General features: G+C 39.4%; 2 protein-coding genes across 3 annotated transcripts; one reads left to right on the top strand and one right to left on the bottom strand.

The window, feature by feature from the left end:
* Positions 1-386: 386 nt before the first annotated feature.
* On the top strand, positions 387-2987 carry LOC143034695 (uncharacterized). Its single transcript, XM_076201065.1, has one exon. The coding sequence runs from the start codon at positions 387-389 to the stop codon at positions 2985-2987; it is 2601 nt and encodes an 866-aa protein (XP_076057180.1).
* Positions 2988-11813: 8826 nt separating this feature from the next.
* Positions 11814-30546, bottom strand: LOC143034333 (apoptosis regulatory protein Siva-like). 2 transcript variants are annotated; one of them, XM_076200265.1, is made up of 4 exons: positions 30377-30546; positions 20788-20975; positions 14909-15078; positions 11814-12155 (listed from the first exon to the last, which is right to left on the bottom strand). In XM_076200265.1, exons 1-4 carry the CDS (start codon positions 30489-30491, stop codon positions 12107-12109), a joined length of 522 nt encoding a protein of 173 aa, XP_076056380.1. In that variant the 5' UTR covers positions 30492-30546; the 3' UTR covers positions 11814-12106. The 2 variants fall into 2 exon arrangements, with proteins under 2 accessions (XP_076056380.1, XP_076056381.1); XM_076200266.1 differs by having other exon boundaries at positions 20788-20915; positions 30377-30539.
* Between the last annotated feature and the right edge of the window lie 24093 nt (positions 30547-54639).

The following is a 54639-nucleotide window of genomic DNA, read 5'->3' as shown; positions in this document are numbered from 1 at the left end:
GCCAACAAAACCCAAAGCCTGTAAGTGAAGTGAAAGAAAAAGACAGTAGCTCTTCTACGGTTGAAGTGGAAAAATTCTACAGATGTCATAACTGGCCCAGTGACCTCAAGCTTATCAACTGATGTCGTGACACCAGAGCCACTTCCGTTAGATGCTGATAACACATTGGAGGAGATAAAGCTAACCCTGAAGGAAACTAAAGCAGAAATGAGAGCAGCAACAAAAAGTAACCCACTGAGACGTAGAAAACGAACAAAAGAGGATATTCAAGCAGACAAAGTTAAGAGAGCAGAGGAGAAAAAACGTAAGGAAGCTATAATGCAGCAGGTGAAGTTCATGAAGAGGGATAACTTCTTAGCTTCTATAGCCAACTCGGATTGGGCCTAATGAAGCCAAGTTTGTTAGCAGAGCAACAAAATGACAAACCGGATAGGCCGTTTTGGAAGTCTTCGGAGAATTTTCTCGATTTGTACTTTTACCATGATAAAGAACAGCAGATAAAGTTACGATGTGATAGATTTGAACGCTACACCGGTAATAGACACAAAGGAAAAGAGGTGTGTGATGAAACCGTTAAACGAAGACGGCGGGAAACTGCTGAGTTGTTAAGGAACGAAAACATTATCGAGCAACTTTACGATTACTTGACAAACAACAACGTCTCCCTGAAGGGTATGTTAGAAGAGATAAAAACAGCAAAGAAGTTGATTCAGACTTACATTGAAAAGAGGAAGACGATACCAGACATGACAATAAGTTTGCAAACTGCAGAAAAGGTTACAACAAAAGAGCACAAAGGCGTCTACCATCTACCAACAGCTTCCTGTCAGGTTGGGGCTATAGTCAATCTGGGGCCAGAAAAGGATACTTTAAGAGTTACAATCGCATCTCCTCTCCCCGAATCAAAGTTTGCTCTTAGAATGATGCATTCGACCAATTTCTTTTACGATATCTTCCAATATCCATTGTTGTTACCTAATGGAGACAGAGGCTACAGTTTTAAAATGGAAAAGAAAGAAAGCAGTAAGAGGCTTTCAGCGTTGATGTACTATTCGGCGCTTTATATGGAAAGAGAAGGGGTTTTCAATTACATTTTAAGAGGACGACGGCTTTTTCAACAGTTTGTCATCGATAACTATGTGAAAATCGAGACAAGTAGGTTGCTATTTTTAGAACACAACCACACCAACATACGTAAAGAGAGGATAGATCTTTTACGAGTAAGCGATAAAAACAACACAGGGCAAAGGATTGTGCTTCCTCCAACATTTGTAGGAGGTCCAAGGTATATGAAGCAGCGCCAGCAGGATGCTTTAGCATATGTGACAGCTTATGGTTCTCCCGACTATTTCATTACGTTTACTATGAACCCAAAATGGCCAGATCTCACGGAAGTGTTAGATAAATTCAACGGGCCGGGAACACAGCCGTACGACCGCCCAGATATTGTGAGTAGGGTCTTCAAGTTGAAATTGGATAGTCTGATCGATGATTTGACTCGAAAAAATACCTTTGGGCCTGTTAAGGCGTATCTTTACAGCGTTGAATGGCAGAAACGTGGTTTACCTCATGCCCATATATTACTTTGGATGGCGGTTCGTGTAACTGCAGACACAGTTTCACAGGTAATAAGAGCGGAGATACCTGATAAAGAGAAGGAGCCTAGGCTGTACGAGACAGTAACACGTTGTATGATACATGGTCCTTGCAAAGGCTATGATGAGTCTCAGGTGTGTTGCCACGGAAAGAGCTCAAAACCCGGCCAGTGTGCTAAAGGATTCCCTAAAACATGCAGAAATGACCTATTGTTTGGAAACAACGGTTACCCGGAGTATATTAGACGTTCGATTGGAGAAGGGGGACACTCTTTTCAGTTAAAATTGAAAGACGGGATCAAAACTATAGACAATTCATGGGTTGTTCCTTATAACCCCTTCCTCTGCGTGAAATACGACGCGCATATCAACGTAGAATGCTCCAACTCGATTAAAGCAATCGCTTATGTGACCAAGTATGTCAATAAAGGTTCTGATCGAATACTGTTTACAAAAACTTCGGGAGAAAATGATGTTGTGAACGAAGTCAAGAACTTCCAAGAAGCACGTTACATCAACGCCAATGAGGCAACGTGGAAAATATTCAAATTTGATATCCATAAGTCTTCTCCTCCGGTATTTCCGTTGGATATACACTTAGAGGGTGAAAATTCGGTGTTCTATAGTGAAAAAGTGTCAGAGAAAGAGCTCACTTCTAAGGTACAAAAAGACACTCAGTTAACCGCCTTTTTTAAATTATGCAAGAAAGATGAGTTTGCAGCGACATTGTATTACAGCCAATTGCCCTTTCATTACGTTTATGATGCACAAAAGGCTATTTGGGAGGAACGCCTAGGGCGTACGTATAGTTTGGGACGCATTCGCGCTGTAACCACCAAGACAGTAGAACTGTTCTACCTGAGGCTCCTGCTTACACATAAGAAGGGCCCAAAATCGTTTGAAGACCTTCGCACTATTGACGGAGTCATGTACGGGACAAATAGAGAAGCCGTTAAAGCGTTAGGGTTACTGAGTGATGAAGAAACTTGGAAAGAGACGATTTTAGACATCATCAACCACACCAATGACAGAAATCAACTTCGAGAAACTTACGCGAGTATGTTAGTCTTTTCAGATCTTGAGGACCAGTCCGGTATATGGGAAGAAGTTAAAGACTACTTTTCCAGCGATTACTTACACAAGGCTAAATTGACAGAGTACAACGATGAAATCTATCTGGATGCTTTAGACAACATTCAACAACACGTGTGGAATTGCGGTGGAGGATCGATTACGCAATACGGATTGCCGGCTTCTAGAGGTGGCATACGGTCATCTAATGTCATCAGAAGGGAAAAAGCTTACAACAAGCAACAACTTAAGGAGACTGTCGACGAAAAGATGAAGCTTCTAAATGACAAGCAACGAAATGTTTATGACATAGACTTATAAAGCGAGTGGAAAAGGGGCATCTTTATAACAACAACGGTATATTTGTTAAAGCTGCTGGAGGCACCGGGAAATCGTTTGTTTTGAATCTTTTGTTGGATACTGTTCGTTCTCAAGGAAAGATTGCCTTAGCTGTTGCTTCCTCTGGGATTGCAGCTACGGTTCTTTCAGGAGGAAGAACGGCCCACAACATGTTCAAGATACCATTGATGGAACATGATGAAATAAGAGCGTGTAGTGTTAAGAAAAACACAGAAATGGCAAGATTACTACAAGAAACTTGCCTTATAGTGTGGGACGAAGTTGTGATGGCCAATAAAAACATGTTAACGTCGTTAGATATTACTCTGCGAGACATTATGGAGAACGACAAGTTTATGGGAGGGAAAGCGTTTGTCTGCGCAGGCGATTTTCGACAAATCCTGCCAGTTATAAGAGGCGGAGGCAAGGCGGAGGAACTCGCTTATTGCATCAAGTCGAGCTACATGTGGGAGGGGCTAACAAAGCTTGAATTGACAGAAAATGTACGCCTTAAGAAGGGTGATGTTAAAAATAAAAAGTTTGCGAAACAGCTTCTAGCTATTGGCACCCATAAAGACGGTGACATCTTTTTTGAGAAGGATTTTGGTGTACGGGCACACTCACGAGACGAGTTGGTGTCAAAAGTTTATGATGAGTTTGAGGAAAACCACTTGAACATGTCTTACTTTGAAAAAACAACAGCTGGCTCACCTCCCACTTTTCTCCATTTTCCTTAACCATCTCCAATCCTTGACCCACTACCCTTGCATTCACCTCTCGCACCACCCCATCCATGTATAAGTTGAACAGCCAGGGTGACATAACGCATCCCTGACGAAGTCCCACCTTTACCTCAAACCACTCACTCTCTCCATTTCTAATCCTGACACAAGCTCTACTACTCTCATAAAAACTCTTGACAGCTCCGAGAAGCTTTCCTCCTATCCCGTATATCCGCATAACCTCCCACAGTGCCTTTCTATCTACCCTGTCATAAGCCTTTTCCAGATCCATAAAGGCCCAGAAAACATCCTTCCCCATTCCTATAGCTTTCTCACATATCTGTCTTACCACAAAGATCTGATCTACACAACCTCTACCTGTCCTAAACCCACACTGTTCCTCACCAATTACTCCCTGTTCCTCTCCTAATCCTCTCAATCAAGATCCTCCCATAAGCCTTCCCAACTACACTTAACAAGCTAATCCCTCTGAAACTACTACATTCACACTTGTCCCCCTTTCCCTTGTAAAGTGGAACTATACAAGCACTCCTCCAGTCCTCCGGCACTCTACCCTCTCTCCAGCAAACATTAAATAACCTCACCAGCCAGTCAACCATCACTATACCTCCTTTTTTAAGACATTCTGCATGGCATCCATCCATACCAGGTGCCTTACCTGCTTTCATCATCCTTCCTTATTTCTCCTCACTCATCACTCTCATTTTCTTAGCATTTCCCACTGCAGCTATCTTTCAAAAAAAAAAAAAAAAAAAAGGAAACTTAAACCAAAAAAAGAAAAGAAGAAACTGAAAGTGGCATACACAAATATTGATGGCATCTCTGGAATCAATGAACTAAATGACTATCTAGAAACAGAAAAACCTGATATCATGGGCATAGTAGAGACAAAATTGAAAGGACTTCTATCAACACGCATAGTGGGACATGGTCTATACAACCACTGGTTGAAAAATAGAACAGAAAAGCAGGGAGGTGTCATGATATTGCCCAAAAAGGGTCTAAATGTGACAAAGATTATTGAAGGCAAAGGCAATGTAGAATTAATTATGATCAAAATTGCTAACAAAAAGATGAAAAGCAGAAAATTTGTAGCAGTGTATGTGCCACCAAAACCACATGTGTGATCAGACAGCGAATATTCCAAATTATTGGAAGACATAATGATTGTGCTCAACGAGTTACTGAAAGAGGGTGGAAATATAGTATTCATGGGGGATTTTAATGCAAAAGACATAATCTGGGAAGAAATGATAGTTAAAGGGGGAGATGAACTTTGGAGCAACATTCTATTGGATAGGACCATCAATTACATCCTAACACAATGGGTTAAGGAAAATACTAGATATAGAAACAATGAGGAACCATCAAAACTAGCTTTAATACAGGGTGGGGCATGGAAACTTCCCGATTTGAAATGTGTCTGTTTATGGCAACACTAGTTGTGGTAAAGTGGGGAGGGGCTAGCTGGGAGGTTTGTATTCACACCCGAGTCAGTTGGAAATATGCAGTGGTCGAGGGAGGATCGCGCTTTTGCTGTCGAGGCGTATTTCTCTAACTGCTGTTCTGTCATCACAGTGCAGCGTGCCTTCAGACATCACTTTGGAATTCCTCCTCGAGGCCGTGTTCCTGATCACAAATCAATTTCATTGTGGGTGGAAGCCTTCAGAGAAACAGGGAATGTTTCCAGAAGAAGAAGAGGACCAACAAAGACCGTTAGAACACCTGAGAATGTGGAACGGGTCCGCCAGTCTATGCTGCGGTCACCCAGGCGTTCCGCTCGGAAACATTCAGCTGCTCTTGGCATGTCAACACGTTCTCTTCGTCGAATTCTCCATGATGAACTCCATCTTCACCCATACAAAATGGTTTTGGTCCCAACAACTGACAGAACATGATTATGTAACCCGGCAAACATGTGAGCAGCTGCTCGACACCTTACCCAACGGTGCACTTGTGTTCTTCTCAGATGAGGCACATTTTCACCTTAGTGGCTGTGTGAACAAGCAGAATATGAGATACTGGTGTGAAACAAATCCCAGAGAACTTCATGAGAGGCCCCTTCATTTGAATCGTGTCACGGTATGGTGTGCAGTGTCAAGAGTAGGGATTGGCCCTTACTTTTTCCAAGAAAACGGTGTTGCCGTAACAGTGACTTCAGAATGCTATGTGACAATGCTCAGGGAGTTTTTTATGCCTGCTCTCATTAATATGGACCTGGATAATGACAATGTGTGGTTCCAGCAAGATGGGGCCACAGCACACACTGCACGCATTTCAATGGGATTCCTGAGAGAAGCTTTTCCCGACCGACTGATTTCCCTGAGAGGAGACTTAAACTGGCCTGCGCGCTCACCTGATTTAGCCCCCTGTGATTATTTCCTGTGGGGATATCTCAAATCCCTGGTTTATAACGACCGTCCACAGACCCTGGAAGACCTACAGAACGCCATCCGAACTGAAATAGCCGAGATACCGCTCAACATGCTGGAGTAGACCAAAGCTTCCAAAATTGTCTGAATCAGTGTATTGACAATGGAGGTGGACATTTAAAAGATATTGTCTTTAAAACAGCATAAAAGTAAATCTCCCATGTTGTGTGAAAGGCATAAAAGAAGAATAAAGAATTGTGAAGTGTGAACAGGTTTTTATTTCATTCTCAAATCAGGAAGTTTCCGTGCCCCACCCTGTATTAACTTCTGAACCAGATATTGTGAACAAAATGGGAATATAAAAGGCATAAAAGAAGAATAAAGAATTGTGAAGTGTGAACAGGTTTTTATTTCATTCTCAAATCAGGAAGTTTCCGCGCCCCACCCTGTATTAACTTCTGAACCAGATATTGTGAACAAAATGGGAATATAAAACACCAATTGGAGAGTGACCATATAGTAATAGAGTTTGAATTAAAAGAACAGAACAATGTAGATAGGAGTGACAAACACAGAGAAAGAAGATTAATGTACAACAAAACAGATTTTGTTAAACTATGAAAAAATTTCCAAAACACAGACTGGGATAAATTCTCTAAAGAGGAAACAAAGACGGAAGACAAATGGAACATATTCAAAGAAAAGTACAAGGTAGGAATTAACAAATATGTACCAAAAAAGAAACAAAAAGAGGTTTACATAGAGTGTTGGTTTAACAAAAGGTGTAGTAAGGCAGACAGGAGAGACAAAGCCTGGGAAAAAAAAAAATCCAAATGGCAAACATATACTGTATAAAACTTAGTAACGAATATGTGAATATACCCAGGAAAGAAAAAAGAAATTATGAAAAAGATATTATAGACAAATGTAAGGACCAACCTAAACTCTTTTACATATATGTAAATGAAAAACTAAAGGATAAACATGAAATAGTGAAATTGTGTTCAGAAGATAAAGAATATATAGATGACACAGAGATGGCAGAAGTTATGATCAGACATTTTAGATCTGTTGTTACAATTGAGAGCTCACAATCTTGGGAAGATGAACAACAAGAAAGATCACTATGGTGAAAGAAATAAAGGTAACACAAAAAGAAATATGAGACCAGATAAAAAAAAAACCTAGATGTCAGGAAATCGCATGGACCAGATGGAATCGCAAATTGGATACTGAAAGTGTATAGATGTACTTATGTCTGACTTTTCTCCTAAACACTGTGCTATCATCAACTCTCTAGATGCATCTCCACCATCATCTCTCCACTACAATTTTTTCCTGGAACTCCACACTTCCCAATCACTATGTCTATTGGTTTGTCTCCTACCCTAGCGCCGATCTCCCAATACCACTACATTGACATTTCTCCCTAAACCCTCTATGCACTCATTTAAATCTATCCTAAAAAGCCTTCCTTTCCTCTACACTCTTCTCACTACCAGGCCCATATGTACTTGCAAAGACCCACATCTCCCTTCCCAGTTTTACCTTCATCCACATTAACCTTGAAGAAACCTCCTTCCACTCCACCACATGCTTACCTATCTCTTCACTTACTAGTATAACCATTCCTTCTTTCTCTCATCCTGTCTTCACTGACACCCTTCCAACTACAATCTGAAACTCAAAACTCACCCCCCTACCTTTCAACATAGTTTCACTTGATGCCAAATCCATAAAGTCTCAAAAAACATCCTTACCTTTTCCTAAAGCTTCCTCACATGTCTTACCACAAAAATCTGATCCACACAACCCATACCTGTCCTAAACCCACACTATTCCTCACCAATTACTCCCTCTGTTCCTCTCCTAATCTTCTCAATCAAGACCCTCCCATAAGCCTTCCCAACTACACTTAACAAATTGATCCCTCTGAAACTACTACACTCACACTTGTCCCCTTTTCCCTTGCAAAGTGAAACTATAAAGGCACTCCTCCAGCACTCTACCCTTTCTTAGACATTAAATAACATCAACCAGTCCACCATCAAAGTACCTCTTTTTTAGACATTCTGCATGGCACCCATCCAACACAGCAGGGCTATGGAGTCGAAGTTGGAGTTGTGGAGTCGGAAGCAATCATGGTGTCACTGGAGTCGGAGTCGGTAAAAATATACCGACTCTGACTCCAGTTAAATTTACACTTTATAAGACCTTCATTTGGTCTGTAGAGTTATGCAGTGCACACTCCTTATAAGTACATTATATATATATATATATTTTTTTTTATCAAACGTAATAAATCTCATCGTCATATCTTCATAGTCATTCCACTAAACCCCCAAAACGTCCTAGTGCAACGCTGGCTTTCAAATTTATACATAGACTGATAAACATCCAAAGTATTACTTGAATAAATTAAACACCTCAATATTACACCTGTTGACACACTGTCATGGGAGCTGTAATATTCCTGTCAAGTTCCATATGCATCGTTTCCATCACTCCATCAGTTTGGTGGTTTCCCCCACTGCTGTGTTGCCAAACAGTAGGATAATTATGATTTCAACTGTAGACTAACGCAATAATACTATCTCTTCCTTCCTTTCCCCTCTATACTTTTTAACAATGAATTATTAAAATAAGGATATTTAAAGTTGAAAAAAAAAAAAATTCACGTTTCAAACATGTTCAGCTGTATCTTGTTTTGTACTTGTATTGATGAGATCGGTTCCAGAACCAGAGTAATGTCCGTCGCAATAATTGCATAGCAGTACCAGTATATAGTTAAACCAAGAGGTACTTGTGTCAGTAATTTCAGTACATTAAGACAAAAGAAGGTATGAAAACATATGAGGGATAATGATACCCAAAAAGTATGTATGATACATATACCCTTCAGTATCATACATGTTAAGCTGTAACACTCAAACTTGTACCGTACTTGTATCAATAAGGTTTATTTTCTCTATATTTACGGTTTCCTTTCAAGAAATTTGCCTAAACTTCTACTACTCTCATAAAAACTCTTGACTGCTCTTAACAGCTTTCCTCCTATCCCATATATCTGCAGTACCTCCCACAGTGCCTTCCTGTCTACCCTGTCGTAAGCCTTTTCTGGATCCATAAAAGCCCAAAAAACATCCTTACCTTTTCCTATAGCTTTCTCACATGTCTTACCACAAAAATCTGATCTACACATCCCCTACCTGTCCTAAAACCACACTGTTCCTCACCAATTACTCCCTCTGTTCCTCTCCTAATCCTCTCAATCAAGACCCTCCCATACACCTTCCCAACTACACTCAACAAGCTGATCCCTCTGTAACTACTACACTCACACTTGTCCCCCTTTCCTTTGTAAAGTGGAACTATACAGGCACTCCTCCAGTCCCCTGCCACTCTACTCTCTCTTAAACAAACATTAAATAACCTCACCAGCCAGTCCATCATAACTGTACCTCCTTTCTTTAGACATTCTGCATGGCATCCATCCAACCCAGGTGCCTTACCTGCTCTCATCATAAGGAGAGATGTACATGGGGAGAGGCTGGCAGCAAATTGGAAGTATTAAGGGAGACTGGAGAAAGTGGATAGATTTAGAAACTTGGGTGTGAATATGGTGGGAAAGGGAGGAGTGGAGATGGAGGTAGAATGTAGACTGAGAGAAGCAAGTAAATGCCTTATGGGATTAAAAACTGTAAAGAGAAATAGACATTTGGGGATGGATGCTATGAGGAGATTGTATGAAGGGGTGATTGTGTTGACAGCACTGTATGGGGCAGAAACATAAGAAAGGAAGAGTTTAAATGTATTTGAGAGGAAATGCCTGAGAAGTATGGCAAGGGTTACTAGGCTGAATAGAATGAGAAACTAGGAGGTGAGGAGAAGATTGGGGATGGTAAGGAAGTTGGGAGATAGGATTAATGAAAGATTATTGAGATGGTTTGGACACCTGGAAATAATGAAAATAGATTTGTGTAAGGAATGGAAGGCAGAGGTGTGGGGAGTGAATATGAGGGGGCAACCAAGGATGAGATGAATGGATGGATTAAAGGGGCACTGGGGAATAACAGAAGATAGGAGTGGAGGATGGTTGTGTATGGATGATGCTGTGATGCATGGAAGTGGGTGGGGGGGTGAGGGAGTGTGAATGATATTTTGACGTAGCCTGAAGGGATTTTTCCCCGTCATCTCTTTTTCTGCATGAAGGGACGCGGAGGGGGAGGGGTAGCTGATTAAATGAATTGGCCTTGCTGTGGATGTGCTATGTCTTGCTACATTGCTTCCGACCCTGGGCAGTGGGCGAGATGCAGGGATGACCCGTGATCCAGGAATCAAGAAGAGGGAGGGGTGGTGAATGGGAGTGGAGTGTGTGGGGATGAAATGGGTGGGAGTGGATTTATGCCTTTGATTATGCCTACCTCCCTTGTGAGGGGGAAAAAGCCATTGGCGTATATGTATTTCTATTTCATATCCTTTATACCAAGGGCCCCTTCCCCTTTATTTGGGAGATAGCCAGCCAAGGCATGTACCCACTCCCACCCATTTATTAATACATACATACATACATATACCAAGGCTTTCCCCCTTTGAAGGGAGGTAGCAAAAAAGAAAGGCATAAAATCATTCCCACCCATTCCATCCCTAAATACACTCCACTCCCCTCCACCCTCCTTCTTATCTTAGCATTTGTCAATAAAAACAATTTGTTAATAGAAACAGGAAACAATGACAGCAGCTGTAACCTTTTCATAATGGTGTTTCCAAAACATTTACATATACACATCATGATTAATACTGATCATCTAATAACTTCCCATATTATTCATATGTAGTTCCCACTTTATAGATTGAGAGAAGCAAGTCAGTGCCTTGGGGGAATAAAGTGTAATGAGGAATAGGCATTTGGGAATGGATGCAAAGAAATTATATGAAGGGGTGATTGTGCCGACAGCACTAAGGGGTTGAGGAAGTTAAAATGTATTTGGGATAAAATGTTTGAGAAGTACAGTAGGGGTAACAAGGTTGGATAGAGTGAAAAACAAGGAGAGTGGGGGTGGAAAAGATGGGAGATTGGGTTGATGAAAGAATGAGTGAAGAAAGATTAGTAAGGTGTGGAAGGTATAGGTAGTGAACATGAGGGGGCAACTGAGGATGAGATTGATGGGTGAGTTGAAAGGTGCATTGAGCAGGAAGGGATGTCCGTTGAGCAGGGACAGGAGAAGGGAGAGATAAAGGTGATTGGAGAATGGCTGTGTATAGATGATACTGTGATGCAAAGAAGGGAGTGGTTGTATGTGAATATTTTGACTCGGCCCAAAGGAATTTCGCCCCGGCTGCTATTTTTCTGCATACATGACATGGCAGAAAGGGGGTGAGGGTTCACCAATTAAGTAAAGTGGCCTTGCTATGAATGTGCTGTGTCTTGCTGCATTGCTTCTGACCCAAGGTGGTGGGTGGGATACAGGGATGACCTGTCATCCATGTGGAGCTAAGATGAGATAGAAGAAAGGGTGGTGGATGGAAGTAGAGTGGGTGGGGATTAAATGGGAAGGGATGGGTATGTGTCTTCTGACTTTGGTTACCTCCATGGTAAGGGAGAAATAGCCTTTGGTATATAGACAGAATGGTATATAGAATAGTTCCCATTTTGTCTACTGCTATTACAAGTATGGATATTAATAAAACAATTACATGTGAAACCTTTATTTTGTAAAAATATATCAATATAAAATGCAAAAGTGTATCTTTGTATTTACTGTACACATAATAATTATGTCCTTTGAGAGTATCATTACATCAATTCAATTTTAAAAATTGTATGATTTGATCAAAAATATAATTTACCAAACATAATCATTGACAAACTGTGGCCATGAAAATTATGTTCAATTCAACAAATCTTCATGTAAATGTAAATACATACCCTATTTCAACCGACTTATCAAAGCACTACACTTAATTACTGAATACTATACAGACATCACTGACAGCAGTTATAACACAGTGCACCTTGCTTCTGTTGGTAATACCTGAAACAAAATTTATTTATCAATAAAAAAACCAAGATGGGCTAAAGAATACACAACTCCTTCCCTCTTGAAACAAGGGGATTGGATGAATCAAAGCAATGAGCCACATCAGAAAGTAAACACATTCAAACACTCTATGGGATCCGAATTTTGTATGATAAAAATAATTATCTAAAATAAAAAAGAAGTACATATACCATACACAACCTAAAGGCCTTTTTTCATAAAATGGGGGGGTGGCCAAGTTGAAGCATGCACCCACCCAATACCCATCCATTGTTCCTCCCATCTTAGCTCTTCATGGATGAAAGGTCATCCAGTCTCCTGCTAAATTGCTGGGGTTAAGAGGCAATATGGCAAGACACAGAACCTCCACTGCTAAATAGGGAGCATCAATGAAAAGCTGGCACCCCAGGGATGGAACCCAGGACCTCCCACTTTCCATGTGGGCATGCTTACTGATTACACCAGTGCCTCCAATGACCACCCACATATCTCCCTCCAAAGATCTCCTGCCCACTCGGGGCCAGTCTGGGTAAGTGCACTACTATAGGATAATAAACATTGTGCCATGTTGAGGCAGGGAGCATCACTGAAAAGCTGCCACCATCTGGGAACTGAAGCCAGGACCTCCCACTTGGTGGGTAGTTGTCCTTACCGATTACACCACAGTTACCTGCAGTGGCCATCTGCACAAAGCAGGGTCCTGTAGCTAAGCTGATTAATTCCCACCACTTTATTACATGGAAACCTTGCTAACCTCCCCCCTCCATCCACTTCAGAAATAATCATAGCATACATACACCAAGGCTTTTTCCCCCTTACAAGGGGGGTAGCAAAAAGAAAAAGGGCATAAAATCATTCCCACCCATTCCATCCCTGAATACACTCCACACCTCTCCACCCTCCCTCTCATCTTAGCACCTCCTGGATGACGGGTCATCCCTGCACCTTGTCCACTGCCCCGGGTCAGAAGCAGTGTCGTAAGACACAGCACATCCACAGCAAGGCCGCCTCATTAATCGGCGACCCCCCCTCTCCGTCCCCAAATGCATAAAAGGAGAAGACGGGGAGAAATCCCTTCGGGATGCATCAAAATTTGCTCACACATACTATCTCACCCCCCATCCCCTCCCGCCCATTCTACCTCATGCATCACATCATCATCCATATACAACCATTCTCCATTCACCCCTGTCTTCTGTCCTCTCCCGTCCTTCCTCAACAGACATTCCCCTCTTCCCCAAAGCCCCCTTCACCCCCATCCATCCACCTCATCCTAGGATGTCCCTTCATGTTCACTCCCTCCACATCTGCCTTCCATACCTCTTTTACTAGTCTTTCTTCACTCATTCTTTCCATGTGTCCAAACCATCCTAATACTCTTTCATCAATCCTATCTCCCAACCTCCTTTCCACCCCTGTTCTCCTCCTCACCTCCTCATTTCTCACTCTATCCAGCCTATTAACCCCCATCATACTTCTCAGACACCTCATCTCAAACACATTCAAATTCCTCCTCTCTTCCTTTCTTATGTTCCATGTTTCTGCCCCATACAGTGCTGTTGGCACAATCAGTCCTTCACAAAATCTCCTCTTAGCACCCATTCCCAAATGTCTATTTCTCATTACACTCTTTAATCCCCAGAGGCATTTACTCGCTTCTCTCAATCTATATTCTACCTCCACCTCCACTCCTTTTCCTGCCACAGTCGCACCCAAGTATCTAAAACTATCCACTTCCTCCAGTCTCTCTCCCTTAATGTTCACTTCCAGTCTACTGCCACTTTCACCCCTTGTACATCTCATCACCTTACTTTTACCTACATTTATCTTTAGCTTTCTTCTATCACATACTCTCCCAAACTCTGCCACCAGCTTCCTCAATCCCTCCTCTGACCCTGCCACAAGCGCAGTGTCGTCCGCAAACAACAGCTGGCTCACTCTTTCATCAATCCTATCTCCCAACCTCCTTTCCACCCCTGTTCTCCTCCTCACCTCCTCATTTCTCACTCTATCCAGCCTATTAACCCCCATCATACTTCTCAGACACCTCATCTCAAACACATTCAAACTCCTTCTCTCTTCCTCTCTGATGTTCCATGTTTCTGCCCCATACAGTGCTGTTGGCACAATCACTCTTTCATACAGTCTCCTCTTAGCATCCATTCCCAAATGTCTATTCCTCATTACACTTTTAATTCACCAAGGCATTTACTCGCTTCTCTTAATCTACATTCTACCTCCACCTTTTCCTGCCACATTTGCACCCAAGTATCTAAAACTATCCACCCAAGGCATATCATTCAGAGCAAGATGTAGGGTTCCTGGTCTCTGGAGGGGGGGGGGGGTGTCACCGATTTAATGAAGCAGCCTTGCTGTGGATGTGCCGTGTCTTGCAACACTGCTTCTGACCCAGGTAGTGGATAAAATGCAGGGATGACCCGTCATCCAGGAGGAGCCAAGATAAGAGGGAAGGATGGGAGTGGAGTATGTAGGGATGGAATGAGTGGGAGTGGATTCTATGCCTTTGTTTTTTAGCTACCTCCCTTGTACGGGTGAAAAATCCTTTGTAATATGTATGTATAAAAATTTATATATATATATTTTTTATGTTAAATCTAGTTTAATAAATGAATCTACTGACATGATTAGAATCCATCTATTTATATACCAAGGGCTTTTTCCCTTTATACAGGAGGCAGCCAAATCAAGGTAGTCAAGACTTGGCTTTGCATTGACAGAATACTTACGTAAAAATAGAACAATTTGGGCAGAACTCCCCTCTGCAAGATATGCAACAGCGGACACAGGAGTCGCACAAACAATTATCACAATAATCACATCTAGGTCGGGACAGCATAATGGTCTGCTTACAACCGATACATCTGCTTGCATTTCCTACTCCACTTGCCCTACTATCCTGTTGAAGATAGAAAATAATTAATCTGAAGATCATAGACTTGTATAAAAGCTGCTCGAAAACTAGGTTAAACATGTATTGCTAACATCAATCACACTTACATGTAAAAAAAAATATATATATATTTACAAATGACAATTGACATATTTCTCCATTTTCTATTTTCTCTATAGCCCAATTTCCTGGCTATTAATTGCCCATGCCATGCAGGGGTGCACAGGGAGGGGAGGAAGAGGGAGGGAGGGAGGGAGAGAGAGAGAGATAAGAGAAAGGAGAGGGGGAGAGAGAGAGAGAGAGGGAGAAGACAGGGAAGAGAGACACACAAAGATAGAGACCAAAAGTGGAAAAGAGGAGAGGAAGGGAGATTTAGACAGAATGAGGGAGACAGAGGCAGTAAGTGAATATGCATGCATGTGTGTGTTTCTGTTTACCTTATTGTAGTATGCAGGAAAGGAGCAATGCATATAGGTTTTCTTATTATTATCATACCTAGCTTCAGATTCATATATCTAAATTCATATATTGTTCCAGCTTGGGCTATAGTGACATCTACGCAAGTATTTATGCATCTGTACGGAAAGCTGTATTTCTTCACATCCTTTAGATATTTGGTCTATTTCAATTTGTTCTCATGACCTACCCTTCCATCCCTAAATCATGAGATCTCTTCTGTCAATAGTCTATCCCTTTTGGTGACCTGAATACTGTAACCAAGTCACCTCCTCCGAATCATCTTTCTTTCAGTGCTGGCAAATCCAGTGCTTTTAGTCTCAGATAGCTTATTTGCCAGGCTGGGAACCAGTTTATTTGCTGCCCTTTGTATTTTCTCTCTTGGTTACATCTTACACTGTGTGGGGAACATACCACTGATGTATATTTTAGTCTTGGATGGATTGGTTTTTCTACAAGGTTTTTCATCATCTCTTCATTCATATATTGAAAAGTCACCTTAACCTTTTCAATGCAAGCCAAATATTCATGCAGAGTATTAGTCTGCCTGATATGCAATGATTTGATGATGCATCACGATGCGTGCATTATGAAATATAAAGTTACACTGTAATACTCATTCTCTTTCACCTTGAATATTGATAACCACAGAAAACACAATCAAGCCTGTTCACAGAATACAGGGGTCACTCAGCTACAACCATGAAATAAATATAATCATGATGCTGACGCCAGCATCCTTGTAAACCCACACGCACCTCATGCCACCAACATCATCGTATGCTAGGGGTTAATGTTATACAGCAGTCCATACATTTCTCTCACAATCTTGCTGATAGGTCTGTCTGGTGACATGTTGTCTTTTGTCATCACTTCCAAATCTTTCTCCTCTTTGCTTTTGCAATTGATTCACCTCCCAAAGAATAGTTCAAAGATGGACTTTGAGTTATTGACCATTTCTTTATATTGAAATTAATTTTCCTTTCTTGACTCCATGAAAACAGTGTCTGGGTCTTTTTGCAACAGCTAACAGGCCTCCTCATTTTTCTCTCTTCTAATGATCTTTGTTGTATTTTCCCTTGTATTAACATAGATGAGAAAATCTAGCACCGAACCTTGTGCAACTTTGCTGGTCGCTGCTATCCATCCTGATATCCTATATTTCACTACTATCCTCAAGTATCTTTCTTAAAAAAAAAAAAAAAAAAATCATTCATTCGAATTTATCTTAGTCCTCCATAAGTTCCAGTTGTCACATAAAACGACATGTTATCAAAAGCATTCTCTTGATTGACATACACACAGTCCACCCAGTTCTCCCTTGCAGTACATCAATTACCTTAGAATGTGAGTGTGTTTACCTAATTGTATTTACCTAACCACAGTACTGGGCCCTGGGGGGGTCATGGGGTGAGGGCGTCGAATCCAGAGAATAGTCCAGTTCATAATCAAGATCAGGCCGGGGTCGTCAATTTATATCTGTCTGTTTGGCACAGTTTTAGTCTGGAAGCTCAGGATTTACTTTTCCAGCATGGTTGGACCTGGCTGGCACAGCTCAGTCCTTCCTCGCAACACGCAAGCCCCCCCCCCCCCCCACTACGTCAAAGTACTGGGCCCTGGGGGGTTCCAGTCATGTGGCACTTTTCCTTCTTTAAGTGAGAATTTAATTATATTGTATATTTTACCTGTTAATTCTTCCTTGCATTCTTTCAGTATCCAATTTGCAATTCCGTCTAGATCATGTGATTTTCCTACGTCAAGGGTTTTGATTTGGTCGCTGATTTCCTTCTGTGTTAACAATTATTTCTTTCATTGAGGGGATCTCTCTCTCTCTCTCTATTTCCTCACAGTAAGGTGAATTTTCTATTGTGAATACTGATTTGAAATGGTTGTTCATAATTTCAGCCATTTCCAGTTCTTCTGTATATTCATGTTTACCTTCGTGCAGGTTTTCTATCTCTTGTTTGTTCTTCAGTTTGCCATTTACATACCAGTAAAATAGTTTGAGTTCTTCCTTGCATTTTTTTTTTTTTCATAGTTTCTCTTTTCATCTCTGCACATTTTTACATACTCATTTCTTAGTTTGATGTACATTTGCTATTTGCTTGTTTTCTTGTCTCTTTTCCATTTCTTCCAAGCTTTGTCTCTTTTATCCTTAGCCTCACTACACCTTTTGTTGTACCAGCTTTTTATGTATGTTCTTTCCATTTTTTGCTGTGGTACGTATTTATTTACTCCCTCATTGTAAATTTCTTTTAGTATATTCCATTTCTCTTCCATCCCTGTTTCTTTATTTAGGAATATATCCCAGTTTGCATTTCAAAAGAATTTTTCGAGTTTCTCAAAATTGGTTTTGTTGTACATTAGTCTTCCTATTCTATGTTTATCATTTCTGCTTTGATCCATTAGCTCTTTCAACTCAAATTCTATTAGTACATGGTCACTCTTTCCTATCGGAGTTTTGTAATCAATTTTATAGACAATTTCGGGCTCTGTCGTATTAAATCCAGCCTTGATGGTTCTTCACTACCTCTGTATCTGGTGTTTTCCCTTATCCACTGAATCATTGTGTATTCGATGGTCATGTCGAGCAGGACGTTGCCCCAGAGTTCCTCTCCACCCTTCACTGTCTTTTCCTCCCAACGTATTTCTTTTGAATTAAAGTCACCCATAATTACTGTATTTCCTCTGTCCTTCAGTATATTAGTTAATTCATATTTTGTATCTTCTAATATTTTGGAATGATCACTTTCTGTCCAGGACTGTGTTTTGGGGGACACATACACCACTACAAATTTTCTACTCTTCATATGTTTGCTTTCAACTTGTACATATTTTTTCCTTCAGTTATTTTTGTTACATTTAAATCTTTATTAGTCAAAATTAATACTCTGCCACCCTGTTTATCCTTTCTATTCTTTGTCCACCAGTTGTATAAACCTTGTCCCACAGTGTTGGGTGGTGGAGTACACTTTAATTTAGTTTCCACTATTCACATTATGTCTGGTTTTTCTAAGGCCAGGAAATAATTTAATTCATTCATTCCTGAAGTGTGTGTGTGTGTATTTACCTAGTTTTATTTTGCAGGAGAAAAGCTATGCTCATAGGGACCTGCAATTATATCTTTCCGCATCCAGTTCTTTTTTAAAGTCATGTATAGTTTTCAGATCTCTTCTGTAACTGTCCTTCTTAAGTTTCTTCTTGTGTCCCCTTGTATTTCTTCTGTCCCATTTAAGTAGATCATCCCTGTCAAGGATTTCCATCCCTTTCATAATTCTATATATGGAAATCAAATCGCTCTTTCTCTTCTTTGCTCCCGTTAATAAGTTTAGTTTGTCCAATCTTTGTTCGTGTGTCAACATGCTGAGTGTTGGTGCCATCTTTGTTAGTACTCTTTGAATTTTTTTTTTTTTTTACTGGGTGTCCATAGTGATGCTGCATACTCTAATTTTGGTCTTATCAGTGTAACTACGATTTTCTTTACCATTTCCAGGTCCATGTACTCAAAGGCCACTTTCATTGATCTTATAAGTTCTAGGTTTCTCCAACTATTTCGTTTACATGTTTGTCTGGTGCCATCATTTGAAATGATCACTCCTAGGTCTCTTTCTGAATTTACTTTTGTAACTTCTTTTGTTCCAATTTTGTATTTACCAGATATTCTGTTAACTCCAGACTTTGTCCACATCTCCCTGAAAAGATTTACAGTATTCTTCATTACTCACTCTCCTCAACAGTTTTGCATCATCTGCAAAGAAGTTTATGTAGCATTTAATTCCTTCATCCATGTCGTTTACATAAATAGCAAACATCATCGGAGCCAACACAGAGCCTTGGGGTATTCCACTTATCATGTCTACCAATTGAGTTCTTTTCTCTAAGTATCACTCTCATTTTACTTCCTTTCAAGAAGTCTTCCATCCATTCCAATAATTTTCCTTGTATTCCTCCTATTAGTTCAATTTTTCTTAGCATTCTTTGTGGTACTTTGTTCAAAGCCTTTTGTAGGTCCAGGAAGGCACAATCTGCCCAGCCATCTCTTTTTTGTATTATGTCTAGCAATCCTGAGTAAAAGCATATTAAGTTTGTAGTTAATGATCTTCCACTTCTAAATCCAAATTACATAGATACATATACCAAGGCTTTTTCCCCCTTACAAGGGAGGTAGCCTAAAAGAAATCCAAAAAGGTAGCCTAAATCCAAATTAGTTGGAGTTTAATATTTTCTTTTCTAAATGTTTAGTCCATTTGTTTTTAATAACTCTTTCGCATATTTTTGCAATTGTGCTTGTAAGGGATAGTGGTCTATAATTTGTTGGATTTTCTTTATTTCCTCCCTTATATATTGGAACAATATTAGCATTCTTCCACTCTTGTGGTACTTTTCCTTCTTTGAGTGAGAAGTAAATTATCTTGTGTATTTTGTCTGTGAGTTTGTCTATGCATTCTTTTAATATCCAGTTTGCTATTCCGTCTGGCCCATGTGACTTTCTGACATCAAGTTTCTTTATTTGGTCCCTTATTTCTTTCTGTGTCACCATTATTTCTTCCATTTTTGGGGATCCTTCCTGGTGACTATCATCCCACAATTGTGAGTTTTCAATTGTAAAAACAGCCTTAAAGTGTCTGGTCATTACTTCGGCCATTTCTACATCTTCTGTGTATTCTTGATTTCCTTCACGCAGTTTTATTATTTCGTGTTTGTCTTTTAGTTTGTCGTTTACATATCTGTAGAACAGTTTAGGTTGATCTTTGCATTTTGCTATTTTATCTTTTTCATAGTTTCTTTTTCCTCTCTACATATTCATGTCTCAGTTTAATGTATGTTTGCCATTTAGTCTTTTTTTGTCTCTTTTCCAAGCTTTGTCTCTTCTATAGCATCGCTACACTTTTTATTATACCAGCACTTTATGTACTCCCTTTTCTGTTTCTGCTTAGGCACATATTTGTCTGTCCCCTCTTTATATATTTCTTTGAAAATGTTCCATTTCTCTTCAGTCTTTGTTTCATCATTTGCAAAATTTTCCCAACATGCATCTTGGAAATTTTGTCTAAGTTTTACAAAATCAGTTTTGTTGTACACCAGTCTTCCTTCTCTATGTTTCTTGTTCCTTCTTACCACATTTTGTTCCTTAAGTTCGATCTCTATTAGTATGTGGTCACTCTTCCTAATTGGTGTTTTATAGTTTATTTCTTCCACTATTTTTGCGTGTGTGTGTGTGTGTGTACATATTAACAACAAGTCAAAACAGAAATATACCTGTATAGGTTGAGGTTTGCAAAGTCTGAGGAGACCATGTGGGGTGAAGACCATCTGTCGCAAGCTGTTGGCTGAGGATTGGGTGGAAGGTCTCTGGCTTGAATCCAACTCTCCTTCTTCCATTCTGTCTACAGTATTGTTATTGCTTAGGTTTTTGGAGCCATTAAACAGCATAGTAAGCGTCTTTTCTGAAAGTAAGCATCTACATTTAAAAAATATCATACATACATACATACATATACCATGGCTTTTTCCCCCTTACAAGGGAGGTAGCCAAAAAGGAAAAGGCATAAAATCATTCCCACCCATTCCATCCCTGAATACACTCCACACCCCTCCACCCTCCCTCTTATCTTAGCACCTCCTGGATGACAGGTCATCCCTGCACCTTGTCCACTGCCCTGGGTCAGAAGCAGTGTCACAAGACACAGCACATCCACAGCAAGGCCGCTTCATTAAATCGGTGACCCCCCCTCTCCGTCCCCCCATGCATAAAAGGAGATGACGGGGAGAAATCCCTTTGGGTTGTGTCCAATTTTGCTCACACACACTACCTCACCCCCCATCCCCCTGCCCATTTCACCTCATGCATCACATCATAATCCATATACAACCATTCTCCATTCACCTGTCTTCTGTCCTCTCCCATCCTTCCTCAACAGACATTCCCTTCTTCTCCAAAGCCTCCTTCACCCCATGCATCCACCTCATCCTAGGACGTCCCCTCATGTTCACTCCCTCCACATCTGCCTTCCGTACCTCTTTTACTAGTCTTTCTTCACTCATTCTTTCCATGTGTCCAAACCATCCTAATACTCTTTCATCAACCCTATCTCCCAACTCCCTTTCCACCCCTGTTCTCCTCCTCACCTCCTCATTTCTCACTCTATCTAGCCTAGTAACCCCCATCATACTTCTCAGACACCTCATCTCAAACTCCTTCTCTCTTCCTCTCTTATGTTCCATGTTTCTGCCCCATACAGTGCTGTTGGCACAATCACTCCTTCATATAGTCTCCTCTTAGCATCCATTCCCAAATGTCTATTCTTCATTACACTTTTTAATCCACCAAGGCATTTACTCGCTTCTCTCAATCTACATTCTACCTCCACCTGCACTCTCCCTTTTCCTGCCACATTTGCACCCAAGTATCTAAAACTATCCACTTCCTCCAGTTGCTCTCCCTTAATGCTCACTTCCAGTCTGCTGCCACTTTCACCCCTTGAACATCTCATCACCTTACTTTTACCCAGATATATCTTCAGCTTTTTTCTATCACACACTCTCCCAAACTGTCACCAACTTCCTCAATCCCTCCTCCGATCCTGCCACAAGTGCAGTGTCGTCTGCAAACAACAGCTGGCTCACCTCTCACTTTTCTCCACTTTCTTTAACCATCTCCAATCCCTCACCCACCACCCTTGCATTTACCTCTCGCACTACCCCATCCATGTACAAGTTGAACAGCCAGGGCGACATAACGCATCCCTGATGAAGTCCCACCTTTACCTCAAACCACTCACTCTATCCATTTCTAATCCTAAAACAAGCTCTACTACTCTCATAAAAACTCTTGACAGCTCCTAGAAGCTTTCTTCCTATCCCATATATCAGCAAAACCTCCCACAGTGCCTTTCTGTCTACCCTGTCGTAAGCCTTTTTCAGATCCATAAAAGCCCAAAAAACGTCCTTCCCCTTTCCTATGGCTTTCTCACATATTTGTCTTACCACAAAAATCTGATTTACACAACCTCTACCTGTCCTAAATCCACACTGTTCCTCACCAATTACTCCCTTTGTTCCTCTCCTAATCCTCTCAATCAAGATCCTCCCATAAGCCTTCCCAACTACATTTAACAAGCTAATCCCTCTGAAACTACTATATTCACACTTGTCCCCTTTTCCCTTGTAAAGTGGAACTATACAGGCACTCCTCCAGTCCCCTGGCACTCTACCCTCTCTCCAGCAAACATTAAATAACCTCACCAGCCAGTCCACCATCAATGTACCTTTTTTTTTAGACATTCTGCATGGCATCCATCCAGACCAGGTGACTTACCTGCTTTCATCATCTCAACAACTGCATTCACTTCATCCTTCCTTATTTCTCCTCCATTTTCCTCACTCATCATGGTAATTTTCATAGCATTTCCCACTGCAGCTATCTTTCCCTCCCTATCCTCCTTCACATTTATCAACTCCCTAAAATATTCTGCCCATCTTCCCCTTACTGCCTTCTCTTCCATTATCATCTCTCCAACTGCACCTTTTACCTTTTCTTCTCTACTTGATTCACCTCCTCTTCCTCTCTTAATTTCAAAATATCAACAATGTATAAAACAACTAACACCTGTATACATACGAGGGTTGTTCCAAAAGTAATGCCTCCTATTTTTTTTATTCTGCCCAAAGGGATCAGAGGGGATTGCATATTGCATTGTTATGATGATTGAACTTATGCACTCATGACCTGAAAGTTTCATCTCTCTGTTGCAGATATTGATGGTGTGACACTCTAAGAAAGCAATCCCTGTCATGTTTGTGTGTCAGAAGCAGAGATGCATCATTGTATTCCTCCATGCAGAAAAAAATTGAACCAATCACCATTCACCGGCACCTGGTGAATGTTTACGAAGCCGATGCAGTTGATGTCAGCACATTTAGGAGATGGGTTCGTCGATTTCAGAATGGCGACAGAGATGTGAGTGACAAAGTGTGCTCTGGATGCCCATGTACAGCCACCACCCCGGAAAACAAAGTGCACCTCGATTAACTTATTGGTGCTGATCAGCGGATAATGGTATATAAAATGCATGTAGAGTTGGATGTGGGTGTCAGTGCACTGGAAACGATGTCATCCCTAGGATACAGCAAAGTGTGTGCTAGGTGGGTTCCACGAATGCTCACGCAAGACCAAAAAGACCACCGAAGGGATGTCTGTCAGGACTTGTTGGATCGGTACGAAGCTGAAGGTGACGGATTCTTGAACCGCATCATCACTGGTGATGAGATGTGGTGTCACCACTACGAGCTGGAGTCCAAATAGTAGTCGATGGAATGGCACCACTCACTCCCTAGCAGAGAAGTTCAAGACGCAGACATCTGCAGCCAAAGGGATGTACACAGTCTTCTGGGACAGGAAGGGCATAATCCTTCTGGATTTCTTGGAACCAGGGGCCGACTGTCAACTCTGACCAATACGTTGAAATGTTGACCAAGCTGAAGGCCTGGATTGCCTGTGTAAGGCCAGAGAAAAGGGAAACATTCCGTTTCCAACACGACAACGCCAGGCCACACACAAGTTTGAAGACTACGGAATGTGTGACAAAGTTCAGCTGGACAGTGCTGTCTCACCCACCATATAGTCCTGACCTGGCACTGTCAGACTTCCACTTGTTCGGACCTCTGAAGGATGCATTACATAAGCAGCATTTCCCCGACAACAACGCCGTAATTGCAGCTGTGAAAAAATGGACCGCATTGGCAGGTGCTGACTTTTACAACCGAGGCATCAAAGCTCTTGTTCATCGCTGGCAAAAGTGCATTGAGAATAGTGGTGACTACGTAGAAAAATAAATTCTGGAACACATAAGGTTGCTCGTTTTAATGGTGCCACTCCCATCCTTGTAGCTCTTCAACTTTTTGAGTAAAAAAATAGGAGGTATTACTTTTTGAACAACTCTCGTACCAATGGCCCTTTCCTTCTTATGAGGGAGGTGATAAGAGTTCAAGCATGTGAGCGCACAAACACACAACAAAAAATATCACCTAAAATGAAAGAAATAAAGGTAACACAAAAAGAAAAAAAAGAGACAAAATAAAAAACCTAGATGTCAGAAAAATCACATGGATTGGATGGAATTGCAAATTGGATACTGAAAGAGTGTACCTGTACAGATGAACTGACAGACAAATTATACAAGATAATAGACTTCTCACTCAGAGGGAAATATACTGCAAGATTGGAAAGATGCAAACATAGTACTAATATATAAAGGAGGAAATAGTGAAGATCCTACAAACTTCAGAGTGGTATCCCTTACAAGCACAGTAGCAAAAATATGTGAAAAAGTCATCAGAAACAAATGGACCGAACACTTGGAAGAAAATAAAATAGTAAACCCTAAACAATTTTGCTTTAGATGTGGAAGATCGTGTACCACGAACCTAATTTGCTTTTACTCGAGATTAATTGAGATGATACAAGAAAGAGATGGCTGGGCAGATTGCGCCTTCTTAGACTTGTAGAAGGCATTTGACAAAGTACCACATAAAAAATTAACAAGAAAAATTGAAACAATAGGAGAAATACAAGGTAAGCTGCTGGAATGGATGAAGGATTTCTTAATTGTGAGAAAAATGAGTGGTACTTAGAGACAAAAATTTGAACTGGGAAGATGTGAAGAGTGGTGTCCTGCAAGGATCTGTATTGGCTCCTTTCATGTTTGCCATATATATAAATGATATGGATGAGGGAGTAAATTGTTACATGAACTTTGCTGACGATGCCAAATTACTCAAGAGAGTAAGAACAGAAGAAGATTGCAGATCGCTACAAAAATACCTAGACAAAATATGGGAATGGAGTCAGAGATGTGAGATGAACTTCAACATTAAGAAATGTAGCATAATGGAATTTGGAAAAAGCAAAAATAGAGTATCAGGTCAATATTAAATTGGAAACAAGGAAGTCAAAAAAGTCGATTCAGAAAGGGACCTGGGAGTAATCATCTCAAGTGACTTGACACCTGATAAACATGTCAATAAATTATTTGAAGACTTAACTTATTAACATCAATGGAAGTGGCCTTTGACTACATGGATGAGGAGATGGCTAAAAAAATAGTGGTTACACTGATAAGACCTAAACTAGAATATGCTGCAACACTGAACAAAGAAGAACATAAGAAAATTAGAAAGAATCCAAACAGCAGCATCAAAAATAGCACCTACACTGTCAAATCTGACATATGAACAAAGATTGGAGAAATTACGTCTGTCAACACTGGAACAGAGAAGAGAAACAAGAGGACACAAAAAGAAGCTAAAAAAGGACAGTTACATAAGAGACCTAAAAAAGAATAGCTTCCCACATAAGCGTGAATAATGTCTGGAACAAACTAAATGGAGAAACAGTGAGTGCCAAAACTATATATGATTTTAAGAATAAACTGGATGTGGAAAGATACGAAAACGGGTCACAATGAGCATCGCTCTCTTCCCGTAAAATACAACTAGGTAAATACACATATACACAGAACCCATTCAACCACCACTCCTATCAGTACATTGGGGATGAAGGGTTGCTCTGTCCCCAATCACACTGTTAAGCTGTCAAAGGCAATGCACTGAGGTATAGCACTTCTACAACAGTGCCCAACAGCCAGAGCTGGTTTTCCCTATCACTTAATTTTATGATGGGCCCCCCTCCCTTCCTTTTCCACTGTGAAGAAGACAAGACACTCCCTTAGGGCTACATCATCTCTTCATCCATTCACAATCTCTCTCTATTTACTGCAATTTTTTACACTTTCTCTTCCTTGGTTGACATATTCCATGTACACCCAGTCTCCTTCAATCCATCTCATTTTCAATTTTCCTTTCAAACTAACTACATCCACTTCTGCTTTCCACTTTTGGCTTGTCTTCTATTGTGCACTCTTTCCATATGTCCAAACCACCTTAGCACTGATCTACCCTATCCTTCCTACCCTTATTTCCTATCTTATCTCCACATCTCATTCTACCCATTCTTTCAATATTTATATTTCTCAAACACTTTACTTCAGAAAAATGCTGTTCCTCTCTGCCATCCTTATATTCAATGTCTGCTTTATACATTGTTACTTCATACACCCTCTTTAAATTCATTCCCAAATAACTTTTATAGCATCTCATAACATTTCATTTCACTTGGACATTGACTTGTTTCCTTTACTTATTCAACCTCTATATCAACAACACCTGAAGTCATCTAATTTGCACTTAATCTTTATGGGCTCAGGTACCAGGTGTAGGTTGGGAGTTGCAGAGTACTGTGGTTCATTAGAACCATGCACTCAACTATGCCTCCATAGCATGATACCCAACAACAAAGACCTGCTGACAACACAAAATAAATCCTTATGAATAATTAGTTATGCCAAAACAACTCCATTGGAACCCCTGCACTCAGAAATAAAAATTCTCCCTCCAGAGTAATACATGATAATACAATAGACACAATTCTATGCTAGATCCATGTGAACCCATTCATTCCTCTCATTAAACACAGCTCACTGGCAGAAACAGGAGAAAGTAGTAATTTCATAGCAGTGTTCAGGTCATTAATATGAGTATATAAAATTGAGATCTTTGTTTGAGGGAGATGAACATCACAAGGTCATAGGAAATTACAAAGACAACAAGTCTAATGGGTGTCAAATAACAATAATGTTTTGGCTTATAGGTCCTGATTTTTGTAGAAAGCTTTGGAGAGATGACAAGTATTGGTGTTTAGTCACCCAGGATTTAGTGTTAAATTATTTTTGTTTCCAGGGGTTGGTAAGACAGTAGGTGGTTGTTGTGGGGCATTGTATAAACCAGGCATTCAAGTACAGTACATCTAGGTCTCTTAATCCAATGCTCACCAACTGCCACTTGTTTGGACATTTGGGTCCAGGACATAAACCCACTTTGGGAATTGATGGTGTTTTAAACCTGATCCTAAATGTCTGCACAAGTGGCAGTTGGTGAGTATTGGATTAAGATACCTAGGTGTAGTGGTATTGTGAGGGGTCTTACATTAGCAGGTGGGATGGTCATTTCCTATCATGAGGTGGCCATGTTTAAGGCAGGAATGTCCTGTTCTTGGGTGTACTAGTGCCATTTCAAAACATCTGTTGAACTGATACAAAGATAGTCATGTATGTGGAACTGTTTTTAGGTGGTTTGTTGGGTGTTTGTTTCTGGCATCTTTGCCACATTGCTGAAAAGAGGACTGAGTACAAGTCTTACTGGCAGTGGAGTGGAGGCACCAAAAGGGGTGGATGCCACCTTTCAAGTTGCCTTGTCCGCCTATACACTGCCAGGTATGTCTATTCGAGATGGCACCCAGCAGAATACAGATTTGAAGTGGATGGAGATTTAGATGATCCATGAATGGATTTTGTGGACAAGTGGGTAGAAACTGTAGGGCACTTCATGAATCAGACATGATTACACAGGATGCTGTTTTACTGACTGGGTGGTAGCAGCCTGTAATTGGCAGTGAAATGGAAGCACTGAAAGGAGTGAATGCCACCTTTTGAATCTTATTGGCTTACTCACTGCTGGGTATGCCAACATGAAATGGTTCCCAGCAGAAGGATACAGATTTGTAGGAAGGAGAGATTTAGATGATCCATGAATGGATTTTGTGAACTAGGTAGGTAGGACTTGAGGGCAGAAACTGTTTGTAATGCAATTTTTTTGTGTGAATCCAAGATGATTATATAGGATGCAGGGGAGGGGGGGGGGAGTTATGGATAACATGTAGAGCACTGAAAATGATAAGAGAGTTCAAGGTAAAATGTAATGGGATGGGGTCCACATCTAGATTCAGTTGGGGTCACTACTGCATAACCTAGACTGTGATTCAAACGGGAGCCATAGTGTACATGTGAACAACTGTTGAATGGGTTAATAGGTTAATGCAATTCTTGTTGAATGAATATTTGGCTCCCACCCCCCTTGATTGGAGGTAATTCTACAGGTATTTTTTAAGTTTCATCCCACCCATTCTCACAGCAATTTGTACTATTCTTTTGCATCTATATTATGAAAACTCCAACAACTTTTCCTTGTAATGTTTCTTGCAGAAATTAATATTAAGGGATGGTGAAAAAATAATTCCTTCAACCTTCCTGCTACCCACCATTTTGTCTCACCCACTCACACAGCAATTTGTATATTTTTTGCATCTCTACTATGACAACTCCAACAACTTTTCTTAGTAAAGTTTTTTCCCACAAATTAATATTAAGGGATGGTGAAAAAATAATTCCTGCAACCTTCCCACTACCTGCCACCAAAGTGGTGTCATGGCTGTCCAGTGTGCAAGATGTATGCCCTGCATGCATTTGTAGGTTAGGTTAGAATAAGGAGAAAAACATGTTAAAAAAAAAAAAATAAATAAATAAATAAATAAATAAATAAAAAATAAATAAATAAATAAATTGATGATACTCTCAACAAAAATGGTACTTTGGTGACAGTTAGTGGGAAGATTACAGGAATTATTTTTTTTTACCATCCTTTGATATCAATTCTGCAAAAAATGTTTCCGAGAAAAGTTGTTGGAGTTGTAATATAGAAGCAAAAAATATACAAATTGCTATGCAAGCAGGTAGGACAAAACTTCACAAATTCCATGCTATCACTGGTAAACCTGGGTAAGACTAAACCACACATCCACATAAAAAAAGTATTTCTATTAGTCACAGACTTAGAACACCGGAATAGTGTGTCACTGAATCACACACATTTCTGAATTTGATAAGAACATCAATAGGAACTGGAGAGGAAAATCAACATTCCTGGAGTATAATGGTATCATCTGGCAAGGGACCAATGAGGGGTACCCGCATCTGGTGGTCTTATAAGATGGAAAGTAAGGTTGCTTCCCATTTCCAAAACACGTCAACCCCCTCACTTCCATCAGGCAGTGCAGCCACGAGCGGCTGGCTCTCAAGCTCTGGACTAGACCCAAGACCTTTATCAACTTTAGCTAGATTTCTTATACTTTTTCACACATAAAGAGCCGACAGCTGGCAATTTATATCCTCTCCCTATAACTTTCAGCCAGTTATGTGGAGTCCCACACCGATCTAAAAATGACAGTAAAAATTTCTGTCAATTTATGGATCCACACAGCTGTACAACTTGATATATGGCCCTTCTGTTCCTAGTGATAAATGTTGTGATATGAGCGATGGTGTACTTCATTTCCTGCGGAAGTGCGTAGTTTTATAGATATTAAATATTAAAGATATGGAATTTGTCCAAATTTGCTTCCCTACCCCCTCTGGCTCTGTGGTAAACATGATAAAACAAATGACCAAACTATTCTGTCATGAAACCTTCAAATGCCCATTGTTTGAATACACAGGGGATTGTTGGTTATTCATCTTACAGGAGTGCAGGTGAAAATTATGTTGCCAGATGGGAACCATTATCATACACCAGGAATGGGGAAATCCTCTAAAATGAAATTATTGATTTGGAATAAACTTCTTCAATCACAATATACTTTCAAATGTAACAATGCTTAATGACACAGTCACAACTGAATTACTGCAATTAAGACAGCAGAGAGAGTTGGACTTTAGAAACTATTTCAAAACAAAAGCCTCCTTTAATAATCTGCAAGATTCTAGGTGGGTTTTACATTTAAATAATTAGTTGGTTCCTGAGGGATGATGCTGTGAATAGAATGTATTTGCAAACCTACATTCATGAACAGTAATACATACAGCCATGACCCAAGAAAAAAAAATGGTAAACTAAAAAATTAAATTGCTATGCCTATTGTAATTTCAAATGAAAATATATTTATTTTGTATAGCCTTACCATATACAGCTTTCATATTTTCTTCTCTTTTAACCCCCATATTCACTTCTTTTTCTCCCACATGGGTTTTAAATTGGATTGAATGATCCTCAAATGGACACGGACGTTTAGTCATTTCGGAAAGTTTGGTAGTACTATCGTTTTTGAAGTGTAAACATGATCATGATGAGTAAAACGCGGGAATTCCAGTATTTATTAGGGAAGTAAAAGTCTTCTATTTTATAACATATAATTTATTATATAAAACAAAAAATATGACCCTGTAACATTTTATAAGAAAATGATAACGAATGTAAGCTTAACATATACAAATTTAGTTTTCAATAAACATTCATTTGTTTTCCACTGCGTACTAGCGATGTTATGTGAATTTGATAATAAAATTCTCTCTCTCTCTCTCTCTCTCTCTCTCTCTCTCTCTCTCTCTCTCTCTCTCTCTCTCTCTCTCTCTCTCTCTCTCTATATATATATATATATATATATACATATATATATATATACATATATATATGTATATATACATATGTATTTATATGTATATAAATATATATATATATATATATATATATATATATATATTATATATATATATATATATATATATATATATATATCTGTATGGAATTAAACTCGTCTGTTGGGACTCGAACCCTCGCCTAGGCGGCTTGCGCCTTATAAGACGAAGACCTTACCAATATATATATAAGACGGAGACCTTACCAATATATATATATGAAATATATATGTATATTTATATATATATATATATATATATATATATATATGTATGTATATATATATATATATATATATATACATATGTATGTATATATATATATATATATATATATATATATATATATATATATATATATATATATATATATATATATATATATACCCGTCTGGGGTATTGGCTGCTTGTTATTGTGGTAAAGTAGCATGCAGTCGATACTTTAGGGTCTATATGGGGCGCCCCTACGGACCAGAGCCACACATCATTTTGTCTATGATAGAGGAAATTCTGTTCATAGAGAAATGATGACACTTTTATACTACGACTGTCCCTCCGTTATGCTGTCCCCCAACCCCTTGTTGCTGTCCTGTACCATTTCTCTGAGTATTCTCTTTCTGTGATGGGGGAATTCCCTGTGGTGGGGAAAAAGAATACTGCCACCAAGTATCCCACTTGGATCGTAAGAGGCGAGAAGAAAGGGACGGGGAGAGGGACTAGGCATCCTTCTCCCTGTAGCCCCACGGGGCATACAACCTAAAAAGAAAAGTGAAGGCATAAGGGGTGCTGGAGGGCCTCGGGCCAGCACCCTAAGGTTTGGGTCTTTTAATGTGCGTGGATGTGGTACAGATGGGAGTAAAAGGGAAGAGATAGGTAGTATGTTTGTGAGAAGAAAGATGGATGTGTTGGCTTTGAGTGAAACTAAGTTGAAAGGGAAGGGTGAGTGTAAGTTTGGGAGTGTAAGTGGGAGGTTATCAGGAGTGAAGAGAGGGCGAGGGAGGGAAGGGGTGGCTATTCTAGTAAGTGAGGAGATAGGTAAACAGGTAGTGGAGTAGAAGGAGGTTTCCTCAAGGATAATGTGGATGAAGGTGAAACTGGGAAAGGAGATGTGGGTCTTTGTAAGTGCATATGGGCCTGGCAGTGAGAAGAGCGTGGAAGAAAGGGAGGCCTTTTGGATAGATTTAAATGAGTGCATAGAGGGTTTAGGAAGAAATGTCAATGTAATAGTATTGGGAGACCTTAATGCTAGGGTGGGAAATGGTCCAATCGATGGAGTGGTTGGGAAGTGTGGAGTTCCAGGAAAGAATCGTAGTGGAGAGTTGATGGTGGAAATGTGTCTAGAAAGAGAGTTGATGATAGCAAATACAGTGTTTCGGAAGAAAGTCAAGCATAAGTACACATGGGAGAGGGTGGTGGAGGGAAGGGTGGTAGATAGAGCGCTAATGGATTATGTAGTGGTAAATAGGATTATGATAGGAAGAGTTAAGGATGTACATGTGCTAAGGGGAGAGAGTGGGGGAATATCAGATCATTTTTTGGTGGAAGGTAAGCTGAGAGTGGAGGATAGATGGAGAAAGAGGAAAGGGACAAAAGGTAGGGAGGTTCTTAGAGTGAACTCCTTGAATGAAAAGGAAAAGGAGAAGGAGAACGAAAAGAAGCTGAAGGAGGAGTGGGAGGGAGTAAAGGATGGAGCAGAGATGGGTGTGGAGGAGGAATGGGGATGGTTCAAGGAGGGAGTCTTAAAGTGTGCAAGGATGGTGTGTGGAACAAGAAGGACAGAGGGAAATAGAAGAAAGGGTAGTGAATGGTGGGATGAGGAAACAAAGAAGGTTGTAGAAGAGAAGAAGCGAGCATTCACAGATTGGTTACAAAAGAGGACAGGGGAGTCATATGAAATGTACAAAGAAAAAAAAAGAGAAGTAAAGCAAAAGATAAAGGAGGCAAAGAGGAGAGCAGATGTGAAATGGGGTAGGAGTATGACAGAAAATTTTGAAAGTAATAAAAAGATGTTTTGGAAAGAAATTAAGAGAGGAAGAGGAGGCGAATCAAGTAGGGAAGAAAAGGTAAAAGGTGCAGATGGAGAGATGATAATGGAAGAGAAGGCAGTAAGGGGAAGATGGGCAGAATATTTTAGGGAATTGCTAAATGTGAAGGAGGATAGGGAAGGAAAGATAGCTGCAGTGGGAAATGCGAAGAAAATGAGAGTGATGAGTGAGGAGAATGGAGGAGAAATAGGGAAGGGTGAGGTGAAGGCAGTTGTAAAGATGATGAAAGCAGGTAAGGCACCTAGTCTGGATGGATACCATGGAGAATGTTTGAAAAAGGGAGGTTCAGTGATGGTGGACTGGTTGGTGAGGTTATTTAATGTTTGCTGGAGAGAGGGTAGAGTACCGGAGGACTGGAGAAGTGCCTGTATAGTTCCTCTTTACAAGGGAAAAGGGGACAAGTGTGAATGTAGTAGTTTCAGAGGGATTAGCCTGTTAAGTGTAGTAGGGAAGGCTTATGGGAGGATCTTAATTGAGAGGATTAGGAGAGGAACAGAAGGAGTAATTGGTGAGGAACAGTGTGGTTTTAGGACAGGTAGAGGTTGTGTAGATCAGATCTTTGTGGTAAGACAGATATGTGAGAAAGCTATAGGAAAGGGGAAGGATGTTTTTTGGGCTTTTATGGATCTGGAAAAGGCTTATGATAGGGTAGACAGAAAGGCACTGTGGGAGGTTATGCAGATTTATGGGATAGGAGGAAAGCTTTTGGGAGCTGTCAAGAGTTTTTATGAGAGTAGTAGAGCTTGTGTCAGGATTAGAAATGGAGAGAGTGAATGGTTTGAGGAAAATGTGGAACTTCGTCAGGGATGTGTTATGTCACCCTGGCTGTCCAATTTATATATGGATGGGGTGGTGCGAAATGTTAATGCTAGGGTAGTGGGTGAGGGATTGGACGTGGCTAAAGAAAATGGAGAAAGTGGGAGGTGAGCCAGCTATTGTTTGCGGACGACACTGCGCTTGTAGTAGGATCAGAGGAGGGATTGAGAAAGCTGGTGGCAGAGTTTGGTAGAGTATGTGATAGAAGAAAGCTAAAGATAAATATGGGTAAAAGTAAGGTGATGAGATGTACATGGGGTGAAAGTGGTAGCAGACTAGAAGTGAATGTTAAGGGAGAGAGACTGGAGAAAGTGGATAGTTTTGGATACTTGGGTGCGAATGTGGCAGGAAAGGGAGGAGTTAGGCTGAAGTAGAATGTAGATTGAAAGAAGCGAGTAAATGCCTTGGTGGATTAAAAAGTGTAATGAGGAATAGACATTTGGGAATGGATGCGAAGAGGAGACTGTATGGAGTGATTGTGCCAACAGCACTGTATGGGGCAGAAACGTGGAACATAAAAGAAGAAGAGAGAAGGAGTTTGAATGTGTTTGAGATGAGGTGTCTGAGAAGTATGGTGGGGGTTACTAGGCTGGATAGAGTGAGAAATGAGGAGGTGAGGAGGAGAACAGGGGTGAAAAAGGATTTGGGAGATAGGGTTGATGAAAGAATATTAGGATGGTTTGGACACATGGAAAGAATGAGTGAAGATAGACTAGTAAAAGAGGTATGGAAGGCAGATGTGGAGGGAGTGAACATGAGGGGACGTCCTAGGATGAGGTGGATGGATGGGGTGAAGGGGGCTTTGGGGAAGAGGGGAATGTCTGTTGAGGAAGGAAGGGAGAGGACGGAAGACAGAGGTGAGTGGAGAATGGTTGTATATGGATGATGTTGTGATTGCATGAGGAGGAATGGGCGGGGGTGTGGTAGTATGTGTGAGTAAATTTTGACGCAGCCCGAAGGGATTTCTCCCCGTCCTCTCCTTATATGCAAGGGGGGACGGAGAGGGGGGGTCGCCGATTAAATGAAGCGGCCTTGCTGTGGATGTGCTGTGTCTTGCGGCACTGCTTCTGACCCAGGGCGGTGGGCAGGGTGCAGGGATGACCCGTCATCCAGGAGGTGCTCAGATGAGAGGGAGGGTGGGAGGGGTGTGGAGTGTATTTAGGGATGAAATGGGTGGGAGTGTTTTTATGCCTTTCCCTTTTTGGCTACCTCCCATGCAAGGGGGAAAAAGCCTTGGTATATGTATGTATGTATGTATGTATATATACATATATATATATGTATATATATATACACACATATATATATATATATACACATATACATATATATATACATATATATGTGTGTGTGTCTATATATGTATATATATATATGTATATGTATATATATACATATATATATATATACAGTATTTATACATATATATATATATATATATGTATGTATGTATATATATATTTCTAAACAGAAATGTGGTAGCACATTTGAGAATGACAAACAGGAAACCCACAGTCGGAGAAAATAAACTTCGAATAAAGAAGAATCCTATATTTCGGTTATCAACTGTAGCCCTCTTCAGGAAAGTACTTTCATGAAGAGGGCTACAGTTGTTAGCCAAAATATAGGATCCTTCTTTATTCAAAGTTTATTTTCTCCGACCGTGGGTTCCTGTGTGTCGTATATATATATATATATATATATATATATATATATATAATATATATATATATATATATATGCGTAAATAACCACTAGGAAAAAGTAAACTAACGAAGCAGAGCGCTTTCGTGTAATTACATCTTCAGTGCAGATACAAAGAAGGAATTATAAGATGAAGAAACAAGGTACAGAATATATGACATAGTGAAGAGGGCATTCGGAGAGGTAGTGGAAGAAGTACACGTGACGGACGTATGGGCCGTCCTGGTAGCCAACAAGTATGGGACGTTTGGGCCGTCCTGGTAACCAACAAGTATGGGACAACTGCTCATAATTTATATTACAATTCAAACAATTTTGAAATTTCATGAGAAATAAAACTATCTAATTTGTACAAACCTTGATGAAGATTAACATTTATCCCCTTACTAGATTTGATCAAACTGCATTCAATTAAATTTCTTTCTGTTATGTTGTTGTTGTATGTGATGACTTTAGCGTTATCCCAGTCAACTGGGTGGTTAAAATGGTTCATGTGGTTGAATATACCGCTAGATTGGTTTCCCTCTCTAACGTATTTCTTATGTTGATTGATTCGTGTTGTGAGTGTTTTAGCAGTCTGACCAACATAAAACTGATTACATGATTTGCAAGGTATTTTGTACACACACCCTTTATTACTATTGACAGAATTATTTATGAGCAGTTGTCTTACAGTGTTCTTGTTATTGAAAACTACATTAATGTTAAATTTACGTAACATATTTGAAATATTTTGCAGGTTCTCTTGGTACGGTAAATTAGCAAGTTATTCATATTGAAAGTTTGAGTTGACCTAAGGTTGTAAAATGTCCTTTTAGCACGATTGTAAGCTTTATCAAGAACATGTGTGGGGTATTGTAGCTTAGTACCAATGTCGTAAATACATCTTATTTCATCATCGATGTACTCTGGGCTGCAAATGCGTAGGGCCCTGAGATACATCGACGAGAAAACAGCCATACGTCCGCAACGTGTACTTCTTCCACTACCTCTCCGAATGCCCTCTTCACTATGTCATATATTCTGTACCTTGTTTCTTCATCTTATAATTCCTTCTTTGTATCTGCACTGAAGATGTAATTACACGAAAGCGCTCTGCTTCGTTAGTTTACTTTTTCCTAGTGGTTATTTACGCATTTGTGAACACACGCTCCTAGTGTTTTTATTGCATATATATATATGTATATATGTATATGAGAGAGAATGTGGGTGGGGAAGGGCAAACGAAGATGTGTTAGGAATAGAGTTTATTGCCCTAACGTTGCGACCAACTTGGTCTTCTTCAGAGGACTACAGCATTACAAACTGTAGTCCTCTGAAGAAGACCAAGTTGGTCGCAACGTTAGGGCAATAAACTCTATTCCTAACACATCTTCGTTTGCCCTTCCCCACCCACATTCTCTCTCATTTGTCTGAAATAATCTTAAATATATGTATATGTATATATATGTATATATATATATATATATATATATATATATATATATATATATATATATATATATATATATATATATATATATATCACAACAAAGATATGTCGTAGCACATTTGTAAAATAATACTGATGACACACTTTCGGAGAAGAATAAGCGAAGATATAGAGATCTGTATATTTCGATAAGTGAACGAAATAAACAGATCTCTATATCTTCGCTTATTCTTCTCCGAAAGTGGGTCATCAGTATTATATATATATATATATATATATATATATATATATATATATATATAATATATATATATATATATATATATATATTATATAAGAACATAAGAACATAAGAATAAAGGAGACTACAAGAGACCAAGGACTACACTAGGCAGCTCCGTATCCATCACCACCTGTCATCCCCATCCATAAAGTTGTCTAATCGTTTTTTAAAACAACTGATAGTTTCAGCGCTTACTACAGGGTTACTAAGTTTATTCCATTAGTCGACCACCCTATTAGTAAACAAATTCTTGTCTATTTCCTTCTTAAATCTAAATTTGTCCAGTTTATACCCATTACTGCAAGTCCTGCCCTTTTGTTTTATTATGATGACCTTTGATCCACTTGAACACTTCTATTAGATCACCCCGCACTCTGTGTCTTTCCAGAGTGTAAGTTTGGGTGCCTAAGCCTCTCTTCGTAGTTCGTAAGGCAAATTTCTGAGTCCATGTATCATTTTGGTCATTCTTCTCTGCACTGATTCTAGTGAATTTATGTCCATTATGTAGGGCGGAGACAAAAACTGTACCGCATAGTCAAAGATGGGTCTAACTATCGCTAGATAGAGTTTAATAACCCCTGCACTTCTATTCGTCACCGTCCTAGCAATGAAACCTAATGCTCTGTTAGCTTTATTTTTGGCGCTAGTGCACTGCTTCCTGGTTTTAAGGTCCGGACTCACCAGAACTCCCAAGTCCCTCTCGCACTCAGATTTGTCTAAAAACGTGTTATCTAAGCTGTATCTATTTTCGGGGTTGTGTAGCCCTACGTCTAATACGTTACAATTAGAGATATTGAAGTTCATTTGCCATTTCACCGACCATGTGAACAATTTGTTAAGATCATCCTGCAGAATCTCTGCGTCGTCTCCTGACCTAATTAGGCGTCCTATTTTAGTGTCGTCCACAAACTTACTAGCATCACTATTTATCCCATCGTCTAAGTCGTTTATGTACATAATGAACAACAAGGGACCCAAAACCGAGCCCTGGGGACCCCGCTTGTAACATTGTTCCACCTAGATTTTATTCCATTTATGGTGACCCGCTGTTTTCTGTTACTAATCCAAGCTCTAATCCATTCTAACACTTTTCCTCCTATGCCATGGGCTTTGATTTTATTTAGTAGTCTCTGGTGTGGCACCTTGTCGAACGCTTTGCTAAAGTCAAGGTAAATAACATCGTAATTATCATTGTTATCTGACGCCTTATATACTTTATTGTAAAAGGATAGAAGATTAGTCACACATGACTTACCCTTGGAGAAACCATGCTGTGAATTATGAATTAAATTATGTCCTTCGATGTGTTCTCTGAGTCTATTTACTATTATTAATTCAAGCATTTTTCCTATAACCGATGTCAAACTGATTGACCTGTAGTTGCATATAGACGATCTATCTCCCTTCTTAAAAACAGGAACAACGTTTGGCTGCCCCCAAGCAGTTGGAACAAAACCAGTGTCTACCGATTTATTGAATATTTCAATTAACTGGTCGCAAATTTCAAATCTACACTCCTTGATCATTCTTGGAAAAATTTCGTCTGGACCCGGAGATTTTGTAGCTGTCTTTCGATCTGCTTGACTACTTCTTCTTTACTAATGCTGATATTAGATCGACTACTTTCTTCATCCCCTCTGAAAATCGGATCGCAGTCAGGTACTTTATCTAACCTCTGATTAGTAAGCACCGATAGAAAATAATTGTTAAACTCCTCACTCATTTTTTCCTCCGATTCTATCATGACATTTTCATCGTTTTTAATTGGTCCTATTCTTTCTTTATTTTTTGTTCTATAGAGGTGAAAGAAACCCAAAGGATTTTGCTTGACTGGCAACCTTGATTTCATAATTACGTTTCGCTGTACGTGTATTCCTTTTAACCAGCTTTGCCATTTCGTTATATCTTGATCTAAGGTGTGATTCCCCGTTTTTTATTTTTACGTAAAGTCCTCTTTTCATTCCGATCTCATGTTTCAATCTGTCCGTCATCCATTTGGGAGTATTACTATTTTTCCGTATTGACTTTAGGGGGATAAATGTGTTTTGTGCATTAATAATTAGATCAGTTAGATTGCTATACATTTCTTCCAAATCGCTGACCTGACTGTTGAGCCCTCGCCCCCAAATGACCTGACCCAAGGTATGCATATTACCCTCCGTGACCCGACCCCTAGTCCTGACCTGACCCCCAGTCACGCACCGAGACCCGACAATGTTCAAAACGTCCGCATGACATTTCGTATTCAATTTCAAATAGGTTTTTATATTGTCAAAGTTTGCTTTCCTGAAGTCTGGTACTTGAACGTTATTCGTACTTTTTAATTTTTCCCAAATAACATTAAATCTTATTTCTTGATGATCGCTAGAGCCTAGACTATCTCCCACTATCACGCTGCTAGTTTGGTTTCATTATTAGTTAAAATTAAGTCCAGGGTATTTTGTTCCCTCGTTGGATCGGTAATCACTTGTTTTAGGAAATTATCCTGGACCACATCTAGGAATTTCTTCTCTTCATGATCTCCTATTAACAGAGTGAAAAAGGAAGGGGGTGGAGTTATGTTCCTGACTAAGAAGGATATAAACGTGAAGTGTGTCACATATGGAAAGAATACAGTAGAGATGATAATGATGGAAGTAGAAGACAGAGATAAGAAGAGCAGAAAGTTTGTGATAAATTATGTGCCCCCGAAAACAGCCTCATGGGAAGAGAGTGAACATAAAAGTATGTTAGAGGACACAAAGATAACATTAAACAAGATAATGGAAGAGGGAGGAAAAATAGTTATGATGGGCGACTTTAATTGCAAAGAAATCTGCTGGGAAGAAATGACAGTAAAGGGTGGAGACGGCTCATGGGGAAACGCTCTACTTGAGATGGTTACTGACCATACAATGACACAATGGATACAGGAGAACACTAGGTATAGAAATGAAGAAGAGCCATCGAGACTAGACCTAATAATTACATCCGAACCTAGAATAGTGGACAAAATTGAATATAAAACACCAATAAGTAAAAGTGACCACATATTGATTTAACTGGAACTTAATGAAGAAAAATATATGAAAAGAAATGAACAATATAGAAAAGGAAGAATGATGTATGAAAAAACAAACTTTGATAAAATAAGAGAATTCTTTCAAAAAGAAAACTGGGAAGAAATATACAAAGAAGAAACAACAGTAGAAGAGAAATGGAATATTTTGACAAAAATTTACAAAAAAGGAGTGGAAAAGTATGTCCCAAGACAAAAACAAGAAAAAGTATATGTAAACTGCTGGTACAACAAAAGTTGTAGGGAGTTAAAAGACAAAAGAGACAAAGCCTGGACCAGATGGAAAAAAACAGAAAACTTGAAAAATGGAAAATATATACCGGTTAAAGAAATGAATATGTACAAACGGGCAGAGAGGAAAAGAGAAAATATGAAAAAGATGTCATCGAAAAGTGTAAAGATCAACCAAAACTATTCTACAGATTTGTAAACAATAAACTGAAAAACAAACAAGACTTGGAGAAATTAAGACAAGAGGGAGTTGAATACACTGAGGAAATGGAAATGGCGGAAATTATGAACAAACATTTTAAATCAGTGTTTACAAGGGAGAACATACAACCTGAAGAGAACGATTGGAAAGAGAAAGTCCCCCCTATGGAAGAAATAGAAGTAACAAAGAATGAAATATTAACACACTTGAGTAATCTTGATGTCAGAAAATCGCATGGACCAGATTAAATAGCAAACTGGATACTGAAAGAATGCAGGAATGAACTGGCAGACAAAATACATAGCATACTAAACAGTTCCTTGAAAGAAGGAAAAGTTCCAGAAGATTGGAAAAAAGCAAATATAGTACCTATATATAAAGGAGGAAATAAAGAAGAACCTACCAACTATAGACCAGTCTCTCTAACAAGTACAATAGCAAAAATTTGTGAAAGAATGATCAAAAGTAGATGGGTAAAATATTTAGAAAAAAACAAAGTGTTAAATCCAAGGCAATTTGGATTCAGACAAGGACGATCATGCGTCACCAATTTAATATGTTTCTATTCAAGGCTAATAGATATAATACAAGAAAGAGATGGATGGGCGGACTGTGCATTTTTAGACCTAAAGAAAGCTTCTGACAAAGTACCACATCAGAAGTTGCTTAAGAAATTCGAAACTGAAGGAGGAATACAGGGCAAACTACTAAATTGGATGGAAGACTTTTTGCAAGAAAGAAAAATGAGAGTAGTGATAAGAAACCAGCACTCAAAATGGGATGAAGTAATAAGCGGTGTTCCGCAGGGAACAGTTCTGGCCCCAATAATGTTTGCTATATATATTAATGATATGGATGAAGGAATTGAAAGCTATATGAGCTTCTTTGCAGATGATGCAAAACTACTGAAAAGAGTGAAAACTGAAGAAGATTGTGAATCACTACAGAGAGATCTAAATAAAGTACAGGAATGGAGTAGGAAGTGGGAGATGGAGTTCAATACAAAGAAGTGTAGTATAATGGAATTTGGAAAAAGCAAAAACAGAATAACAAGAGCATATAAATTGGGAGAAGAAGGAATAAAAAAAGTAGAAAATGAGAAGGACCTGGGAGTCATTGTTATGAATAATATGTCACCTGAGAAACATATAAATAAGATTTTTGGAGAAACTTATAATTCAATAGAACAATCAAAGTTGCATTTACATACCTGGATGAAGAAATGGTGAAGAAAATCCTAATCACCCTGATAAGACCAAGATTGGAATATGCAGCAACGATATGGTCACCAAGTACAAAAAATGTATAAAAAAAAAACTTGAAAGAATACAAAGAGCAATTACAAAATTGGCACCAACACTCTCAAAACTATCATATGAAGAGAGACTAGAAAAACTTGAACTACAGACACTAGAGCAAAGAAGAGAGAGAGGAGATTTGATAGCTATTTACAGAATCATGAAAGGCATAGAAATTACTGATAGAGAGAATCTGATAAAATGGGATGACAGAAATACTAGAGGACACGGAAAGAAAATAAAAAAAGACAGCTATAGAAGAGATTTGAAAAAGAACAGCTTTCCTCACAGAGTAATAGACAGTTGGAACAAGTTAGATGAGAAAGTGGTGTGTGCAAAAACAATACATGAATTTAAAAATAGTTTAGATAAAATGAGATATGAAGACGGGACCTCACGATCATAGCTCCCCTTCCCGTAAAATACAACTAGGTAAATGCACACACACACACACACACACACACACACACACACACACACACACACACACACACACACACACACACACACACACACACACACACACACACACACACACACACACACACACACACACACACACATCTCCTCACCGTAACCATCACACATCGCTCGTCGTCGCTCGTCGTCGCGCGACCAAGAAGGAGAGGATTTACGACGAAAAAGGAAAACCTGGTTTGTACTGTAGGGGTGGGGAGTGAACGTGAGTGCCCGAAATGGTATCTATGCAGTGCTAGTTAATTGTGTTAACTCGAAATTAGCAAAAATGAATGAAAACGACTCGAAAGCCAGTTGCGAATCAGAGCCATCTGGAGGCAATCCACTGAACCGCGATGTAAACAATAAACAAAGCACCACGTGTTACGACAATGATTTCTTAGGGTTTGGTAAGTACGAAAGAAAGAACTTAAGTAGATTATTAGAGATAGAGAGAGAGATGAGCAAAAATAGGACTCGGTGGGAAAATGAAATCATGGACTTAAGAAAAGAGGTCATTGGTTTAATTGATTGTTTATCTAAGACTAACCACGAAATTTCTGACCTGAAAAAAGCTAACTTGGATCTTACAAACGAAATTAAAGAAATGAAAAGAGACATAAATGAACTGAAGAATGAAAATGAAAAGAAGAAAACTAATGATAATAATAGCGAAAATCTAAAGCAAGAAGTGAACAACAAATTCCAAGAATTGACACAAAAGATCGAAGAAAACTTAGGTGGGGACAGTATCCAGGAAATTAAGAAGTGGAAAGAAAATATTGAAAATAAAGAAATTGCTTTCAAAGAAATAGTCAAGCAGCAAATGCAAGATAATGCAAAAGACACAATCATTCAAGTGATTAACGAAAAAGCAAATTGGGTCAGGGACACAGTAGATAGGAAGAAATGTATTGTGGTTTATGGGCTTAAAGAAAAACAAGGATTGGCGAGGTACATGAGAGAAAAAGAAGAAAAAGAGACAGCAGTAGAAATCCTTAATGAAATTCAGGGGGGAGATAGTGATTCAGGCACAGACTTAGAAGAGACTTACAGAATTGGTCGCTATACTAAGGATAGGAATCGACCTCTAAAGATAAAACTAAGGTCACAAGTGGTAGTAGAAGACATATTTGAAAAAGTAGGTAACTTGGCAAAGAGTGAAAAATACAATAAGATATGGATAAAAAGAGAAATGAGTACTGAGGAATTAGAAAAAGAAAGGGCGCTAAGAGAAGAAGCAAAGGAAAAAAACTTGAAAAGATCGGAGACAGAATGCAAAGAATTCCAGTGGAGAGTAATAGACTTGAGATTAAGACAATGGCGCTTCAAAACGAACAAAACAAGGGAAGAAGAAACCAGGGAGAAGGAAGAAAATTAAAAGTGGCCTATACCAACATTGACGGACTAATTTCGGGACTGAACGAACTCAATGATTATCTGTTAGAAGCAAAACCAGACATAATGGGAATTGTAGAGACTAAACTAAGAGGTGAAATACCATCCACTGTTATCGGACAAGGTTTATACAACTACTGGATAAAAAACAGGGACAAGAAACAGGGAGGGGGAATCATGTTCTTGGCCAAGAAAGACCTAAAGGTGACAAAAATTGCAGAGGGCAAAGGTAATGCTGAATTGATCATGATAAAAGTCGAAGGCAAGAATATGAAAAGTAGAAAGTTTGTGGTGACTTATGTGCCTCCAAAAACAAGCGCTTGGAAAGAAATTGAACATAAAAAAATGCTAGATGACACAAGAAAATCACTCAATGAGATACTAATGGGTAAGGGTAATCTGGTAGTTATGGGGGACTTCAATTGCAAAGAAATTTGTTGGGACAGCATGACAGTGCAAGGAGGAGATGACTCGTGGGGCAATGTACTGCTAGATATGACCATGGAGTACACAATGACCCAATGGGTCCATGAAAACACAAGGTACAGAAATAATGAAGAGCCATCGAAACTAGATCTAATATTTACAACAGAGCCTGAAATAGTGCATAAAGTCCAGTATGAGACACCAATTGGAAAGAGTGACCATGTACTCATCGAAACTATACTAAAGGAAGAAATAGACATAGAGAGGAACGAAAAGCATAGGAAAGGAAGACTGAGGTACAACAAAACAGACTTTACAAAACTAAAGACATTCTTCCGGAATGCAAACTGGGAAATATTTTACAGGGAAGAAACAGCAGTGGAAGAGAAATGGAATATATTGATGGAAAACTACAATGAAGGGGTAAACAGGCATGTACCAAGACAAAAGCGAGAGAGAGAGTACATTAAATGTTGGTTCAACAAAAGATGCAGTGAGGCAAAAGACAGAAGGGACAAAGCTTGGAAAAAGTGGAGAAAAGACAAAAAACAAAGCAAATGGCAAATTTATGTTAACTATAGAAATGAGTATGTTAATGTGAGAAGAAAGGAGAAAAGGAACCATGAGAAGGATATTATAGACAAATGCAAAGAGCAACCCAAACTATTCTATCGGTATGTGAATGGTAAACTTAAAAACAAACAGGAATTGGTGAAACTATGCCAAGGAAACATAGAATACACAGAAGATTTAGAGATGGCCGAAGTCATGAACAATCACTTTAAATCTGTTTTCACCAGAGAGAAAATACCGAATTGTGACATAGACAAAAACAAGAAATCTCCCCTCATGAATGAGTTTACAGCATCACTAAAGGAAATATCAGAACATTTATCAAGGCTGGATGTCAGAAAATCACATGGCCCGGACGGTATTGCAAATTGGATTCTAAAGGAGTGCAAAGAAGAACTAACAGACAAAATACACATCTTAATAAACAGCTCACTCAAAGAAGGAAAGATACCCGAGGACTGGAAAAACGCTAACATTGTACCAATACACAAAGGAGGAAACAAAGAAGAACCCACCAACTATAGGCCAGTATCACTAACAAGCACCATTGCCAAAATTTGTGAGAAAATAATCAAGAATAGATGGGTAAAACATCTGGAAGACAATGACATATTAAACCCAAGACAATTCGGATTCAGACAAGGAAGATCATGCTCCACAAACTTAATATGCTTTTACTCAAGACTAATAGACATAGTGCAAGAAAGAAATGGATGGGCTGATTGTGCATTCCTAGACTTGCAAAAAGCCTTTGACAAAGTACCACACAGAAAACTACTAAAAAAACTGGAACACATAGGAGGAATACAGGGAAACCTACTAAAATGGATAGAGGACTTTCTGACTGGTAGAAAGATGAGAGTAGTGCTCAGAGAAAAATATTCAGACTGGAAAGAGGTGATCAGTGGAGTACCGCAAGGATCTGTGCTGGCACCAATAATGTTTGCTATCTATATGAATGACATGGATGAGGACGTGAACTGCTACATGAGCTTCTTTGCCGATGACGCCAAACTGCTAAGGAAAATAGAAACTGATGAGGACTGTGAAGCACTGCAAGAAGACCTAAATAGGGTATGGAACTGGAGTCAGAAATGGGAAGTGGACTTTAATACTAAGAAGTGTAGCATAATGGAGTTTGGAAAAAGCAAAACCAGAATATCAGGAAAATATACAATTGGAACCAAAGAAGTAAAGAAAGTAGGATCCGAAAAAGATTTGGGAGTAATTATCACGAACGACTTGTCCTATGATATACAGATTAACAAAATTGTCGGGGAGACTTACAACTTGCTAAGATCAATAAAAGTGGCGTTTACATACTTGGACGAAGACATGATGAAAAAAATACTGGTTACATTGATAAGGCCTAGATTAGAGTATGCAGCGACATTGTGGTCCCCCAGTACCAAAAAGAATATAAAGAAAATAGAAAGAATCCAAAGAGCAGCTACAAAAATGGCACCTGCACTTGCAAACCTATCATACGAAGAGAGATTGGCTAAACTGGAGTTACCGACACTGGAGCAAAGAAGAGAGAGAGGTGACCTATTGACCATCTACAGAATCATGAAAGGCACAGAGGTACTCGATAGTGAGAACTTACTTAACTGGGACAAAAGAAACACAAGAGGACATGGAAAGAAAATAAAAAAACATAGCTATAGAAGAGAACTGAAGAAAAACAGTTTTCCTCATAGAGTTTTGGACACTTGGAACAAACTGGACAATGGAATAGTATGCGCAAAAACCATTCACGAGTTTAAAAGCAAACTAGACACTGAGAGATACAATGGAGGGACAACACGAGCATAGCTCCCCTTCCCGCAAAATACAACTAGGTACAACTAGGTAAATACACACCCTTTCACCGAATGGACGGCGAGAATTGGTGTTCCAAAGAAAAAGGAAAAACTACGTGGATCTCAACATCCAGGAAATGCCTTTTTGTATTTATAGGGAAGGGGAGTGCTCGTGGAATAGTGGGGAAGTGATAGGGAAGGAGAAGGGAAGGGATATTGAAGGAAATGGAAGGAAATGAGGAAGAGAATGACATGGTCCAGGAAGCTAGGAGAAATGTAAACAAGAGACGAACTGAAGACGATGACTTTGGAGAGGACGGAATCAACAAAAATGTAAAGATTAGAAGTATAGATAAGAGCAATACAGTAGGTGATGAGAATATTTTCCAGGGATTTAAAGAGGGTGGGGGGAACACAACACCCCACCCTCGATTGACAAGACTAGAAGAGAAGCTCGATAAGATGATCGAGCACTGGGAGCTTAGGTTCGGTCACGTTAACAACATTGTGCAGAGGGTTGAAAAATTGGAAGAACTAGAGAAGGCGAACAAAAACTTAACTAAGGAAATTGAAGAATTAAAAAAAAAAACAGTTAAAAGAAGTAAAAGAGGAGAATAAAGTCTTAAAGGAGAATAGTAAGGACAACAAAGAGGGTTGGAAAAAAATCCAAGAAAACAGCAAAGTTGCATTTACTGACATAATCAAACAACAAATGAAAGAACAAACTGAAGACTCAGTTATTAAAGTGATGAGACAGAAGGAGAATATAGTAAGAGACTTAGCAGACAAAAAATGTATAATTATATTAGGAATGGAAGAGAAACATAACCCAGATAGAACCACAAGAATCAAAGAGGAAAATGAAAAAGTAAGAAATTTACTAGAATTAGTTCAGGAAGATGAGCCAGAAATAATGAAACAAATCGAAGAGAAATTCAGGCTCGGGAAATATAGTACAGACAAGACAAGACCAATTAAGATTTGATTCAGGTCAAAAACGACGGCAGAGAATATCTTATCCAAAACAGGGAAACTAGCAACAAGTGAACAATATAAAAAGGTATGGATAAAAAGGGAAATGAATAAAGAGGAAAGAGAGGAGGAAATAAGGAAAAGACATGAAGCTAAGAAAAAAACGAGACCAGAACGGAGACAGAAAAACAAGAATTCTACTGGAGAGTAGTGAATATGAAATTGAAGAAATGGAAAATAACAGAAACACAAAAGAAACAGATAATACAATGGAAATAACAGAAAGTTAAGAGTATCCTACACAAATATAGATGGATTAATAACAGGACTGAATGAACTGAACAAATATCTGAAAGAAAAAGATCCGGACATAATGGGAATTGTTGAGACAAAATTAAAAGGTCCACTACCACCCAACAGCATAGGACACAATGCATACAATTATTGGATTAGAAACAGAGAGATAAAACAAGGGGGTGGAGTTATGTTCCTGACTAAGAAGGATATAAACGTGAAGAGTGTCACATATGGGAAGAATAGAGTAGAGATGATAATGATAGAAGTAGAAGATAGAGCTAAGAAGAGCAGAAAGTTTGTAATAAACTACGTGAAATGGCGGAAATTATGAACAAACATTTTAAATCAGTGTTTACAAGGGAGAACATACAACCCGAAGAGATCGAATGGAAAGAGAAAGTCCCCCCTATGAAAGAAATAGAAGTAACAAAGAATGAAATATTGAAACACTTGAGTAATCTTGATGTCAGAAAATCGCATGGACCAGATGAAATAGCAAACTGGATTTTGAAAGAATGCAGGAATGAACTGGCAGACATAATACATAGCATAATAAACAGTTCATTGAAAGAAGGTAAAGTTCCAGAAGATTGGAAAAAAGCAAATATAGTACCTATATATAAAGGAGGAAATAAAGAAGACCCTACCAACTATAGACCAGTCTCTCTAACAAGTACAATAGCAAAAATTTGTGAAAGAATGATCAAAAGTAGATGGGTAAAATATTTAGAAAAAAAACAACGTGCTAAATCCAAGGCAATTTGGATTCAGACAAGGACGATCATGCGTCACCAATTTAATATGTTTCTATTCAAGGCTAATAGATATAATACAAGAAAGAGATGGATGGGCTGATTGTGCATTTCTAGACCTAAAAAAAGCTTTTGACAAAGTACCACATAAGAAGTTGCTTAAGAAATTAGAAACTGAAGGAGGAATACAGGGCAAACTGCTAAATTGGATGGAAGACTTTTTGCAAGAAAGAAAAATGAGAGTAGTGATAAGAGACCAACACTCAAAATGGGATGAAGTAATAAGCGGTGTTCCACAAGGAACAGTTCTGGCCCCAATAATGTTTGCTATATATATTAATGATATGGATGAAGGAATTGAAAGCTATATGAGCTTCTTTGCAGATGATGCAAAACTATTGAAAAAAGTGAACACGGAAGAAGATTGTGAATCACTACAGAGAGATCTAAATAAAGTATGGGAATGGAGAAGGAAGTGGGAGATGGAGTTCAATAGAAAGAAGTGTAGTATAAGGGAATTTTGAAAAAGTAAAAACAGAATAACAGGATCATATAAATTGGAAGAAGAAGGAATAAAAAAAGTAGAAAATGAGAAAGACTTGGGAGTCATTGTTATGAATAATATGTCATCTGAGAAACATATAAATAAGATTTTTGGTGAAACTTATAATTTAATAAGAACAATCAAAGAAATGGTGAAGAAAATTCTAATCACCCTGATAAGACCAAGATTGGAATATGCAGCAACGATATGGTCACCAAGTGCAAAAAAATGTATAAAAAAAAAAACTTGAAAGAATACAAAGAGCAATTACAAAATTGGCACCAACACTCTCAAAACTATCATATGAAGAGAGACTAGCAAAACTTGAACTACAGACACTAGAGCAAAGAAGAGAGAGAGGAGATTTGATAGCTATTTACAGAATCATGAAAGGCATAGAAATTACTGATAGAGAAAATCTGATAAAATGGGATGACAGAAATACAAGAGGACATGGAAAGAAAATAAAAAAAGACAGCTATAGAAGAGACCTGAAAAGGAACAGCTTTCCTCACAGAGTAATTGACAGTTGGAACAAGTTAGATGAGAAAGTGGTGTGTGCAAAAACAATACATGAATTTAAAAATAGTTTAGATAAAATGAGATACGAAAACGGGACACCACGAGCATAGCTCCCCTTCCCGTAAAATACAACTAGGTAAATACAACTAGGTAAATACACACACACACACACACACACACACACACACACACACACACACACACACACACACACACACACACACACACACACACACACACACACACACACACACACACACACACACACACACACACACACACACACATATTTATATATTTGGGAATATCTCTGAATTGTAACATATTTTGGATAAAAAATTACAAAGCCTTCTAACTCGTAACACATAGTAAGAGTGAATGGATGAATGAGTTCCCCAGACCCCATGTCCTTGGGTAACTTAAAGAAATTATAAGGCCACCATTCACTTTCTGGTATAGTGAAAAGTAGAAAAAAAAAAAAAAAAAAAAAAAAACACAGTTGGAAAGTGTAACACTATTCATTAAAGTTAATAGGATTACATGAGTGATTACAATCACTGAACATACAGATGAGTAAATAAATTTCTAAACAGAAAATTCCTGCTCGAAAAAAGCTTTTAACGGGTGTGAAAGAGAAATCAATTGGTTAATTAATTAATTACCAACGAAAAGACTGTCTAGGCGTCCCGCATCACTGCCATAGACTTCACACAACATCTAAATACAATTCTAGCTGAGTTAATTATCTTACGACTAATACAGGGGGAGTACAGAGGACTTACATCAGCCGACAATCCTCCCGAGGCGACACAAACTCTACATGGCACTTCGTATCTTAGAGTCATTCTCTGACACGCCCAAGGCGCTCTGGCTCCTTCTAAAAAATCCTCTGATTGGCCCATAGGAATTGCGTCTATGGAAATTGAACCTGATTGGTCAAGTTAAATGAAACGTTGTGTGCTAATCTAGGATGAGTGTTCCGCAAAACGAAGAACAAACACTTAATTGTATGGGCCTCTTTCCCATGCGTCCTCCATACTCATTCTGTAATCAGACGCCCACGTAATCGCAAGTGACGCCGTTATCCAAAGTAATAATTCTATTCCAACCATACATATATGGGAATATATGTGACACCTCCTCTTTAAGGTTAAAAAAAATTCTTGAATATATATATACATATATATATATTGCAAAAATAATCACATTAACGCGTGACGAAAAGATATTGCAGAAACCACAGGGAAATTAAAGTCGGAATACTGAACGTTTTCGTCTATTACGACATCCTCAGAGCCTGAGGATGTCGTAATAGACGAAAACGTTCAGTATTCCGACTTTAATTTCCCTGTGGTTTCTGCAATATATATATATATACACTTGTATATATACATACATATATATATTATTTATATATATATATTTATACTTGAGGGAGAATATACTTACAATCTCGACAGGCAATCGGCTGTCACAGTGTCTTTCCCTCATACATGACGAACGTCTAAATGATACTCCTGCAAAAACAAAATCCACCTGGATAAGCGGATGTTCTTATCTTTAAACTTGTTAAAGTACTTCAAGGGATGGTGGCCTGTGAAAACCGTTACCTGGGCACCAACATGAACATGCACAACAAAATACTCAATTGCGATCATTGATGGCAAATCCTTTTTAACATTCTTAGCTTGAACAAAACGGAGTTATAAGTCTCAGTCCACTAGAACTTTGTTCCTTCCTCGATGATAGCCACTTATTGCGGGTTCACACGATACGGGGCTTGCTTGATGGGCGTCGCATTTTTCCCGTCCACGTCATGCAGCGTCAGGTGGGTCCTCCCAGGGGCATCCCGAAAGATCTCCTGGTATCGTCTCGGCAACTCCAGTGTGTGAGTCACTTAGACTCTTTTCCTCTCCTTTCTTCTCTCCCTTACTGTGTGAGTCACCTAGACTCCTTTTCTCTCCTTTCTTCTCTCCCTTTCTGTGTGAGTCACTTAGACTCTTTCCATCTCCTTTCTTCTCTCCCATAAACAGACGAGTCAGGTCAGACACCTCCGACTCGCTGTCTCGTTCCTCACGGAACAGGAACCTCAAGTCCACCTCTGTCTCGACTTGGGTACTTTCACTAGGGCTTTTCCCCTCGGGATTCAGACTGTCCTTACATTTAGGATTTCCACAGCCTTCTCCTCTCAAGACCTTTATTGGCCTCACTTGGTCCTTAGACCCTTCTCTCTCTCTTCTCTCCCATGTAGGTGTGGGGCACATCTTCCCACCCACTAAGTCATTTCCTAGAATGACTTCAACTCCTTTCACTGGCAACTGATCTACTAGGCCCATCTTTGCCTGTCCCTCATATAGAGGCGATTCCATATCTATCTCTACCAGTGCCACCCTCGCTAGGCCCCCTAGGAAGCCTATAACTACTCTCCCTTTTACTACAGGCTTTTTCTACCAAACTCCTCAGCATTACTGATTGGAGGGCTCCTGAATCTCTCAGAATGGTCACCCTTTTTCTCTTCTCTCCCTTTATGGTGATTGTTCCTTGAAAAGGGAAAGGTTCATAACCTCTCAAGTGAGGTTTCATCTCATCGTTTTCCTTACCGCCTGTGGCAGCAATACTCATGAGGGCCACTACTTTGGTGGTCTCCTCTTCGTTCTTCCCCTCTCAAACTTTACTTTCGGTATGGGTGTCCCATCTATTTAATAATACTATGGGTTTAACCTTCTCTATTTCCCTTCTCCTGTGCCAACAATCCCTCATCAGGTGGCCTACCCTTCTACAATAGCTACATGAAATGATCTGCGATGACTTACTATAGTCACCTTTCTTGACCTCTAGGGATTTCGTAGATCCACCTGGGGAGGTTGATTGTGGGATCCCCGGCTGTTCCTCTCTCCCCCTTGGAGTAACTGAGAATTTCCCTGCAGTAGGTTTAAGTATTTCGTATTTATCTGCTAAGATTGCAGCCTCTTCCAACTTTGAGACTTCTTTCTCCTGAAGGTACAAGGACACCTCTTTAGGGATGGATCTCAGATACTCTTCCATCAACATTAACTCAGCTAGTTTCCTATAATCTCCATTTATGTTACGGGATCTTACCCATTGGTCCCATAACATTCTTTTCTCTCTACTAAATTCAACGTGTGAGATATTAGATTGCTCCCTTAGATTCCTAAATTTTACCCTATAAACTTCAGGCACTAACTCACAGGCTCGTAGGATGGCTGCTTTTATTTCATCGTAATCCTTTGTTTGTGAATCCTCCAAAGCACCATAAACTCTTAACGGTTTGCCTCTAAGGCTTGTTCGCAACAATGCAGGCCAATACTCCTTCGGCCACTGATAATCTTCCGCTATTCCTTCAAACGTTCTAAAGTAAGTATCCACCTGTGATTCATCAAATTCAGGAAGCAATTTAGCGTTATGTACTACATCAAAACTGAGCCTCCTATGCACGAGTTGAGAGTCTGATAGCACTCGTCTACTTTCTTGCAAGTTAACTTGAAGTCTAAGGTTTTCATTTTCTATTCTAGCCTTTCCAGTTTCTTCCCTCTTTACTTCAGCTTTCTTAGCTCTCTCAGTTTCTTCCCTTTTTACTTCAGCTTCCATCATAGTTCAGTTTCTTCTTTTTTTTTACTTCAGCTTCTATCTTAGCTTAATCGAGATTCAGTGTTTTGAGACTCACCCTTCTCTGTTTTCTCTTCCACTTCTTCCTCACTTTCTGAAGTGACAGACCACTCTTTCTGTCCTTCCTTCATCTTTCATTGCCCCACTTTCATCTCGATGGAGAACCATTTCTTCAACAATTCTTACTAATTCGGTTTTATTCGCATCATGTGCGTGCTCAACCCTCAAACTTTGTGCTATGAATCTCAAGTCATTAGTAGTAAGGCTCTGTATCTCTTTCTTACTGGGTTGTTTGTGTACAAACTCCCACACCTCCTCTGTGCTTGCCAACTTCATTTTCTCACACTATTGATCCTATTTAATACTAAAAATTCTCGTTGGTATTTCTTTCACTTTACCGTTAAAATCCTGGCAAGGTCGCTAATTTATATGTTGCGAATCTCGCTCACACATCTGAGTTGCCCCCCCCCCCCCGCCCGGGGGGCAAAGTGTCGCCCCGGGCAAAGTTTCCCCCATCACCACTTCCCATCTCCAGCATCCCTTACAACCTGTTTTAGCTATTGGCTTGCGACATAATTAAACGGGTTTTAAAATTTATATTTACTGTCCCTATTGCAGCAAGAATATGGGAAAAATTCATATTCTGTTGATTCTAACGCAAAATTCGTGTATTATGGTAAAACATTCAGGGATCCTTTGACCTTTTTTTGATTATAATTATTTTGTCAGCCTTGTGGTCGCATGTCCAGACTAAAACTGCCGCCCCCTAAATGTGCCGCCCCAGCCAGGGCATATTGACAACAAAAAAAAACAAACAAAAACAACAATAGTAACACCAAAAAATCAATAACAAAAACATAAAATAACGAGAAACCAAACAAGACTTAACTATCCATAATGAAAAAAAAACAACAAAACAAAGACAAAAAAAAAATCAAAAAAGAAACCAAACATACAAAAATAAAAAAAAAAACAAACAAAAACCATACGATAAGAAACAAAAAAGACTCAATACAAAACACCCCCTCCCCAACACGCCCTATCAGCAACCACACCCCCCCCACACTCAACTACCAGCTAGCGTTACACCGCCTCCCCCACCCCCCCCCCCCTCATCCCCCCACCACCCCCCCGCTCCCCCCACCAACGACCACCAACCCCCCACACCCTAAGACCCCCATCCCCCTGCTACCAAGACACCCCAACGCAGCCACCTCCCCCCCTCCACCTCCACCCACCCCGCGCATCGCCCCTCTAACCCCCCCCAAACACCCACCCATCCTACCCCTCAAACCCTCCCGCCCTCACCCT

The sequence above is a fragment of the Oratosquilla oratoria genome, chromosome 17 (assembly GCF_046742065.1).
Source record: "Oratosquilla oratoria isolate Oo_2021 chromosome 17, ASM4674206v1, whole genome shotgun sequence".
Classification (NCBI taxonomy): domain Eukaryota; kingdom Metazoa; phylum Arthropoda; class Malacostraca; order Stomatopoda; family Squillidae; genus Oratosquilla; species Oratosquilla oratoria.
Note: the sequence above shows the minus strand (reverse complement) of the source record. Positions and strands in the feature narration are given on the sequence as shown.

What these genes read in the sequence shown, in the direction of transcription:
- LOC143034695 (XM_076201065.1), top strand. Translation starts at nt 387, where the DNA reads ATGAAGCCAAGTTTGTTAGCAGAGCAACAAAATGACAAACCGGATAGG.
- LOC143034333 (XM_076200265.1), bottom strand. Translation starts at nt 30,491, where the DNA reads ATGACTAAACGTCCGTGTCCATTTGAGGATCATTCAATCCAATTTAAA. An exon ending in AAATATGAAAGCTGTATATG is followed by an intron (nt 20,976 to 30,376) that starts GTAAGGCTATAC and finishes GCTTACTTTCAG; the next exon opens with AAAAGACGCTTACTATGCTG. An exon ending in CCAAATTGTTCTATTTTTAC is followed by an intron (nt 12,156 to 14,908) that starts GTAAGTATTCTG and finishes ATTTTGTTTCAG; the next exon opens with GTATTACCAACAGAAGCAAG.